The following is a 72,089-nucleotide window of genomic DNA, read 5'->3' on the forward strand; positions in this document are numbered from 1 at the left end:
TAATTTGAATATGTATTAAACCCACAAGAAGAAAAATTAATATTGCTGTAAACCTGCAGATGTTATCACCTTCCTTCTCACTAATCCTTCAGATAAAGATCATGGATAAGATTACTAATGACATCTTATCACAGAAAAATTATACTTTGTGTGATAATCTGGATAAGGCAGATTTGGACTTGATTCTTTTTTTTCACAAAATTCAATTTTGTGATCTCTCAACTGTTGAAATAAATCAGTGATGTTAACTTATCCCTCTTTCAATATCTGCAGTGGATGTTTTCCAAACTGGAAAAGCTAGACACAGGCATTTTTACATGCATCATGGTGAGAAAGACTAAAAAAATTTTTTTCATAACAAAATTGCTAAATAAAAGCATTTTTTATATTTTGTCACTAATCTCATATTACTGTTATAAAATAATACCCTTTAACTGCATGGATTTTTGCCATTTTACTTTCAAATTTAGTGTTTCGTTTGATCTTCACTGCAAAGATAGCTCAGTATTCCTGTTTCTACAGAGGTAAACACATAACCAGAGACTAGGAAATTCCCCCCAACTGATTCAGCATGAAGGTAGCAGATGCAAACTCTGAATTAAAACTAGAGTCCTTATAAACTAAACTGAATCAATGTCCAGAACAATGGTCAATGTAGCCACAACACAGACCTTTGCCTCCTTTCACAGAAAGAAAAGTTGAAAAGAGATCTTGCACACTTAATAAGTTAGGAGAAAAGTTGATTCTACATCCTTAACTGCTTCTAAAACAGATTGTCTAAACTTCTCCTAATTATAAAACAACTAGCAGTGAACTTCGTTAGAATAGTGTTAAAGTCAGAAAGAAGACATTCCACCCCAATACTGCACGTGTTACCCTAAGGCTAGTATTGCCAGCAGAATTACAAATGGGGACCGCATCTGCAGTGTAATCCATAGCCAGACTCTGTCCTGTGTTACAGGGGCTGAGAGCTCGGTGAGCTTAAGCTACAGGAGCAAAAGGCGTCACCTGTCCTTGCAGAATTGAGCTTGGATTATCTAAGCAAACAGTAAAAATTACTTCGCACGAAGTTCTCCCCCGAAGGTTCTGGTGATGAGTTCCTATCAAAAGGAAGAGAGGAGGCATTTTTTGGTTCCTCTGGAAGCATGTCTAGATTGATTTCAGAGAGGCAGCTCTGCACCTGGCCAAGTTGGTGAGCAGCTGCCCTGTGTCCTCCAGCTCTTGGAGGCCAATCAGAACCTGAGCGACAGCAGTGGCCAAAGCCATCCTCAGCCTTGCCAACCTTACAACTGCCGTGACACAATGGGTTCCAGAGTGACAGATTGCACATGTCTGTACAAAATACATGTGTGAACAATAACACGCACACTGAGAATGCAGAGGTCCTTCTGTTGATGCCTTCCCACCAAAGTCGCCATTTGTCTACAGGATGTTTTCATTCTATCTGCGATCCCAGATGGGATCAATTTAGATTTTGCATCTTCCATTGAGCTGGTTAAAAAAGAATTTCTGCAGACCTGGATGCAATTCTGGCTGCTCCACCTGTTAGCTACGAGTTAAAGAGCATTGCTTCAACCTCTAAGTCCCAGCATCATTTCTGCAAGGTGGAAATGATGTCAGGACCATGTTGTAGATTTGTCACAGGATGTCATCTGAGTGACACACTCAAGTGCTGGACCTAGGGCATGTACCCAGGACATATTAGCTTTAATTAGCTCTTTGAATTACTGATGAATATCTCAAGTATGTTTTATCAATTCTGGTTTGTGAGAGATTTACCTCTCCTGCAGTTTTTATTTTTCTGTTTGTTCATCTGTTTTCTTGACAAACAAATTCCATAAAGGTAATTTCTATTTAAGTAACCTTTTTTGTTCTTGCTTTTTGTCTGTTCATTGGTTTGGTTGGTTATTTTTTTTAAGACAAGTTTTCCCTATATATCGCAGGCTGACCTCAAATTTGCAGTCCTTCTGCCTCAACTTCCCAAATGCTGGGATTATGGTGTGTGCCACCATAGTTGGCTGAAGTTTTTTTTAGAGAAGAAAAAAACTTAAAAAAAAATAAATAAAAATTACTTTACCATATAAGCTTATTCTTTACGGCTAAAATAAATGTCGGACGCTCAATGCCATTACTATCTTTGTGGAAAGATAAATAATTCATAATTATCTGCATAAAAACTAACATTTTAAAATATCATTAGGAGTTATGTATAATAGCAGAAGTAAATTTCCTTTCTCTAACCATGTTTTCCCTGTGAAACATTTGATAATAATTTGATAATGATTATTGCTCATTTGGGTAGCTAAAATACTCCCATCCTATAAGCTCTCAGCACTTCTCAGAGTCTGTGGAATGACTAGTAGTTCTCTGGAGTCTTCTAAGACAGCATGGCACCCATCCTGTCAGCATGGCTGACACTGGAGTCTGGAACCAGTGCTCTGCCTGCACCTCAGCCTTGACACCTTCCTGAGAAGGAGGGGCAAAGGTGCTGCAGGAACTCTGCATGACAATCCTACACCTTCTGTTTACAGAGAGGGAGATACTTCTCTCTCGTGTCCATTGTGCTAGCCATTAGCTCAGTGTATCTATTTGAAATTATTTACATTAACTTAAATGCAGCTTAATTTAAAATGCATTCCCTCACCTGCACTCACCATATTTTATATCCTTAGTAACTACATGTGGCTACTGGCCACCATTTTGGATCATTGCCACCAGCACAGAAAGTTCTGGTCAGCACTGGCCTAGACCTTGGGAGAATAAAGAGGTGATTGAAGCCTTAAGACAAGAATTAGACGCCATCTCCAGGACACCTTAAGAGGCCACATCTCCACTTATGGAAGAATGACGGGCGGGTTCCATATGTTGATTTCTGGAATCCAGAGGAAAATATTCAGTTACTATGTTTATGTTTTACATCCTGTTGATGGCAAAACTCTTTCTTACTCCTACTATGGACTCGTATATATTGTAGCTCCTCAAAATTCCACTGACTGAATTTTATTCCTTTTAAAAATGATTAAAATGGTATCATTATATTAAAGTGCTTATTTAAAATGTCAGTATTTCCCTGAAATGACCCTCTTGTAAGTTCGTAAGATTTTATTCACAATGCTTAATATTAATAGCTTGTCCTCATTATGTCTCTTGTCATTATAGTTATCAAGAGAACCCATGGGCTGTGAGACTCAAGAGAAATAGCATGTTCGAACCTGCCAAGCAACTGTCCTGAGTAAGTTGTTGTGAAGAGAGGCGTTCTAGAGGAAAGGCGGTGTGACATGTTTAGAAGAGACTCTGCTCATCCAGAAGCCAGCTGTTTACACTTGGCACATTTTATGGCAGAATTGTCTCCTTTGCAATTCTTGGGGTATGGAAATGCAGACAAATGTCTGCACCATAAACCAACAAATGTGGAATGAGCTGCATTCTTAGTGTTTGGAGGGAGGCTTTGCATTTCAGATCTGTGCATATGGAGCTTTGAAAACTTATTCCTAAACATGCCGCCTGAGCAATATGGCACTTTAATATGGCCAAAGCTGTATTAAGATATTTCCCTGCAAAATGTTATACAAACAAATCTTTTAACATTCTGCTTGCATAAAATGTGAAGAAGAAAAAGTGTCTAGCAGTGAAAAACAGGTGTGTCTAATTATTTGCATAATAAAATGTGTATTTTCTGCCCGTCATGTATCATAATTAAGGATACTATTTATATAGTCTTGGAGACAAAGGTTCCCAATGAGTACATATGACACAATAGGATTCCTTTGGTAAACTAATTGAAGACATTTTGGCTTTCACAAAATATTCAGCACTCCAGAGGAAAACATATATTTACAGGAGATGGGTTGATGGATCCCCTAACTACTAAGTCAGAACTCAAAGGATTTGTTGATAATAATTTTTTTTTAATGTTGGGTTCTTGTAGCCCAAGCAATTGTATTCTACTTGAGAGAATAAAGAAAGCCCTTCATTCATGCGAGAAAACCCAATTACTGCATTTCCTTGGATTGAAGGAAATTTATCCATGGTTACTAATGGCCAACCAAGGGGGCCCTGTTCTTTTCCCTTTGGTTGAGAAGAACTCATTCTTTCTGTACCAAGCATTTCATTCTTTTCACTACAGCCAGAAAGATCTAGAAATTCTAATATGTTTACATGGAATTTTTAGTTAAAACACCACAATGGTTTCCATCACTTCGGGCAAAAACATCTGAACCTTTGACCCTTGACATGGCCTACAAGATATTGCTTGATTGTCCTTTCCTGCCTCTGCACCTGCAGTGACAGTAACACAGAGTCTCTCAGAGTCCTTGATACACAGGGGACACTAAATGGATTTTGAGTGAGCATAAGCAAACATTTCAACTTTTTTCCTTGGACAGACAAGAAGCAGCCAGAGAAAAGTGATGAGTGCGGCATTCTCATTTCCTTGACCACCCTGCATAAAGTAAAAACACCCCCCTCCCATCCTCCGTCTTCCATGGTTCTTGTTGCTTATAGCATAAATTACCTGACATGGATTCCTTTATGTACATAAACTCCAGTTGACAAAGGTGTCTGCCTTGTCCACTGGTAATGACGCAGGCAGCCCTTGCCATGGAGCACGTACATGGAACATTTGTGCTAGATTAGTGAATAAATGAAGGCCTCTGCTCCTTCATAGCTCACTTGGATCAACAGCTGAATGGCCAGAAGGCACTTTTGAAGCTACATTAGTCATTGTCTCCCTTTCCTTCTCCCATTCTTCTCTCCCAGCTGCCATTCGAGGGACTCAAGCGCTCGTTCCTCACAAAGCGCCTTTTGTTCTTCCCTCACTTAGGAGGATTCATTGGCACCTGCTGCCTTCAGGATAAAGTTTGAAATACTTAGCATGGAGGCGTGTTTGACCCTTGCTAACATCGCCAATGCTGATGTCTACCTTCACCGCTCCTTCCCAGGCCGTGGCTCCATCTCCTAGTCCTTATCTGCATGGTGTCCTCCCCCTGCGCTTTGTGACTGCATGCACTGCTTGCTCTGGATGGGACACCCTTCCTCTCCCGATGATTTCCTTCACCTGGACAGATTCTTAATATTCCCTCAGGTTCGGCTGTTGATGTAGATTCCTCTGGGAAAACTTTCTGGCTTTCCAGTGCTGGGGGAGATCACAAGCTTCGTGTCCCATAGTTCTTCCTACTTTCCATGTCACTTAGCCTCCCATCCTTGTATTGCTGATTTACCTCTTTACCTAGACAAGAAGACCTCTGATGGCTGCAGGGAATGTTGTTCACACACAGTAGCTGTGCATACAAATATTAGGTGTTCAATAAGGAAATAGAGGGAAAACTCTCATGACTCTAAGTCAGCTGTGAAGCTCAGACTGCTGCTTTCAGATGAGGACGACATGGCATTTACACATGGGGGCAGGATGAAGACTTGCAGGTTACCACAAGAAAGGACATGATGGCTGTGGCCTGGCCAGTGTGGAATGCCTAAAGGAGAGTAGCTCAGTTGTCAAACAAAGTGACACTGTCCATAGAAGAGCTGTGCCTATTTCCAGCATATTGCTTGTGAAGGCCAATATTTTATCTGAATATCACACATTCAACTTTAGTCAACCTATTCCACATCAGCTCCATAAAATTTCTCTTTAACTTGCAAAAGCTGAAAGAAAAAAAAAAAACACTGTCATTGCAAGCAGCAAAGTAGAGAAAATTCAGAAAAAACATCACACAAGATGATGTGGCACTTATTGATCAGTTTCAGATTTTCTAGATAGACTATCTTAAGGATAAGCTCTTAAATTTCAACCTAAATTTCTCTGTATTAACACAAGACATACTTCCATTATTGTAATATTACACTACTACACATGTCAGGATGGGTAATGGTGGAGGCTTACCACATCAAAATCTGTTCTTAAGCAGCACAGAACAAGGCTGAATTTCACACCCTTTTTCGAGATTATTTGGACAGCCTGACACATCATTAAGAAAAGCTTCATATGTTTTCTTTGCAAAGGGAAGACAAGGCCCCCACTTGATCTGATGAATAATTTGTTATCTTTGTTTTAAGTGGAGGAACAATCCCCGTGTAGTGAAGTCTTCAGGAATCACTTCAACAGAGCCACAGAAATTGCATTCAGGAAGGAATAAGAAACCACAGAGTTTATTATGCTCACGTGTCCTAGGAGCGAGGCTTGGCATGCCCAACAGTCCACGTGGTCACTCAGAAGCCTGAACTTTGGTCAGGGCAGACGGTAAGAAAGTAGAGCAAAGACCACAGACCAGCGTCTTTATCGAGGGTCATGAGTGGAATGGCTTGTGTGTGCAGGAAGCATTCTCAGTAACTGTGCCAGCATGGATGCCAAAGTCACCATTTGAATACACAAAGAAGTTGGGCATAGATCCCCAGAGATGGACAATTAAGTAAATGTTCAAAGCAAGCATGGTGGGTGCCAGTGTTTGTGGGGACACAACACCATTGAGGTTATTTAAGTTAGGTCGCCATAAGTTGAGAAGTGCCTTAGGAAGCAACTGAGGTCCCTTTTAATGACAAGGAGAAACACTACCTTGACTTCAACTGAGTCAACACTCAAATATCCATTTTGAGAGACATGCACCTAAGTTTCCATGTAGGCACCATCTGATACACTTCTCTACTATTGTTCAGTTGTATGAGAGTTCTTTGCTTCTCTCGGCCTCGGCTTCTTATGAAAATAAACAAGATAGCATCTGTTTCATTGGTTAAATGTGACAATTCATCCGGATAGGAAATGCAAAACAGAAGCATGTCATTGGCACAGAATAGGTCATCCATAGTTGGTTGATATGCTCTGTGGGTGTCATTTGTGGTCTCCAACTCAGGTATGCTAATTTAATTTTTCTCCTTGGTTCTAGCTGTCTGAGAAGGGAGGGGGAGAGTACAATAAAAAAGAATGAATGGTGTCAGAGTATAGGAATTATGGGGAAGCTAAACGTGCATTCAGATGTCTCACTGACTAAACAGGCTGAGAAGGCCAATGCCTGCCGTTAAGCAAGTGACTACGAAAAGGAGAACTTTCCAGAGAGCTAATTTGTCAGGGATTAAGTCATTGATTGTATGAAGAGCTCAGTTCTTGAAATGTGTCCCTTTCTGTGAGTTACCAAAAGAACCAGCTTTATTTGTCTAGCACACCTTCTAGATCTTTAATACATGTATGGGTTTGAATAGCTAATAGGTAAAGGTGCTGAATTATCTAGTTCCCAAGGAGGTGCTCAAATGAGCCCTGCTTCCTGGATGACATAGGCGAGCCCTTTCCTTGAATGTAGCTGATTTTGACCCTCTTGGCCAGGACAGTGGAGGTGACATGATAGCCATCAGGACCAGATCCTGAGTAGGAAGCTTGGCAGCTTCTGAAGGAGACTCTTGGAATACTCACTCTTAGAATGCTGTCTCCAATAGCTAATGGCCTGCCACACAGCTCGAGCCACTCAGAGAGCCAAGGTGACAGTTGCTGATAGCCCCACTGAATCTGACGCCAATAGCCATTGCCTACTGCTAACTTGTGAACAAGTATGTTGGAAATCCAGCTCAGACAGGTCTTAATTTGACTATTGCTCCCGCTAGTACTGGACTGTCACTGCATGAGAAGTCCCAAGTGACAGCGGCCTGGATGAGCCTATCAAGTCACAGAATAGAGCACACTGTTTTTTGAAGGTCCTGAGTTTGTGGTAGTATTTCTTTCTTTTTTTTTTTTAATTCAGAGAAGATAATAGGAGCAGATGCCTACCAACACTCTTGGCACAGAGTCGTATAGGGTGTCAATAGAATGAGTTTGCTTAATTGAATCACTTGTTTGGGTTTAATTTTTAATATGCTATCGAGCTAATGTCAAAACTTAGTAGAGATAAGCGGTAAAATGTTACAAAATTCCATGGTTAGTACATTTTAACTTCTCTAAAATTAAATTCATCTTACAACCAATGAGATTGTGTAACCAACATTTTTTAGAAGTACTTAGAGATTCATTCTACAATTTATGGCATCTTAGAGCATAAAATACAGTCTACTGACTAGATGAACAGTCTAAAAGATTCCCATTTGGCCATCTTCTCACAATTTCCTAGGGAATCAGTTAGGTACATTTCAGGTCCTCACTAAATCAAAGTATCTTAGAACAGGATCCATCACTTGCAGCTAAACAAATCGTTCAGGAGCTACTTATGTTTAGTGTGTCTAAGAAACGTTGATCTAGGTAGCAGAACCTCAGTACTAGGTTGAACAGTTTGGTGATCAGCCTCATCACGTCAGCTCCTCATCAATACATGTTCATGGAGTCAAAATTGGCACTGAGTGTCAGCAACTGTAGAATCTTGAATTGAGTGATTCAGTAGGGAGACATAATTTTTAAAGTTTTGTAAAGAGTAATCTCCATTAGAGTGGTCCATAGCAGTCATTCCAGAGATTACAACAGTGAATCGCCTTCTCCTCCTTGCTGCATAACCTTTCATCGGTTATTAGTTCAGTGATTGAATTGCCTATCGGTCACCTATTGTAAGATGACTCAGAGATGTGGGTTGCATTAAATTCCAGCCTTGCTTTCAGTGTGAAAGATTTAGATTTTTTAATGCTGAAAGGTGTACTTTGGGTAGTTATTTTTCCTTGAAGAAAACATTAAAAAAATTCTTAAATATAGATGTACAAGACTTTTTAAATTGTCACAGAACATGCCTTCTAAATATTGAAATTTTTCTTTCAATGTTTGGTTGTGCAGGGAATCAAACTTGTTTTGCAAACATGAAACGGATCACCTCCAGACATATAAAAAGTGCCTGCTGCTTAGCTCTTCAGCTCTTAGAAGTTCAGAAATTGTTGAGCTCATTGTGAAATGAAATGTGATGTTCTGTGACTTGATAGACATGTTTGCCGTTATTTGTAGCCTCTTTCTGTGCACAAAAGTGCAGCCTGGGGCAAGTATAACCGTGAAGATGCTGCAGCCTTAGGCAGTCTGAAGAGTCCACCCTTGTTGGTAGTGAATCATCAAAGTCCTGTGACCGTCTTGTGGTCAGGTCCTTTCGTCTCAAGTCAAATCTGTTTTTCAGAGTTTTATTTTTGGAATAACTTCTTTAAATTTTAATTTCGAGAACACAGAGACTATGATACATCAATAAATTTATAGAAAGTAGATTCTCCATACAGGTCGGGAATGGAAAAATAATTATAAAACAACCATCTTTGACTTATGGTATTGTTCACAACACTGGGCTTCAATAAAAAGTTCTTCCACAAATGCTTATTGACAGAAATCTGTAGTGGAGCAAAATTCTGTGGAGATGTGGCCATGCTACAATTAAGAGAATCATCTTGTGCACTGATATTTCAGAAGCTTAAAGCCATACGATTTTATTTTTAACTGCATCCAATTTCAGTAGGAAACAGAGGGAAAACTGACATTACCCAACTGATAAATACAGGGAATAAAGGTCCTCTGGGATTTCTCACTCAAAGACATGTGGAATATTTGTGAATTTTGTAGAAGAATTAATATTTATCCCAAATATCCATTTTTGACATTGAATTTCAGTTCACTGCTGCCTGGACATGATTAAATTTTTAAGCAATTTATGGCAGTTGAAATTCTCACATATACTTGGGTTTGGACAAAATTAATTTTTCCATGTTATTTTACCTTATAAGATAATTCCTGTTAAACTAGGACAATGCAAAATCAAATGATTTTCTAATGAAGATCAACATTAAATATTATCGAACTGTCATATCTGAAAATATTTTTTAAATAAAAATTAAAAAAGAAAATGGAACTTACCACTGAATGTACTGAGCTGGTTCAGTGGCAATGTTCCCACATGGGCTACTACCGACATCTGGTTAAAGGGCATTTCAATCTTTTGAATCACAAAATTTCAACACAGCATAAAGAACTACACGCCGCCTTCTCCCACCATGAAACTACAAATGTTCATCAATCATCTTTTACATTTCTGGAGTTTTTTTTTCTCCATCTCTAATCTAAGTATTAGTAGATGGATCCTGGTAGTAGCAAGGACATTGGCTGTACCAGTAGTTAAAATAATGAGTAAAGACCTGCCATTTTCTGAGTGCTTTCTAAGTGCCTAGCACTCGCTTCAGTGCATTCCCCCAAGATATTCAGAAAATTAGTTAAGACTCCAGCTATTGGATAAGAGAGAAAGTGGGGGAAGTTGGACTCTGAACCCTGTTTGTCTGACTCTAAAATGTGCATCTTCACCAAAATTCTTGTGAATACTATGACTTTGTCTATCACTTCATTTTAAGAACGTCACTGAAATCAAGTGAGTTTTATGGAAATGTAAAGATAATGCAGTCGAGTTTACTCAGAATGATATATTGTATCTGTATTAATTTTATGAATAATTTAATGACTCACAAATGCACATGGTAGTATTCCCACATTTTACCTAGCATTTTACTTATTTATTTATTTTTATAGTTGTGCTGGGTGGGGGTACTTTGTGGCATTTACACAAGTTTTTACAATGTATCAAATATATCATACTTGAATTCACCCCCTCCACTGCTCTCCTTTATCCCCCTTCCCTGATTCCTGGAGCAGTTTCAACAGGTCTCATTTTTGCATTTACTACATGTGTGCACAGTGTTTGCACCACATTCATCCTCCTATCCCCTTCCCCACCTCCTCCCCCTCCCACTGGTACCAACCTCCCAGGGCTGGACCTGTTCTGCCCTCCTGTTCTCTGGTTTTGTAGAAGAAAAAAGAAAAAGAAAAAAATGAACAGTTTTGCTAAGATAAACATAGCTATACAAGGAGTTTCCTTATGACATTTCCATGTACATATCTATTATAGCTGGAATTGGGTCATCTCCTCTAATTTTCTTCATTCTACCTTAGCCCCCTTCTTGAGGTGATTTCAGCTGGTTTAAATTTTTTAAATGTTCAGTTCTCGGTGCTATCAGAAAACACGAGCCAGGCCACTGTAGAAATTAGCACATGTCTAGTATAGAAACTTGTGAGCAGAGACAACGGAACTTGAAAGAAAGAAAGAAACGGGGTCACCCACTGTCAAATACATCGGGGGACAAAGGTCAGAGCTGGGGCTCCACGAGAGAGCTTAGGTTACTTAAGGAAGCAGTCTGTAATATCAGCATTTGAACTTTTACCACTTAAAATTCCCAGCCAATTAGCTAGACCACCATTACTTAAGTAAATTAAAGAGGTTGCCAGGCGTGGCTCACAAACAAAACAGCATTACCTTCCCGGGTAACAGAAAGAGTGGCCGAACAAAACCAAAGAGAAGGAGGTCAGACAAAGCAGACCGGCAAGAGCGTGACTTTCGGCAGATGCTTGACTGACTCACAAGGTAGCACAGGTTTCGAGTCTAAGAATGTGAGTCGGTGGGATGTTTCCAGACAAGCTGAGTTATTGAAGAGAACCGTGGAGTCTGCATAGGAAAAGATGCAGGTCAACCTCGAAAACGCTTTCGTTGCATTATTTAGAACAGTTTTAAATGTCAGCTTACTGCTCCTGCTACTCCTCCTAAGAGTGGCATTTGCAAAATAGCATTTACCAAAGTTCACATGCTCCCTCTATGACACCATGGCAAACTTCCTTTCACAAAAAGCTGTGTGTCCCTCTCACAGAGATACTGTACCTGGTACTAGTGTCCCCATGGTTTTGTCGTTCTTATATAACAGGTTTGAATTAATATAACCCTAGGGAGTCTTAAATACATACTCCAGATATTTATGAGTGATATGATTGCCTCATAAGGAAATCTTTAATTAAAATTGTTTAACAAACTACAGGAAGTCACTGTAAGTATTCCTGGGCTACCCCATTAAACATTCAAAAAGTTCAGATCGTCAAAGGACTTTAATTTTATTTTCATATTGAAAAATGTTCAAGGGATATTTAATACATTATATTTTCCCTACTCTATGATCAATGGGCCAAATAATTTTAATGACTCATAGATTATGACTTCTGCTATTGCTGTGTAGCTTATATCGGAACTAAAAAATTTCAGAGGAAGTTCCAGAAAAGAATACACTTAGCAAAATATTTCTTTTAAAGACCATGCTGAGAGATGAAAACCCTGCATGATAAAGTTATATTGTTAAGAAGAATTTGGATAGTGAAAACTGTTTAATGAACAAATGGGTGACTTCCACAAGTAGAAAAGAGCTTATTAGCTCATGTGCTAATAAGCATAAACGTGAATATTTAAATATATTTGATTCTCTAAAGAGAATTGTGAGGAAGATTCATGTTGGTGGGTAGAGGTTATCTCTCGTAGAAAAGAGTGGTGCTGAATTCATTCTGGATTTATTCAAGTTTGCCAAAAACCCTCACGACGGTACCTGGGTTGGTGAGTGACTGAACAAATGTAGGGTGTAGTCTAGCATAGTGGGCACACACAACTGACCACTACACTGAACTTTGTTGATCCAAATTACTGTCTGACCTGGGTGCCATGTCTCCTTCAAGAACTCCTCAGTGGGTAAGTGGCCCCACTTCCCGCACCCAACTCCCGGTTCTTCTGTCCTGTCCTTCTGCTTTCCAAGCATGAATCTGACTCACAATCGGTGCTCCACTGTTCTAATATATCTTCTTTCCCTCCCTAGGATGTAGTGCCAAAAGGTAAGAATTTTTATTTTCTTGCTCCATTCCTACATTCCTGACACCCAGAATGCAGTTTAGTGCAGAGAAGAGAGACGAACATTAAATATTTGCTAATTGGATGAACTTAATTAACCAGAGAGTTGCCTGACCTCCACAAAGTTTATGTAATGTCAAAGTAAACAGCAAGTGGGAGTGGGAAAAGCGGTGGTGGTGCAGAATTTAATGAATAAATAATTGAATGCCATTTTAAGCTACAAATCCAAAGTCTGCTAGAAAAGGGTGCTATTTTCAACATCTTAATTAAACATTGAGATATCTGTTTGCCACTAGATTTTAGAACTATTTCTGTGAGACCCCAAAATTGGAAGGCATCACACAAGAACAGTAAAACTACTTGACATTGTTAAAAGATTAATTTTATTTCCAAATGCACTGCTTTAATTGCATTATATCTAAGAAATAATATTTCCAGAAGAAAACATCGCCTTGAATGCTATGCTCTACAATACACTGTATACATTGTTTGACTAATCAATTCACTTTGTATGGGTCTTTTTTAAGAAGAGCAACTACAACACTGATTATAACAGCAAAACCAGTAACTTAAATGTGTGTCAATAAAGGGTTGCTTAAATAAAATGTTGTATACTCATATTATAAAATATTATGCATGGCTCAAAGAACGAGGAAAAGATTAGGAATAAATTAAATAAAAGTTAAAGATGCAAAGTCCAATATGTGTTATTAGCTCATGTGCTAATAAGCATAAACGTGAATATTTAAATATATTCGATTCTCAAGAGAATTGTGAGGAAGATTCATGTTGGTGGGTAGAGGCTATCTCTGCAATCTGATGGCAAGTCTGAACACACACTTGCTGTCTTCATGTGTAAGTCCTCATTGTTTCAAAAGTGTATTTATTGCTTTATGATTAAAAACTAGATTACAGTAAATAAATAAAATACGCATAAGCTTTCATACAGCAATTTTGTTTCTGGCAATTTATCCTAAAGAAATAATTAAAGATGTGCGTAAAGATTTATGTGTGTAACACTCAATGCAGTATTGCTCATTACAACAACAATGGAAAACAGCCAATCCAGCAATGCAAGAGTGCGGTTAAATGCATTCCCAAGTACACCTACTTTAGGAACAGTAGGTACTCATTAAAACGATGCTGTGCTGTTTCTCCAGTGTGATGCATCATCCTTTATTACAATTTTAAGAAAGGGAGACGGGGCTGCAAAGCACTTTTGATTGCAGGTTCACATTTTCATTAGGTAAACACACATCTTCACTGATATGTGCATGCCAAATGATTGACTGGTCTTTCTCTCTAGTTGACTTATAGAAGTTTTGTATTCATTGTGTATTTATACACATTCCCAAGGTTCCACAACCAATGTTCATTATTTTCAGAGACAAAAATGTGTTGCAAAAATCAACAAAATATTTACAAACGAGAGTTTTCCTTAGATGAGAAAATAAAAGGTTAACAAACTTCAGTGTAAAATTTACAAATGTTATGCTCCTGTCCCAGGGTTTGATCAATAACACCAAAAAGATTAATTGGAATTGTTGAGACAGAATAGACACAAACACGTGACAGACAGTGAGATAAAGTCAGCATTGCTAGGGAGACATTGAGTGGCGACCAAGGCTGAATGAAGGAAATGTCTCATTTCAAAAGGTGTAACCATGTCCTGATAAAAATAATTAATCTTAGCTTTATTACTGTTTTGTCACTTTACTTTAAAAATAAAAACTCATAATGATTACAATTTGCAAGTGACACCTACGTGATTTTTATGCAATTCGTGTATTACTCCTAGATTAGCCTTAAAATAGACACTTTGGGGTGTTTTGTGGATATTGAATTGCAATTCCTGTTATATGCAGCGAGTAATCAGTACAGTTGGGATATAAAAACACTGAATGCAAACTCAGTATGTTTTCTACTACCTTTCTAGCTCACTGAGTCATTTTGCTGCTATGTCAAACAAATCGGGTCCTCAGATGTGCTCCAAACACTGAGCGCTTGAGCAAGTGAGAGAAGATGGTGGGCCTTGACAGGGAAAGTAGAATCATGAAGCAGGACAAGTACAAGGAAGAGTGGAGGAACTACTTAAGAGTGGCTAAAGAACATTTCCGATTCCTGACCCTCTCTCATTTACATGGGATCAGAGGGGAAGACAGTAGAAAGGTGTCATGAGGGACCCATTTCTCAGCTCGCAGAAATTAGATAGACACATGGAAGAGTCTAGGACCATGTGAGTGATAACTACCAAGGTGAAGGAAGAGTGGACAGAGGCCACTGAGGATGTATCTGGCCTGGTGAAGACAGGAACAGCCCCAGCAGCAGATCAGAAGTTGCACCAAAGCCTGGCTCTGACAGGAGATCAAAACAATTCAACTCATCAGAAGCAGAGAGCATGCTAGAGAGTGAGTTCATTCACTACCTCTCAAGGTAAGTCTCCTCCTCTCAAAAACGAGGGAAAGCCATTAGAATTATAATAGGATTACCCAAATTCCAAGAACATAAAATACAGACTTTCGTCTGGGAGCTAATTTACAGCTATGAAAGTTTATTGCACTTGAGTGACCTCTATCCCATTGGTTTTCAGCAGCAAATCTGTTTGCAAGAACATGTCCAGTGGTGTTGAAATTTCACAACTTTTCTCATTTTGTATCCTCTCTTTTGAGATTCCTTTCTCCCTGGTAACTGACTATTTGAAAATGCTAGTTAAAGATAATTATCAGAATTTCTCCTCTTCTGTTAATGCAAGTATTCAGTTCTTAAGATTCTCCTCACAGTTACTTCACTTTTTCTCCCTCTGCTCTTTCCCACCACTGTCTCGTCCCTTCCCTAATTAGATTTCCAGGGGGATGGGAGAAGCCGTCCTTGTTCTAGAGTTGAAGGATGGGGGAAGCATGCATTAACAATGACCCTGAATGATACAATTATGTGTAAGCGGAAAGGAGTAAAAGCCATCACGTTGCATCTGAAGACTGTGAACTTCTAACCATCAACAAACACCAGAGAGGCTGCCTTTTAGGACTGCTAACACAGGCATGTATTTTGGAGTCATGGCTGCAGATGGGATTTGAAATCCTAGGACAGGATGAAATCACCGACAAGTAAGTATAGACAGGTGAGAAAGATTCATGCAACAGCTCTGGAAACTTAGCAAAGAAGACTGAAATGAGCAGTCAGTCAGACAGAAGAAACAGTTATTGTTTCAAGGGCACAGAGTGATTATGTCAAATGTGGTTGGTGGGAAAAACAGGATGAAGAGAGAGCATTGGCCATTGGATTTAGCAATATAGCAATTGCTGCTAAGCTTGATTAAGTATTTTTAGTCATCATATGGGAACAAACAGACTGGACATGCAAGAGAGAATGGAAGAGGAAAGAGACTTAGCTGTTAGTTGTTGGAGATAATTAATTTTTAGTTGGAGATAGAAGTTGAAAAGGAAACCAAATGTTGGAATTTGTACAGTTGATTAGCAGGTGCACAGGTTTGTGCACTATTCTCTATCACTGAATATGTTTTTGCTTGATTCAATAGCACACTATTCAAATTCAATTATAAAAAGAAAGATGACCACACTTAAAAAAAAAGAAGTTGAATGAGAGAAATAACAGCATGCTTGTATTCTCATGGCAGTTATCCAATAGGGAGAGAAATCTGAGGATAAGAATAGAGAGGAGAGAAAGGTGTTTGAGTGGACCCAAGGCTGATATCCAGTGCACAAGAGTGGCACCTTGTCCTAGCAAGAGCACAAACAGCCAACATCAAAAGCAATGGGGAGGAGAGGCAGAGAATTTGGGCATAGACTTGATGGGTGTTCAGCCATCTTGGTGAAGTTGTCTTATGATAACTTTTATTTCCTCAGTTAATTACAAAGTAAGAAAGATCTGTACAAGGTGATGGAGACAGTTTTGGAAGAACTAAGGTTCTGAAATAGTTATCCAGGACAGCAGGAATGGGATATCACTTGGGAAAAACAGTAGGGATACCAAGCAGTTTCACGGGCCTCTGTAGGTAAATTATTATGAGTTCAAATTGAGTCATATGTGTGTATGAGTTGTGCTGGTAGGGCCCCTGTCAAGAGGGCCAAGCACAGAGAAAGAGGGATTGTATTTAACCAGGGTTGTGGTATAGCCAGGAGAGAAGAACAAGTAAGAGAGTGATGAGAGAATGATGGAAAATGCAAAGGAGTCATTATGATGGTGGACCCCAGGTAACAGCTGGGTGAGGAGGAGGGGAGACAGAGGAAACAGAGAGTGACACTTGGGGATAAATGGGTCAACGGTTTTATTAAGTTCTTCAGGTTTGAGGAAATGGCATAATAGAGAGTAAGTTTAAGCAAAGAGTACAAAAATATGGGAATTTATTGAAAATCAGAGACAACAATAAATCAAGGTTTAAGTTTCTCTCAACAGATGGACCTAACTACAGGAAATATCCTGTTTCCATGAGCTTGTGTCAGAGGTACTTTTAAACTAGGAAACCATTCCTCTTGGTAGATCTGTGAATATTTCAAGAGAGGAAGTTTCATAAAATGACCCTAGAGGATTCAGAGGTGTAAACTATAGCACTGAGTGTTTGCACTACAGGAACAGAACATAGGAACCACAACGTTGGCACATCTGTCAGTTTTAGCTGAAATAAGGCTTTCTGCACAGACGAATTTGCATTTTGTTAATCTGACATTTAAATGTCATTTAAAAGCGTTCCTTTTTCTGTTGAACTGCTACGTAATCTAGTCAACCCAGTTATTCTAAAGATATGTTCCTTGGCTGTGCGTTGTGACTTTGAGATTAATTAGCAGACAGCTTTCCTGGAGAGCACATTCTCTGAAAAGGGAGTGTAAGGAGGAGTACTGTGTAGTGGTGAGCATCACTTGTAGGAAATTTGAGAACTTGCAAGTTCTTTGCTTTAAGCAGGCAAAACTTTTCAAATTTGGCTAGTTTTCATTTTGTTTGTTTTGTCATGTTTTGATTTCAGACAGAGTCTCACTGTGTAGCCCAGGTTGGCCTCAAACTCATAACCTTCGTGGCTCAGCCTCCCAAGTGCTGGGATTACAAGGGCATGCTACCACACCATGCTAGCTAGTTCTTAATCAAAGGGCACGTTTCTATTCATTTCTGGCCTATCTTGGTTAGACAAGAAGGAAATAATGTAAATGTAATATCTATGCGTGTCATTACCTAAGGCTCTAAGACGAGTGCATGAGAACGTATAAAGTGATCTAATGTAAATAAGCATTTACAGGGTCATGATTGGGCAATCTGTGAAGTAAAGGACACAGATGTGTTCCTGGTCTATGCCAATCCAGTACCAACTGCCTGACGATGTCCGTCAGAGCCTGGGCTGTTCTGTGCACCAGCTGGAGTGCAGTGTGGGATTTCATCCTTTCATTGCAAGTCCAATAGTACTTCAGTCTCCTGCAAAAACCCAACCTCAGCCTTATGTGACAGGTGAGAGACATTTGGTCATTCATTGCAGGTAATCCGTACTGCTCCCCCTTGAATTCAGCAGGGTGCCTTCTCCAGTCCTACTTACCCTCTGTCAAACAAAACTGTCCAGTCTAACAAGCATGAGTCACTAACTGGAAGGGCTTAAAAACACACCAGATGTGTAATCCAGCCATGTCCTTTTTCAGGACTGATGGACTCGTACATCTGGTTTTCTCTAACAGGTTTCTGAAGCCTCAATCTATAGTAATAATTCCTAAGTATGAAATGTATAGATGATAAAATGATAATGGCAGAGTAAAAATAATGGTGCCTTTTCAATTGATACTTATCGGCCAACCGATGATGCACAAGCCCTGGCTATGGGGTGTGAGGCTTGAAGTCACAAGGGAGGTAAAAAAGTAAATGTAAGGAGAATGGCTGCTCACTGAACAGACCAGACGTGAGAGGATTGGGGAAAGTTTCCTGAAGTGAATCGAAAGAATTCAGAGAAGTACGAGGTCAGGAAAGACTGAAGGGCAGGGAAGGCAGTGGAGGTCTTGGATGTGAGGAGTGTGAAGACAGTGTGTGTTTGGGACACAGCTATGTCTTGGTCACTTTGGAAAGAGCATAGAGTTATGAAATGAGAGACAATGAACTGCATAGCTAGTCATCGTTGTGTGTATACAAAAGGCAACAGTGCTCAGGGTGTCATTGAGAATCTCCAGGAGACCCCAAGACCTTTCCGGTGTCTGCAAGGACCAAGTGGTCTTCATACAAAGACTGAGATTCCACCTGCCTTGTCCTCTCTCGTTCTCTCATGAGTGCACAGTGGAGTTTTCTAGAGGACGTGTGATATGTGTTATCTCAGCAGAGTAAATACAGAGTGGATACAGGCAACATCTGTCCTCTCTAAGTCCTGATACTAAAGAGATTTGTAAAGTGATCAAGAGCAATGTGACTCTTCTTACTACTCTTTGTTTGGAGAAATATAGTTGTTTTTTTTATAACATTGTCACTATTATGTAATATACTATTGTTTCTATTTTTAAATGTATTAAAACTATCTTAAATTTGTTTTAATCCTAATATGGTAAATATGACATAGGTAATTTACACCAACAGATGCACGTTTTATTTTAAAGGGAATAAAATGGTTCTGATTTTAGATGTTTGAGAAATATGGGTACAGATTAAACAATCTTGGTTTTCTCTCTGTGGAAAGGGTTGGAGGAGGAGAAAGTCATTACTGGAATTTATTTTAAAAGAGGGGGCATGGTCAAAGTTACAAGGTTGACCATGTTTCTCTGTCAATTTCACTCAAAAAATCAGTAGCATTTACCAAGTGGGTCACTTAGCTTTGGAAAGCAATTTTATTTCTGTGTTAACGAGCACACGGCACTGGTATAGGACACTTCTATTCCTCTGCAAAGCCCCTTTGTCCTACTCCTTACTCCAGCCACAGTTGTCGCCATCTCTCAGGAGCCACCTGTCTGCCCAGGTGCCTCAGCCTTGAATCAGCTCGTGCCACCTCCACCACTTTCACCTCCTCTAGGCCACAGTGTGTGACACCCATGGGACCCCCTTCTGCTCTCACACGTGTAGCCCTGAAGGTATGGCACAGCCATTGAAGGAGGAGTGATGAGAACCAAAGAGCGAGTGTGGCCTTGTTTGGGGCCCTGAGTGGAAGGCGTTGAAGCTCCTTTCGTGAGGCTTCTCACGAGGTGTCAGGGGAAGAAGCGAGCAATACTATCTACTGGCATGGACACCTTGTCACCGTCCTTCAGTTACTCCTTCTGTTTCCCTCAGTTCTGCTTTCGGGGACGATGTTACAAATAATGTGCTCACAAATAACACTGCTTCAACATTTGCTTTGGAGAAAACTCAAGTTAAGACAAAGTTTATACCTACAAGTCTAAATATACTCAGGGTGCACTCGGGCAAGTCAAGTGTTTCCTGTTGGTGAAAACCGAGGAGGGACAGGCTTACACAGCGAGACGCCGATGTGGGATGCATCATGTTTCAAATGAAGACCAAATAAAATCCTTAGGAGAGAGTGGTCCCGCTACGACCCGAATCCAGTGGGTAAACTGACCCTTTATTTGGTACTAGCATTATTGCCACTACTAATGACGGAAAGGACTGAACGAACCAGGAAAATAAAATGTTTTAAATTTGTAACCCGTACCTCTGGATAAGCGAGGCACAGAAAGGCATATGTGAGACCCTGAAGAAAGGGGTCACCTCAAAGAAGTCGAGGGTAGAGTGGAGGACAGCAGGCAGGTCTCAAGAATTGAGGGGAAGAACCTAGATTAACACTTTCTAGTGCCTTTGCACTTTGCATACTTTTTCTGTCTCTGGCAGATCGAGCAGAAACAGTTCTTCTGCACACTTAATTCATTCTATTCCCATTAGTACCACCTAGTGACATCTCATAGATCACGGTCGACTTCTGGAATCTGGATTTGCACTCAGGGTTTTGGCGTCATGTGCGTGTGCTGAGGAAACGCAGGAGTGAAGCTCTTCTGGTTGTTCCGATGAGTCAGAGACCACGCCCTCCTGTGGAACATGTCCTGACAGTAAGTAGAGTGACCACAGAGGGAAGTTTGATGCCCTTGCAGTAGCTTACCTCACTCATGCTGTTGGCCTTGTGCTCAAAACTGACATAATTTTCAAGATAATTGCTGTTTCCCTAAGAATTGATATTCCATTTGCTGTTCTACTTTTTCACTGCATATAAATCTGACCACCTATTGCTTGAAATATTCAATTATGGGGAACATAATAGAAAATTAGCCTCCAATTTGTCGTTCCTAATTATCTGCAAACGTCAATGCTCCTTGAAATACTCTTTCTGTTTAAGCACAGATTTTGTAGATTCTCTGGTAAATTTGAACCATCACGAGAAATGGCCCCAGTAACATCCCCTCTTTAAAAGTTTCTTAGACCAGAGTGACCACACTAACAGAGGCAGATTTAAATACATCTGGATTCCTCTTTAGCATGTTAAATTGTACCATATTTCATTAGGCATATGATCTGTATCGTTGTCAGTCTCTTAGGAATTCCAGGGCAGTGGCTATGTGATACACACTTTCACATAATCAATACAAATAGCAGAAACTGCTAAATAAATTCATGGATAAATGCTAAATAAATTAGTGGATAAATGAATGTATCTATCAACAAATGGATGACTACATGACTGAAAGATCAAACAAATGAATAACTGAAACAAGTAAGTTGAATAGTGGAGCAGAGTCAGAACTCCAGAAACACAATAGAGAAACCCAAGGACAATGAATGATTCCTCTTCTTTCGTTTCTTCCAGTTTCCACTTCAGTCTTTAAACTGTGTCTGATTTAGTGGGAATGAAAAGAGATTTGTCATGAAGCTAATTTTTCCATTTTAATGTTCCTTCTGACTTTAATTAAATGTCCTCCATGAGCTTGTCTTTTTGCCTTCTCTCCCTCCCTATCTTTCCCTTTCCCTCTCCCTCTTCCCCTCCCCTTCCCCCTCCCCCCACCCTTTCTCTCTGAAGGGGAGCCATAAGCCATAAGTGCTCAACTCTAGGCTCCTGGAGGATTTCACAGCCTTATTTTTACTGCTTGTCGTAGTGTCATAGACACACATGAAGGTTTTTTGAAGTCTTACTATTACTAATTCCAACAGACTGCTAAGGTGAAAGAATTGCTATGATCTGGATGATGGATGATAATTCATTTTATATAATCGATCATTTGTCTTTTCCATGCCTTTGTGCTGTAACCCACCTCAACCCTAGCACGCTTCAGAAGCCTGTATAAGGTAACAGGGGTGTCACAGTTGCTCCATTGCAATCCCTACCGAGGGGCGGGACAAGGCTCTGCTTGCTTGTCCTTCATTTGCTTTGTGTTCTGGTGAAGTTGGCATGGCAGGAGGCTGGCTGCTGCCCATGACAACCTCGGTTAAGTTTACTTTCTTGTAATTGGACTTAAGAATTTGCTTTTGGCCATTCTTCTGGAACTCTTTCACTTTCTTAGGGCTTTTGAATCATTAGTCTTATATTTATGTATCACTCAAAGAGCTAGCTTGACAGGTTGGATGGGCCATTATTGTGGTTTAGAGTTCATGTGGGATGATTTTACTTGACATTGCAGACTTATTATGCTACCTTGAAAGCTGGGCTGTCTTTGATCACAGGTCATAGTTAGTTAATGCAGTGCTTCACAGCCTCCTCTGGAGTGAATGCTAACTCCAAACACTTGTGAAGTCTCATTCACTGTGGCTCTTTCTTCATGAGTAATTACACTGGACAGCTGGAGAACAGTCTACATGCAGAAACTTTCCCAATATAATTTCATTAATTATTAAGACAAATAGTAATTAGAAATTGCAGTTGTGTTTCATTAAGTATGAATTAAAAAGTTGTGATTAAAGTGATGCATCCTTTTCATAAAAGTTGGAAGGGGGAAAAAGAATGCCAACTAAGGGTTCCTGATTTCATTATTTTCCTCTTTTGTTGTCACCAAAAAGAACTTCAGGCATTGCACTAAATCAAGACAGAACGTGATTGCAATTAATATTGTTGTAAAAAAGAGTCGCTTATGGAGCTACTGTGCTTTCAACAGGGCTGCATGAAGAATAGACTTTTAAAAGAAAAAAAAAATGAAGGAAATGGTCATTTTTAACAATGCATACACAAACACATTTTGTAAAAAAGTTCTGCTTTCCTGTTTGGAAAAAATCAAGTGTTTCACAGAACTCCTTTATACAGTTAATAATGGCAGAAGCATTAAATACGTTACGCGTGCATAAAATACGCTGCTTGCTAACAACATAATTCATTTTTGTTAGGAAGTAATTTGTCATACTTGCTTCTCTGTTAGGAAGAAAAGATTCTGAGCTGTGATTTTATTCCTGAAATTCAGAAATAATTGTCATAAACATTACTTTTCATTTGTGAACCTGAACTCTTAGAGCAATTTCATTTAAGTAAACAGGAGCAGGCTGTTTTCCTTAGCTGCTGGGCAGATGTTTTGGGGTAGCAGGTAGGGAGGCGAGCTGCAGCATCTTCAAATGTCTGTCGGCTCTCCTTCACCTTGGTCTCAGACATGGTTCTCTGATGAAAACTACAAGTGTGACAAATCAGCCGAGGGTTCTTTTGGCTCTGTTCAGGGGGACATTGTGACTGGGCAAAGAGCAGCATCTTTATGTGGCACTCGCTCTGAGCCTTGGAGTGCCAGATGCTTCTGGGTTAGGCCTAGAGAGCTGAGCCTGTGGCCACTGGGCTTTGAAAGCAAAGGACTTCTTGCTGGAGACCTTGAGTGCCATCAGACCCGCAACCAGCAGCCAGGGTTATAACTGTGAGCATCGGGTGTCAGGGCCCCCAGCTCTGAGCCCCTCCTGTGGCTGGGCGGCCTTTTGGAGTGCTCCCAGCAGCTGGGGTTGCAGCTCATTTGCAAGTTCAGCTCTCTCAGCCTGGTGCCCTCTTCGGACACCTTCACCTTCCTTAGCCTTAGCTCTACGATGTCTCACCTTCTCAGCGTGTGAGGAATCATCACAGTCTCTGCTTCTGACTCTCTAGAATGCTTCAGCCACCCTCCAGCTCATGCTACTGGGAACACCTGAGGCTGGCAGCCCCAGAGCTGCCTCTTCTGCTCTTCTGTGCAACCACCTCAGCCTGTTCTAACCTGATAAGACCACAGCAGGCAATAAACCATTGGGAGGGAATTCCTGTGCCCAGTGCTGCAGCAGAGGGGTGTGCACAAAGGGAGGCCACCTGGAACGAGGAGAGCAAGGTCACCTGCTTACACAGCTAGTCACACAGGTGCACTGGCTGTCATGAGACAGGGAGGGACCCTGCTGTAGTGTGGTCAGAGCAGCTGTGGGTGGGGTCCTCTAGAGTGACTTCAGGCAGGGTCATAAAGTCACCTGAAGCTGTCTGACAGGGCAAAATCTCTTCAGGCTGTCTTAGAGCACATGGTCAGCATGGGTGCCATAACAGTTGCAGGGATTTCTGGGGTTGGAATGAATCCTTTGGGCATCAGTGGATGAGTTCAAGTTCTCTCCAATACCCACAACTGGACTGGAGTTTCCCTGAGCAGTTTGGGGTATTTAAAGCAGCCACCAATGGGAGCCCAAAGGAGTGGCAAAGAAATATCTGATTGTTGTCAATCTTCCCCCTAAAATTGGGGTGATAGCAGCCAGACCTTCAGGAGCCAAAGTAACACTGTCCATAGACCTTCCAGACTTGGGGACCACAATGGGCAGCAACAGTGGCTCCAATTCGGCCTCCATATCTTCCTGGCCTGGAGCAGCCAACAGACTCTGTTCTCAGGCAGCCACCTGTGAGGGGAAGGAAAGGGGAGGCCTGAAAGTGTCAGTCAAACAACCAGAAGCCTAGCCATGACAGCTTCAGTCATTTACAAGTACAGGGAGTAGTTGCCACAGAGATCCAATATGAATTTAACATAGTTCTCAGGTAAAATGTGTCCAGTAATCCCAAAATCCAAGCCATACCTTGAGGATGATTGCGTCCTCCTTATCTGTCTTACAAGGAGCCAAAGTTGCTGAGTCACCATGACTCCGTCTTCCAGGTGACTGTGATAGACACTCTGTCACTGTCATGAAATGCCTGACAAGAACAACTTGAAGGAGGAAAAACTGACATGGGTTCATGGTTTCCCAGGCTTTGCTCCATTATGGCGGGAGGGGAGGCCCAGCAGAGACCTCACCTCACCATAGGCGGGAAGCAGGAGAGAAGGCCTGTGTTAGGGGACTTCCTCCTTCCTGTCTTATCCCATCTGGGGCCCCAGCCTATGGAATGGGGCCACCAGCCTTCACAACAGCTCTTCCTTCTTAGGTAATCCTCTCTGGAAGTCCTCGAAGGACACCCAGAGGTGTGCTGGACCCCTCCAGGCTTCCTAATGCAGTCACGAAGACAGTCAGGATCAACCACAGAGCCCGGGGTAACCTGTGCTCATCATAGTCCTGAATTCTCCGGCAGGAGGCAATGCTGTCCACCACGCTTTGAGCGTGCGGTGGGTGAAGACTCGTGGGCTGCATCTGAGCACGCTTAGGAAAGTACCCACCTCTACAAATCGTGTCCAGTCTAACCACGGGAATAGGTCCCACTTTAGCCTGCGCGCCCCTTGCTTGCTTGCTTTGCGGAGACGCGCTGCTTGGGGAATTACAACCAGTCTTCTTGTTACTTCCACAGGTAATGAACCCTTCTTCACCGTTTCAGGTCTAGGCCAAGTTTGTTGTCTGTGTCCTCACCAAGGAGTGACCCTGAGTCAGGTCAGACATTAGGGAAAGTTTAGGACTTTTAAAAACTATACAGCTGGATTTAGAGCACCTTGCTCACCCCTCCCAGACTCATCTCCTCGAGTCCAGAGAACTCCATTTCAATGGCAAATCCCGTGTTATATTAGAGTGGAAAGTTCCTCTTGCAAGGACTCAGGGTATCTGACAATTAGCACAGGTGTATGCATGAGTTCTCCCAGCTCCGCCCCTGCCCAAAGGCCACTGAAAATGGGGAGTAGATATTTTTCCCCACTTCCATGTTAAGGATGATATAAAAATGACCTAAAATAAAGTCCTTCCCTTTTTTTCCTACACGCATTGCCTTCATTCCACCTGGCAGAGACCCCACCTGTGATTCCTTTCCCCTTTCCTATGACAAAACTCCATTATTTCCCTCACTACATCCATGTGTTCTGCTTGGATTCTTCCTCGTCCAAGAACTTCTGATCAGAATCAGCCGTGATTCAACAACCCCATTTTGCTCAGGTACAGTTTGGTCTGATGGAGAAAGAGGTGGTTTTCCTCAGAGTACTGATTCACTTCTGTAGCACCTCTGGTTTGCTTACAGTGATCTAGTCCATCTACTAACAGCTAATTATTATTCTAGGCCCAGTCTGTAACAATCCTTGAGTACTTATTAGTGCCAATGATTTCAGCTGATCACAAATTGACCGCTACATTTTATCCTCAGTCGGACTGCTATCCACACTATCTTTCAAGTCACCTTAAACTTCAGTCACAATTTCCCTTTGCATCTTCGGGCAGATTTGCACTATGATTTTTGTATTTTGTTTTATTTCTTTATGTATTCCCATTTGGAGGCAAGGATATTTTTCAGGGAACAAAGTGAATGGCAGAGAGCTGCCGTCCAAATGTAATGCATCTGGTGATTTCCTCTGCTCGACATCCAGAAGAGGGCTGTTTGGCTGAGTGCATTGGTGGCACAGCACACTCGTGCTCACTGGTCAACGGATATGGTCAGCCTGCTGTGCCAGAGCTTCAGGGCTGAGAGTGTGTGACAGCATTCAACACATGCTCTGAAAATGTGAGAAACAGGGACACACATGTACATGTGTGTGTTTACACACCTGTTAGCTGTATACCATAAGCAGATACACACAATGCATATGGATGTGTCAAAAGGCCTTACTAAATATTGTATGGACATAACATATCAGAGATGCATCGATCGAGCTTTATCTAGCTGTGTATGCAATACCAAACAAGCTTCCAGAACCGCCAGGAATTTAAATGGTGAGAAAACAGCACATTTCTTTCTCTTCTCAAATGCAAAATGTGCTAATTAACTACTCAGGGACTGTATTTCCTTTCTGTTTTCTTTTGATCATGTGAACTGAGAAGATTTATAGAAATATATTGATATTAACAGAATCCCATTATAACAAAACAATGTGTTACCACGTGAGATTTTAAAAGGGTTTTGTATCCATTGTTGTCTGTCATCTTCATATGCAGCTTTAAAGTATAAAAACAGCTTTAGAAAATGTAATCAATAATGTGCAGAATAGAAACTTCCTATAAGCACCCTAGGGATGTGCATTTCTGTTTAGATTAACTGCAGGGGACATAAATAGGATTTGATTATATGCAAAATTAAGTGGGGGGAGAAACTCTTAACTAAGGGCACAAAGTGATATTCTACTGAAGTGATTTGAGTTTGCTTTTTGTTTTCCCATATTAAATTCTGATAAAGACATATTCTTCTGTATTAACTCCAAATTCTGATTTCAAATATTTACCTTCACGAACACCCCTCTAATCTTCTAAGCAAGATGAAACTGCTGGCTTCCTGTTTAACTTTTCTTTCACCTTCCTTCTGCTACCTGATAATCCTTCTCTATGAGAAATCACTTTTTCCCCCACACAGGGTAGGCAAATAGGTCAGTCATTATCTACAGAGACCCCCATCTTCCTGGTACATTGGTAGTTGAGAGTAGGAATTCCAAGGCAGCAGACCCTCCTAGCATCAACTTGTAAGACATTTATTTTCTCCTTCTGCTAGGATTGTTGGTGTAAGGATACTGAAAAGCTCAGCCAGCACTAACCATGGCCTGACTTCTTTGCTCTAACATGGAGGTGACTGCCTGAGAAGAAAGTTATCTCTGAGGAAACCAGCAGAGATAGTCAGTAGTGAGTGGAGTATCTCCAGAATATCTGAGTTTCCCATTCCTGGGTGCCTTAGTAAGGTTTACTCCTTGGAAAATCTTCCTCCAGTTTTAGGAAGTGGTCTATTCTCTTGGTCTCAGTGGTTTGAGTGAACTCTTGTCTCTTGCAGTTGAAAATTGTATGACTTATTCACATATACACAGGATGGCACATCCAATCTTGGAATTGTTGGAATTAAACTTGTAAAAAGAAGGAAATGTTTGCGAATTTATCCTAAGACAATAGAGGGGTATCTTGGAGAAGACTAATAAGATGATGCGCTATTATCTTAGCACTGCGTTTTTTGGAGGAGACATACAACTTTTCTGTTACATCTTAATCCCAGGTTTTGGTCCCAGATTTTTGTTGCTGGTTTAAGTCCACAACCTAGCTGACTTCACCACATATGAGCTTAATGAAAAAAAAATAGCTTCCTCCCAATTCTGCAAATTATATAAACTACCCCATAAATTAGTTGTTCAGAAGTCCCAGGTCTGTGGATGATACATCTGAGTGTCACCTTACTATCAAATCAATCACCTAAAACTCCCCACATTGGACCACATGCTGGAGGGTAGCTGTTGGATCCAGGCAGGAACTAGAGAAAAGGTTAGATCAAAAAGAGTTAACCTAGAAGGTAACACCCATGCACAGGAAATCAGTGTGAGTCAATGCCCTGTATAGCTATCCTTATCTCAACCAGCAAAAACCCTTGTTCCTTCCTATTATTGCTTATACTCTCTCTACAACAAAATTAAAAATAAGGGCAAAATAGTTTCTGCTGGGTATTGAGGGGGTGGGGGGGAGAGGGAGGGGGTGGAGTGGGTGGTAAGGGAGGGGGTGGGGGCAGGGGGGAGAAATGAACCAAGCCTTGTATGCACATATGAATAATAAAAGAAAAATGAAAAAAAAAAAAAAGAAAAAGGCAGGAAGGAGAAAGGGGCTTCCTCTCTGCCTCATCTTGAGCTAAATATAAGGTAGCAGTAAAATATCCTTTGGAAAAATGCATACGTCATCTCTTATTTAAGTAAAAGATGGTGAGATTTTAATTTTTCTTTCAGAAAATCCAAAGAAAATAAATACAATCCATTAGGTATAGGGCAGAAGCTAGAAAGATGAGAAGTCTGATTTAAAGACAACCCAAAAAACTACTGCATGGTGTAATAGTGCTCTCAGGACTCAACTCGAATGCACCAGTCCTTAACGTTTTAGTGTCTGCTTAAACCCCTTACAAAGAGTTGCAATTGCAATTCCTTGCTGAAGGCTTCCTCTGGCCAATGGAGCCTGCACAGTGTACTCAGGGCAGGCAGCCCCAATACCCCTGGAGCGGTGACCAGCAGAAGTTGGTGCAGTGATGCTGTAACTTCACGTGGAACAAGCACAGCTGCCTATTTCACTTCCTTCCTTCCTTCCTTCCGTCTCTCTCCCCCTCCCTCCCTCCCTCCGATCCTTCCTTCCTTTTTTGGGTGGGACTGGGGTTTGAATTCAGAGTTTCATGCTTGCAACACAGGTGCTCTACCCCTCTAGTCACACCTCTAGTCTATTTTGCTCTGCTTATTTTTTTGGAGATGGGTGTCTCACACTAATTGCTGATCTTGAATTGTGATCCTGTCAATCTCACCCTCCCAAGTAGCTAGGATTTCAGACGTGAGCCACCCCACCAGCGCCTAGCTTTGACTTCTTTCTTCTCGTGGTATGAAAACATTTAATATAAATTTGGGGAAGGCCTTGTTTGCATGCATAACACATTTTTATTTCTGGAGTATACTTAATTTCACTACCACTCCCAAATCAATGTTGATCTGGACATAAAATTTAGCTAATAAATTGATACAAAATTTTAAGTTGTTATTTATACTCTCCAGTGTTTTAATTCTTTCTCATTGTCATTTGTTTCACATATTGGTGTAACTAAGTTTCCTTTTTGTAAATAATATTTTATGTGTAATTGATTTTAAACAAGATACTTTTCTTGAGTACTCTGTGCCTCACTAAAGGGTGTCCATATGTGGCTTTCTTTTAATTAATTCTGTTTTGGAATCATGAAGATGCATGAGCATAAGAGATCAAGATTTTCTTTAACTCCAGAGAATGTGCAGGAATTATGTCTTCTATTTTGTCTCTTTCTTACCCTCCATAGCACTCTTTCTTGTTAATTATCGATGTGTTGTTCCTCTTACTCATTCTTCCCTGTCCCTGAGACTGCTTTCATTTTAGTTCATTCCTTTAATTCTCTGTGCTTCCTTCCAAGAACTTAATTGGCTCTTGTTTCCATTTCACTCATTTTCAGATTATATTCTATTAATTTTTTTCATGATTACAATTGTTTCTTTAAGTTCTTATTGGTGTATTTAAAATCTTGTTCTATTCTGATTATTTTTTGTAGTATAATATTTCTTATTCATGTTTTCAATCCCATATTTTATCTTTTAAGATACTTATACACAACATTATCTAATAATTTTGCTTAGTTGCACTGTTTGTTGTCTCTGCTGATTCTTATTTAGCAGAGTTTCCTTTTTGCATTTGAGGTTGTGCATTACCTTTCAGGTGAGTTTGTTTCTGTGAGCACCCCACACAGACTGGATTGCAAGTTCTTTGCTCCAGAAAGCATTTGAATCAGCATCCACTGTGAAGGCAATAAAAGAGAGATTGATTTGCTGGCCTTAGATGTTGGTGACCTCTCTGACATTATAAATGGAAATCTCAAAACTTTATGAAGGCAAAGGTTTGTTTATGAACTATTTGAAGGGCTTGTTGTTGTTTCCTGGGAGCCCAAGAGCAGGTGGATTGTGGTTTATGCAGTCTTGGATGACCCAGCCAAAAGCTCTACCTGTGTGCTGCACCTGGGAGGAGGGCAAAGTGAGCACCTTGGTCTTCTGCATCATCAAGAGTCCCCTCAGGGAGCACCGCCTCAGCTCCCACTGTCTGCCCCCTACTCAACTTTCTCCTACTTTACAGCTCCATGGGATTTTACTTACTCCTTTGTTAGTTAAGATACATATTTAAAAGCATTTTGTTTTATTTTACCCAGCATTTCTAAATGTTACAAAGCAGGACTGTTCTCATTTATCAATTTATAAAATTTTTGCAGTTCAATCTAGTGCTTATGTATTTCTAAAATTTGGCATCTCTTTAGTTTTTCATTCTGTTTAATAAATGGCCATTTTCAGGGCTTGCAGTGACTTCTCAGTGATTCTGTCACCAGTTACCAAACACTTGGATACAATTGATGCACTGTTCTTAAACACGGGCTTATTTTATCAGACTCTAAACTGAAAGTTATCATAATCAAACCTTCTTATTGAATGGTGGGAACTTAGCTTGTAACAAATAAATACTCAAATCATTCTTTAGATTAATTTTGTTATCCTTAAAGCTTTTATACACTGAAAGGTGTGTGTGATTTAATGGACATTTGTCAAAAAGATATTGATTTCATTGATTTATAAGTGAAAGAAATAAGTGTTGTAAAGGCAATAAGCTCTTGGTAAGACAACCATTCTTATCATAATTTTCTTCCCAAGAAATCTTAGCAATCTGGAGCAAAACAAACAGCTGGAGGTATCATACTTTTGTACCTCAAAATATGCAACAAAACAACTGCAAACAAGACAACATGGTATGGGCATAAAATTAGACATGTAGATCAATCAAACAGAATGCAGGATGAAGAAATGATTTTACCAAAACTGCCAAGAACACGCATGGGGAAAAGATATTCAGTTTAGTAAACAATGCTGAGGAAACTGGATTTCCACATGCAGAGGAATGGGATTTGACCCTGTCTTTCACCATACACCAAAATCAGCTCAAAATGGGTTGATGAATTACATGTAAGCCCCCAAACTATAAAACTACTAGGAGGAAACAGACGTAGGTCTGGAAAAGATTTTTATGCACGAAACCTCAAAAACACAAGCAACAAAAGACCAATGAGATTACGTCAAACTAAAGAGCTTCTTCATAGCATGGCAAACATTGACAATGACAGCTAAGAAATGGAAGAAAACGTTTACAAATGATGCAGCTGACAAAGAGTTAATTTACAGAAGCAAAAACTCAAATAATGTAATACAAAAAAATGAATGATCTGATTAAAAATTGGGGAAAAGTCCTGAGGAGACACTCATGAAAAGGACATATAACTTATCATTCAGTACATAAAAAGCTCTCTGCATGTCAACATCTCTGCTCATCATTAGGAAAATGCAAATCAAACCAAAATGAAAAGCTATCCCATCCCGGTTACAATGAGTGTTATCCAAAAGACAAAAATTAAAAATACTGGTGAGGATCTGGGGAAAAAAACCATCTGACACGATTGGTAGGAATATATTTTGGTACAGGCATTACAGAAAACTGTGTGGTGATTTCTCAAAGAATCAAAACTTACCACGTGACCCAGGAATCTCTCTGCTGAGTGTAGTCCAGAGGAAGCAAAATCAGTATGTCAAAGAGATGTCTGCACTCCTATGAGTACTGCAGCACAAGAAATAGAATTGCAAAGAAACAGAATCAGCGTAAGTGTTCACCAACAGATGAGTGGATAAAGAAAGTGTGGACACACACACAAGATGCAGTAGCACTCGTGGATACAAAGAATGACATATGGTCATTTGTAGAAATATGAATAACCTGGAGGAAATTATGAAAACTGAAGCAAGACAAGCACAGACAAATATCACATGGGTCTCACCCGTGTGTGGAATCTAAAAAGGTTGACGTCATACAAGTAGAATGGTGATCACCACAGGGAAGGAAGAGTAAAGGGGAGAAGGAGTTGGGGAGACATCATCAACCATGAAGATGTTACAGTTGGGGAGGGGAAATAAATTTTTGTGTTCCATTTCACATTGTGGAAAATGTAGTCAGAAATATTGTGTTTGGAATTTCAAAACAGCTAGAAGAGGGGATTTTGAATGGTCTCACTACAAAAAAGGTATGTTCGAGGCAATGGATATATATGTGCTGACTTGATCACAAATGTACACACTCACATACATACATGTATGTAGTGTCATATATATAATATACACACACACTATATATGGCACTATATTCGTTCGTCACATTGTGTCCCATGAATATGTGCAGTTATTATGTGATAATTAAAATAAACTATAAAAAGAAATGTTCACACTTACCTTTAGTTTTTTACATTGATATATGTTGATTCATCCCATGACATATTGTAGCTGAGCTAGTTCTAGCAATTTTACTAAATGTGTCATTAGCATGTCACTAAGCTGAGCATCAATGGTGTACGCCTGTAATCCCAGCACTATGAGACTGAGGTTGGAGAGTCACAAGTTCAAGGCAAACCTGGACGACATAGCAAGACCCAATCACAAAAACAAAAACCAAACAAGAAAAAGTAAATAACTGAGGGAAATACTTGAAATCCCACGAATGGTCTTTGTAGCCACAATGGGAATCATTATACGTTTCTCAGTCTCAGTACTACACAAAAAAAACAATGACAAAAAATATTTGCTCTGTGGTACTTCTGACCACAGGTTATTATTATCTCCATGCTTCACTGAGTGAATTTTAATCTATAGATTCTTTTCTGTGAATTTGTGGTATGATAAAGCAATAGCCTAGTTACAGGAAAAATGTAAATTTAACAAATGTAATTAATCAAATGCAATTTATTAGAAAATTTAGGCTCTGTTAAATGGATGTTAGCCTAGACCGAAAGTCCAACACAGAACTTGTAGTCCATTGTAAAAACTTCACAATTATTACAGATACATTGGAATTTCTGTGAAAAGAAGTTAATCTCAAATTTTGGATATATGAGATAAATGTGGACAAAAGACTTCATATTTTCATATTCCTAGAAAATTGTCAAATCCTCTGTTTAACTGATGGTGGACCAGCAACCACACCTTACAAACCCGACTCCTGACAATGGGAAGCCATTCCACAGTGGACAGGCATTCTTTCCATAGCAGAAACTATGAGCTTATTTCAAAGCTTCAGATGATGAAAAACAGGATGTGAATTGGGGCACAGGAAATGGTGATGTTGAAAGAATACAGAGGAAGTGGTGAGCAGAAACTTGGTGCAGATTTTCACCCAGGGCTTCCCTTTCGATCTGTAGTCTAATCTGGCCAGTATGGCTACCATGACTCTGCTGAAACACGAAAGGTACACATCACGACCACAGTGTCAGCAATCTGTTCCCATCTAACTTACTAGATGTATTAATAACATTGGACTCCCGGGGAACATGGCTCCCTGCTTCTGTGACACCAGTTTCAACTTCCAGTGTTTGAGAGTTCCGCAAGCCCTGACTCAGAGTCCACTGCCTACTGAGCAGTAACCTTTCACTCTGATTCGTATCTAGAAACCCAGCTCTGGATTACGATCCATAACCTTTGCTTCTCCAGTCTTCCTCATCTCAGGAAAAGACACCATTGTGACCCCACTATGGGAGTCTTTCTGTTTCATCCATCACTAAAGCCTGTCAGCACCAACTCTAAAATATATCTAAAATCTCTCTCTATCATTACCAAACCACAGCTAGCCATCAATCAGGCTACTTCAAAAGCCTCTTAGCCTCTTTGTTAATTTTTAAGTTGGTTCTCTACATTAGAAGCCAGAGTCATCTTTTAAAACATCAATGAGAAAATGTCATCTCTTTGCCCATAACTGTTCCAAGTAAGATCTAAAAGATGTTGCATGACTTCAGCCCAGTCCATGTGTCCAACTGCTATGCAACTTTTCCTCTGGCTTGCAAGGCTGAGCCACACGCTTGCTCCATTTGTCCTATAATACAACAAACTCAGTCCCATCTTAGAGACTTTGTATCGTCCACTCCCTCCCTGGAGTGTCCTTCTCTCTGATTGTCACATGGCTGTCTTTTTTGAATCACTTGATTTTTAGCTACAAAGTCATCTACTTAATGAAATGTTCCCCAATCATCTAAATTATCAGTCCACTTACCCTCTACTAAGTTTTACTGATTTAATGTCTTCACAATAACTGTCATCATCCAATATTAGGTTTTGTGTATTCATTCATTAGTTTATTTTCTCCTTTTCCCAGTGGAATGGAAGTTTCATAAGGCCAGGAACGTTTTCTTGCTGTTATGTCACAAGTAACCAGAGGAGCATCAGTCAAAAAGGAAATCAAAAATACCTGTTGAGACACTTGGTCCTTCCTATCATCTCTTATACTCTCTCTTCAACAAAATTAGAGATAAGGGCAAAATAGTTTCTGCCTGGTAGCGAGGAGGTAGAGGGTGAGAGGGAGAGGGCAGGGGGAAAGGGAGGGGGCGGGAGGAAGGAGGGAGAAATGACCCAAACATTGTATGCACATATGAATAAAATAAATTTTAAAAACCCTGTTGTATAGATGGTAAGTTAAGAAATAAATAACTTGAAATGTAGTGATTCATAGGAGCAGTTAACCATGAGTGAAGTTGAGAAACTAAATGACTAAATGTTGATGTCATTAATGTGGATACAAGCCCAGACAGAGGATGAAGTTGTGAACAAACGTCTCAAATTGGCTAAGTGGAAGGAACCAAAATATCCAAGTAGTGTGTTCGGTCGTAGGAGCTGGATAGAAGGACTGGGACAGGACACAGAGAACCACACTCACTTGAGGGCAGAAGGTATTTGTAAGTGAAGTGGTTGAACTCAATAAGAGACACGACACAGAAGGTGGTAAGCACTGAATGTCAAGGAAGGAAAGACACAGAGCCACGGGAAAGGAGGGTGTAAGTAGGAATGGGAAGCAGAATTCAAATCACATCATCAGCAAGGATGAGGTGAAGAGAGTCTTTCTCAGGCAGCAAAGAGTCACCACCACCAGCCACAAGTGTTCAGCACCTGCTGAGTAGGAGGAAAGCTGAGTGGTCTGACCTGGAATAGGGGAGCGACATTTGAACCCAGTTTTTTACCTGTGAACGAATGAGAAGGATGAGGTGTCAGAAGCAATAAACATGAACCACTCTCCCAAAGCCAGCCACTATTTGGTAGAGCACATGTACAACAATTTGGATATGTATTTAAGATAAGAAAAGCTGAACACATTTGTAGGTAAAGGAAATATGGTCAGAGGAGTGGAAGGATTAATGATGCAAGACAGAGTGACATACAGACAAAGTGACATACAGACAAAGTGAGAAGTAAGGCAGTGGTTGCAGAGTGGTTGAAGTCATATTCCGAAGTCAATGATGACCTTTATCGCCAAAATATCTTGGAGGTAAAGGGGATGGAAAAAGGACAGAATTTTAGACCCAAGCACTATGAAGACCATGTTAGAAAAGAATTTCCACAGGACACTGTGGGTTAAATATCACTAACAAACTTTCCTTGGCTATCTCACCACGTATGTGAACTCCTTTTTTAAGAGCATCTCAACTACCTGTTCTATTTAATTTAATAGGGGACCAAATATAGCCAGGTGCAAATTAAAAGAAAAGACTGAAAAAAAAAAAGACAGTAGAGCACATTTTTGACCTACTTTGTTCAGATAACAATAACATGACAATAAAATGATACATACCCAAGACTGAACCGGTGTTATATTTAGCACCTTCTTTTCTCCTCAAATGTGTCCCAGTTTGGGGTGATAAACCTATGATTCACCATCCTTCTGTATAAAAGCAATACGTAACATTTAGCAATAACTGGCAGTACAGCTGAAATCTCAGATCTCAATTCAGCACATCAGCATTTCGTAACTAAGAAGGAAGCAGGCAGCAGACTACCCAAGTGCCAAGTGTCATTGAGCACGCGCGGTCTCCGTGGAGTGAGCATGTGTTCCAGGCATGTTCCACTGTGTGATGGTGTGTGATCTGATGTAATCCTCACAGGAAGCTCAGGAGAGAGGACTGTAACTCCCACTTAGTAGATAAAGCAGAAGACTGAGAAATTCATTGGCTAAAGGAATAGCAGCAAATGGTGGAGCACATTCTACAAAACAGACCATTCGTAGAATTTTAAGGTATTTGTGAGTGTAGAAGTAAAATGGCTGTCGGGTTTCTTTGGGGACAAGTGAAGCTAGTGGGTGAATCCAGAGCAGGATGAGCGACAGACCAAGGGCAGAACACTTGTTCAGTATAAGTGAGGGGCTGATGAGTGGGTGACACAGGATTTCTAAGTTTGAGGCTGTGTGCATAAACAGACATCCCTGGGAAGTGACCGTGTGTGTAACTGCCTGCACCACATTGGCTAAGCTAAGGAAAATGCTGGAAGTCTAAATAGTCAAGAAATTATGAACAGTAAGTTGGCTGGAAAAGAATTTGCACAGGAATCATGACTTTAAACAGATAAGATTATTCACTTCTTCCCAGTTCATGTTTTTCATCCATTCATCTTCCATTCTTCGCCTCAGGAAGCGCCGGTGGCCAGGCATCGAGACTTTTTCGTATTTCCTGGTCTTTCAGCATATTTTCTTCCGTTCTAAGGAAGAGTAGTTCATGGTTCCTTGTGGCGCCCACGTGTGATAACAACTTGATATCTCACTGCAGAAATAGGGAATTCCCTGGGCACAACTACATCCATCTTAGCAAGTGCAATCTCAAGTCTTCCTCCTGCTCCCTGGTCAAATCTCCAATATTTTAATTCTTCAGGTGCTTCTCCTGCAGAGTCTGAAAAAAAAACTAAAGTGAAAATGAAAAATGGGATCAAGGTAAGCTTCTCTTGAAAAAAAATATAAAGTAAGCTTCTCTTGAAAAAAAACTTAAAATATGTAAATATAATAAAAGTCTCAGAGCAGAACTGAATATTATGTAGTAACAACAAAGCAACCATGTACATTAAAAAATCATAACATTGAAAAGAATATCAAATGCTAGCCAATCTAACTTGTTACATAGTCATGAAGATGAAATAAAAATTATTCTACCAACATGGCAAAATGGGTGTGCTCGAACATCAAGCAAATAAAGCAGAAAATTGTAATGTGACATATATTGACATATATATGCAGATAGACACAAAGGGCAAAATGCTTTCTGGTGAAATTGTTGATAGTTTTTTCTTTTGACATTCCCTTTTGTATTAAATATTTATGAAAAATAATAATTATAGACGCATTAATATCTCAGAAAGAGAAATAAAAAACTAAGAGTTTTTAAGAAATGAACATTAGGTGAAGGTTTAGTCCACATTGTTCAAGCTTACACTGAAATGCACGCATACAACACATGCAGTCGTACTGAAATTCTTTTGACTGTAATACCAGAATCGAGGAGAAACACTAAGGAATGCAAGGTTGGGTGTTCAACAAATGCACCCTTTCTTGGTGGTACTAAGTAGCTCACAATGTGCCCAGAATAAGTTTGTATAATTAGTCTCAGTGCTAAAAACAGACTTTGAACTTATCAATATAAAAATTGTTTCACATTTTCATAACAGAGAGTGAATTTCCACGCTTGTCAATATAGCCCCCGATCCAAATGATTCTTCAAATAAAGTAAATCTTCATGACCTAATTAGATAGTGAGAGAGAACTGGCTTTGCTTTTATTCAAAGGCTGTTTGTTTCTCAGATGTCTCTCTATAGAAACAGATTTCATAACTTAAAAAGGGAACTCATCTAATCAACTGATTTTGTTCATCCCTTTGTTTGTTCCAATAATGGCAACAATTTTAACACCAATGGGAAAATTACTGAGCCTGTCCTTAAAAGACGTTTTATCCCTCTCGAAGAAGGAAGGATTAATTTTGTAGGAATGTTGAAACAACTCCATGCTGTCAATTATGTAACCGTCTCTGGAGAAGCACTTTGGTACTTAGAAGGTTAGGATGATGTACTTGGCAAAGTCTGCTTCACCCCCATAAAGACACACAGGCAGCAGCATGGTTTTTAGTGGTAAATGGTCACTTCCTACATTTCAAACCTGACTAGTACTATTTAGTCTTTTAAGATAAACTCCTTTTGCATTAAAAAATGTAAAGATAATTTGGTGGCATTTCAGTAAGCAAAGAGCCTAATTCTTACAGTTTAGGTTTACTGCTAAAAAACCAAACAACAACAACAAAAAACTCTAACTTTGGTTAAGAAGGATCTGGAAATAGAAAATCCTGAAAGCCGAGTGTTAAGATTCAGTAAATATCATTGAGTAACTTCACACCTTCCCAACCTTCTGTCCTCAAATGTCTGTATTTCTACTAGGACAAACTTCCTCATTTGCCTGGCCTTTTTTACTAGACAGAAAAACTGTCCAGAAACTGTCAGTTTCCCTTGGGTTGGGGGATGCCCACAAATGCTATAGATGTTATTTTAACCTTACTTGAAGTTTCAAGATTGCTTTTTGGACAATTCCAAAATACCGATCACACTTCATATTGAAAGCGATTTACAAAACAGTAGTACATTTTTCCAATACCCTTCAGAGGTCACTGAATGAATTCTCAAGTGGAAAATTCACCCAAAATGATGTTTACTCTAAACTACACTGAACATTTTCTTTGGAGGATTTTCTTGCCCAACTTTACTTTGGGGAATATTTAATTTGCTTCTGGCAAGATTAGTCCTACTTTCTCCATTGGGGGTTCATCTTGAGAGCACATAGAAATGGCAGAGAAATAGGGCTGGTGGAGTGGCTCAAGTGGCAGAGCGCCTGCCTAGCAAGCATGAGGCCCTGAGTTCAAACCCCAGTACCACAAAAAAAAAAAAAAAATGGCAGAGAAATAGAATCTTCCATGTTATTCACTCCATGGTTTCTTTTTGTCACTTCTCAATGTCTAAGTCCTATTTTGACTCAAACCTAAGCCCTAAAAAATAGCTTAAGTTAGTACTTTTAACATTAAAAACTACCTTCATTATTCTCCACTCTGCTTGTGTTCAAATCCTTTTCTAAGAGCATGAGCACAAGTATCCCAATATGTCCATTAATATAGACACCAAAATAAAAAAAAATCCTATTTGCCTACGACTTTTTAAATCTTTCAGTGTTTTTTAAGATAGTGACCAGGATGGCTGATATATAAATTAGCCACAAAGAACCAAGACAACAATGGGAAAACTGTATTTTGAGAACAGAGATTGAGAGAGAACTCAGAAAACCACCAAGTAAATGGCAGGAACCCTAAACAGCATGGAAAATCACAAAAGCAACCTGGAGCAAAGAACAAAGCAAATCATAACTTCCCATTCCCAGCTCCCTGGCATTGAGAGCCTGGAATCCATGCCGCCAGGAAAAGGTAAGTGCAAGGTGCCAAGAACACCAACCAGAGCAGCAAAGGCACAGTCCCACCTGCAGAACCACAAGATCCTCGCAGGCTACAGAAAGAACTCACTTTTGGCCTCCGCCAACCCCTGGAACTCAAAATGTTGCAGGCCTCCCTGTTAGAGGCCATCCTGCCTCAGAGGCCAGCAGCCAGTCACTGATGTCTCTAGGCACTGGGCCAGAGCCCACCTCACCTGGTAGAAGTCAGCCTGAAGCACCCTGCAGCCACAGCCCGAGTCTAACCACACCTGCTCCAGTGGACGTAGGGAAGGTCTTCTCTCCCACAGACCCGGGACTGTAGCTCTTGATGCATGTCCACTGGGATCTGGAAAAGGTCCCAGCAAATCTGGAAGGTGGCTACCAGTGGCTGCAATCTCTACCGTGACCTGTGCTGGCCCAGTGGGAAAAAGGCAAGGCCTCCTTCTCAGCCCAAGGCCTTGGGACTGGGATGGCAGAAAGCACTCGTCATGGCGACCAGAAGAAGTATCCAGTCACGTTCTGCAGCCCTAAGGCCACAAGCCCTAGCACCACCAGTGTTCTACCCAAAGGCTACGACAAATTCTCCTCCATGTCTTCCACTACCAGGAGAGTGGTCAGTTCTATGATCCCAAGTCTGACTTGCATATGTCCAAGGGGAACGGGGTGGGGCGGGGCGAGATCTCCTCCCAAGCCCACACTCTTGAGATCACAGCTGCTGGTGCACAACCCTAGGTTTGTAGGGACCATGAGAAGGTATCATCTTGTTTGTACAACTCCACAAAAGTCACCAAGGGACTACAAGCCCAAGTACCAACCGCAGTTGCCCCACATGGCCCAGGGAAGGTCCCCTCTGAGTACACAGCTACTAGACTCACTGACCCCAGGGTCACCTGTGCTCATCCCATGGGACCTGAGAAAGGCCCCATCCCGTCCTATGGCTCCAGAACTGTGCCTCCTGGTACCACAGACACAGGCATCATCTGTTTTATTCTAAGGGTCCTGAGAATGTCTCCTTTCTCCAAAGAAACCTTCCCTTATAACATCCTAGAATAGTTTTCATTATGTCACATTAGCAAGAGCTAAGTGACACATGTCTCCCTAAAATGATCATCTCTATGAAAGGATGGGCGACCTGCCCTGATAGATGATGCGATCCTGATAGGATTTCATGAGCAGGGTGCACAGAGATGAGAAGGAAGTTCAGGAAGAACTTGAAGAAGCTACAGCTGTTTGGAGAGTGAAGGTCAAGTGTAGTGGGCAAAACTGGGCAAAAGTGAGCAAGGCTGAGGTGTGTGAAAGATGACGAGGGTGTGAACTGGAACAATGGAGCCTGGATGAAGTGAGTGTGAGGAGAGGGAAATCATTTGTGAAATATTTAGATGGTAAATGAGGAGGATTTTTTAATGTCTTATAAAATATTCATCTTCCTCCCAACACTGAGCAACCCAACTTTCTGCAACCAGCTCACTTATAGAATTGAATTACTTTCAAAGACTATCTGAAGTCTCAGAAGTACACATTACTCATGTGAAAGGTCGCAAATGAGTTCATTTCTTCTACCTAATCTGAACATTTCCAACTCCAAGAAACTAAAAAAGTGACCAGCACGCTAATTGCAAATGCCCGAGATAATTGATTCAGACTCTGAGCGCTTCTTAAGCATGAACAGCCTTCACTTGAAGACAGAAAACTCGAAGAGCAAATGTTACAACGAATTGTCTTCTTACAAAAGTTCTCTGGTGTAATTTAAGCTGTCCACTCCTTCAGAAAACCTTCAAATAGCATTGTGAGCATGACTCCCATCTTTTAAATAGCTGGCGTAAGGCTTTAAGCTGTTGTACGTGTGAGTAATTTTGTGAAGTTCAAAATAATTATATATGACTCCCCATAATTAAAATAAAATTGTTAAATTAAAAAAAGACAATTAAAGCTGGAGCAAAATGATCTCTGTTAAAATCATAAAATCATCATTGCTCTAATTATTAACCCAATCCATTTTTAATCTATGACATTTATAAAGCAAGAGGTTTTACTTATCTGGACTTATTAACATAGTAATCACTGCACTTTACATGGCTTTAGCAATAAATTACTTCCCTTATATTTAAGTTTTGCTCAGACAACAAAATTAAATATGTGTTCAACTTAAAGGTTAAAGCCCCTCATTAATTCTGTTATTATTTTTCATGAGCCCAATTCTCTACTTTGGATGTCTCTTGACTTTGTGGCACTGATTCTAGTCACTTTCCAGTAATGAACCCCAGCTGACACGAGATAAGGCTTTCGGGCATTTTGACTGTAAGACTTGTTCACCTTTGACCCCTGTCATTTCATTTGCATAATCATTTGCCTAGATCTTCCTACATTTGGGATGTGTCTTGCTTTTCCTGCATAAAACTTCAATTTCGCCATCTTGCAACTCAGTCTTTCTTGATTTTCTTTTCCTCTACTTTTTAAAAATTACTGCCCCTTCAAGCACCTTCTTGAAGGTGACCCCGGTTTGCTCTTGGTGGCCAGCCTTATTGCTCTGTTTCTTGGGTCATTGCTTAGAAGAGACTATTGATAATGTGGATGAACTTTGTGACGCAATGCGAGCAAGCACTGTCCCTCATTTTTAGGTCATTATCCCCATGACAAACACCCCAGAAACATCTTCAAATGCAAGTGTCCTTGGTCCACTTAATCCTGTCCCCACTGAGTCTAGACTCTAACCTTGAAGGTGGACCATGAACTCACCTTTTATTGTGAACATTTCCAATTATCACACATACTTTAATTGAAAGAACCAGTATAGGGCAATGCATGGCTTCTCAAACTGCAAATTATATGTGCTTAGGTACCCCATACTCGTCATCCTCTCTGTTAACGTACACAGGGCTGCTCTTTTTAGAGTCTGTCTACTTCTAGGCCAGCTAGAAACCATTCTTCATGCATCTTTTCGCCAGGAGCAATGGTTCATGAAGTTTGAGGTCAACCTGGGCAAAAAGTCCGCAGGTTCCAGTCTCAATCAATAAGCCAAGAGGGCTCACACCTGTGAGTCTCTAGCTCCGTGAGAGGCACAGGCAGGAGAACAGGTCAGAGGTAGTCTGCCTCGCACTTCAAACTCCTGTACTGCAAAGAAAAAAAAGTAACTTTCTCACTGATTCTACCTATTTTCCCCCACTGACTCATTTTCTTCATCTCAGACACACAGTTTTTAATACTTGTCTCTTCCAAATCAAATCCAATTGTGTCAGTTACTTCTCTCTTCTGTGATGAAAGTTGAGGGATACTGTGTCCTTTCTAGTACTTTCTTTGGAATCTCCTTGTCCTCAGACCCCAAGTCTTGTGACTCCAATGCTAATTTGTCCCATCAACCTTGTCTCAGCTCACGTCTGCTCCCCTTGACTTTCAAAGGAAACATCTACCTTGCGCCCAGGCTCTTGTATGTCAATGACTGTTTTGAAAGCAATGTTACTAGTTACATTTTCATTTTAATCTAAACTCTGTTCAAAGTTCTTCACTGATTTCCCACTAAAGGCAGAACAAAATGGAAATTCCTCATCATGGCTATACACCCTATATAATTTGACCTCTGCTTCTATCTCAATCAGTTCCTTCTTTCTTTTTAAATATATTGTTAACTGATACATAAAAACATTAAAAGTGTACATTTTATGGGGAACCAAGTGGCATTTGTACACATTTGTATGACGCTTGATCTGATGATGCACAGGGATCTCCTCAAAGAGTTGTTTCTTAATGGAGGAACATTCATACTCCTCCCTTCAGCCTCTGAAATGCTCAGTACAGTCGTGCTGTCTGTGGCCACACTACTGAGCAGCAGCTCCTGTCTCACTGTAACTTAGGACATCCATTAGCCTGTCCCCCTCCTCTGTCCTTCTCTCTCCTCAGATCCTGGTTACCCCTGTTCTAATCTCAATTTGACTCGATCAATTTTTTTCAAATATTTTATTAGCATGTGTTAATATATAGAGGGACCTCCCTGTGACATCCTATACATACACACAATGTACTTTCTCTTGCCATCTTCCCTTTTTGGGGTGTACTGGGTTTGAACAGCTAGGCAGGTGCTCTCCCGCTTGAGCCACTCCTGCAGCACTTGTCATCTGTCTTTCCCTCCTCTTCCAACCCCCTTTATTTTACAGCATTTGGTGGGTTTGTTATGCTGCTGTCATTCATGCCTATGATATCATTTGATCATACACCCTGTCATTCTCTCCTTTCCCACACCCCTTTTTATCTTCCCCCTCCCTTTTACATCCCATATATGGGAGAAAACATGCAATATTTGTCTTTCTGAGATCAACTTTTTGAAATCTTCTATGTGTAAGTCCATACAATACTTTCTGTTCCTGGCTTACTTCACTTAACAGTTCTGTCCACATTGCCACAAGTGACAGGATTTCCATCTCTTTTTTATGGCTTGTGTGTTATGTGCCACATTTTTCTTATCCATTTATCAGATGGTGGCCAGGAGGCTCGTTCCATTTCTACAGAAGGGAAATGAGCATGGTAACTTCTGCTTTAATCATATTGCTTTCTATAGTGGCTTCCTTTGATTAGGTTTGATTTGTGAATTTCCAAATATTCTCAAGGATCTTACTTATTTTCTTCTTCTGAATGCCTTTCAAGCCCTAATTAAGTGGCGGTATTTGTATCTGAGGTTTCCAGGCAATTGACAAAGGTAATTTTATAGGCTGTAAACTCCTTCTTGCGACTGTGAGCTCCTCGAGGGCATATCTGAACAAATTCCTGTCCCTGTAATGGTGCCTGCAAAATCTCTTCTTGTGAATACGACAGTAAGAATGCATTGATGCGCAAGTTCACTTTGGGGACTAAACTGCTTACGAATTGTAGAATGAGCAAAGTAACTTTGGATTTTTTTTCCAGCTTCAGGCCCTGGAATCTATATTCAGTGCACATGTGTCCAGTGTTTGGGGAATGCTGAGTGTGGTCACTCCTGGGCAGGTGCTCTGTGAGGCTGAGGGGTAGCTGGTTAAGCAGCAATGTCCATGTTCAGTGGCCCAATCATGCCCAAGGGGAAACCCATCTATGGACTTCACTGACTGATTGCAAATGCTTAGAAACATGAGGACGTCAAGTCTACCAGAGGCTCTGGGATTCGCTACATCTACAGTTTTAAATGGGAAGCAAAAGCTTGTATGCAGGAAGACAGGTACTGGGTAGCATTATAAATGTCATGGTTAGAGTAAACATTTTAATTTATAGTCAGTAAAGTCCTTGGACTCCAATCTGGAAAGGTTCAGAAATGTAAAACCCCTTTGCCCTTCAACTTTTGAAAGCATTTTCATTAAACCTTAACTTGGTTTTCCATATATTTTTCTGATATGTGGAGCTTTTGGTGAACTCATATGGGGTGTGCAGACCTCCGGGGAATTCTCCCTCAGGAAATAAATTCTAGAAAAATGTTTCTGAGAGTTTCCATGATGCTTGAATAGAAAACATCTCTCAAGTGATTTTAATCAGAGCAAGCCAAGGAATGGTTACTAAGTCATAGTTAGGGAACAATGTCATCATAAAAATCAGAAAATTTGATCCGAAGAGATTTGTCAGGTGCACAAGGCAGGCAAGAGTGTTAAAGGCAGTCATAAAGTGACTTGGAGACAACGGTCAGGGAGGACTGCTGCCTTCAGATGCAATGTGATTCCTACCTGGGGAAAAACATATTTGTCCTTGCTTTTTCCCCTCACTGCTCAACAATCCTCCCCAACAGTGGAAATGTCCCTAAATTTTCAGTTTGCATACATGTGGACACTAAGAGGTACAAGTCTGAGACTCATTGAACCTACATGAACTCTTTGGGGTCCACTGGTGATTTATCCCTATGGGAAGGGACAAGGACAGGTGGACTTGCAGCATAAAGAAAACAGGTGGCCAGAGCACTTCCTATGTAAACAATGGATTCTTATAAACTTGGATTAAATATTTAAATCTTTGTGTATGCACAAATAGCAGTACCCTATTAATAAGACTGATTTTTTTCTTGTTATAACCTTAGAATATCCTCCCAGTCTAACACTCTCAAATCACATAATAAATTGACTTCTTACAGTTAGACAGAATTCCCAGTGACAGCCAAATGCCATCCAATTCCACATGCACACAAGAAAAGATAGCTGTCAGATGAAAGTAAGCATCGTGAGATTCATTTTGGAGAGTAGGTATGGCTGTAGAGTTTTCTCTGTGTATAGTTCTATCCTTACAAACTTCTACTTCAGAAATGATGGAGCAAACTCCTTGAGGGCTCCCTACAATAAAACTACTCTTAATGAAAAGGAGGTTAATTGTCTCATTCCAAGCCTTTTATTATAAATACTTTAAACTGAGTGGATTATAAACAATGAAATCTCATTTTTCACAGTTTTGGAAGGTGGAAGCTCCAACATCAGGACATTGGTGGAATAAGTGTCTTTTGGCTCATAAATAGGACTTTTCACTGAGTTCTCACAGGGTGGAAGGGACACAGCAGCCCCTGTGGGCTCTTATGAGTCCCATCCATGAGGACTCCACATTCAATCACCTCTCCAAACCCCCACCTTGCAACACTGTCCTGCTGGGGAGTGGGCTGAGCACTGACCAAAAACCATTCCTGTTAAACACAGTTGGTTCCCCCTGCTTTTCATTGTTTCAAAATTTGGAATCACAAGGCAGTGAGTGCAAAGATTGTCCCATGCTCATTGACACCACGTGTGACATATTTTTATGTTATCTGAAAATTCTGCAAAATCTGTAGATAGGTTTCCAAGAGGAAGCACTTCACTTATGTTTTCATCAGCTTTTTTCTGAATGTGGATTTTATCACAAGTTTTAAATATTGATAAATAGCTGGAGTGTTTTTAGAGTTGACGTGGTTGGTTGTTTTTTGACATGAGCAGACCGAAGCTGGTCTTAGAAGAAGTTTTAAGAGTGAGAAAGAAATCCTAAATATAAGTAAGTGAAATATTAATAAAATTCATTTGTGATTTCTACATACTATGCTATGGGAACAAACTTAAAACCTAAAAGAAAATGAAATTATCCACCAAATATAAGTTGACAAGTTGACACTTTACAAAGTTGAAACCACAATTTTTGAAAAATGATTAAAAATATTCTACTGGATGAAACCACAGAATTTAATGGACTCATAGATGAATTTTATCTGATTCCTAAATGGCAGATACTTCTAAACTTACTTTAAATATTTTAAAGCATGTCAAAAAATAGAAAAGTTTACAAAATTTTTCTAAAACTAGCACAATAGTTATTCCAAAACTTGTTTGTTAAGAAAACTGGAGTCTCATTTAATTATCCATTATTGAGTAACCTTTTAAATTATCTATTGGGAATTAGAACTCAACAGCTCGTTAAAAGAATTTTATATTATGAGAAGTCAAAGTTTATTCTAGGAACGTAAAAATGTCTGATGTTAGAAAAAAAATCAGTAAAATTCAATAAGCCAGAGAGAGATTAAAGGTTTATTTTGGCTCACAGTTTGGGGTGTCTCAATCCATGTCCAGTGGGCGTCATGGTGGGGTTTGATGACCAAAATGCTCGCCCCATGGCTAGGAAGCAAAGGGGAGAAGGGAAGAGGTGAGATTGACACTATCCCTTTAGAGATGATGTCTAGTGACCTGAAAACCTCTTAGTAGGCCCCACCTCTTAAAGGTTACCCATGACCCAATAGTGCATTCTGGGGACCAGGCCTTTTAACATATGAACCCTTGGGGGAAACTAAGATCTAAACTTAAGAATCTAAACTTAAGAATCTTGCTTATATCCATCTCACAATTAAGAAACGAATCCAGTTCATCTCCAAGAGTCTCTTTTATCTTAACTATTTTTATCTTAACTATTCCAGCAGTTGCTCAGATGTTCATGTCCTCAGTCTCCAAAGTCAGTTGTGAGTCCCTACAAAGAATGAAAAACACAAGTAGCATGCTTCTAAAATAAAATAGTAGGATGGGCACATGGCAAGCATTATCATTCCAAAAGGAAGGAATAGGGAAATGGACCTTGACCCAAGACAAAGACAAAACCCAGCAGGGCAAACATTAAACCCTCCAGCTGTTTTGCACTCTCTAGGACACACTACAGCAGGACACGAGCCCCCAAGAGCTTGGAATCCTGCCCCTATGGTTTTGTTGGTTGCAGGCCAACATGTCTTGCCATCTCCAGCTTTCTGGGTCTCCACTGCAGATTCAGCTTCATTGCTGCCCAGTGCCTCCCCTGTCAGGGCTGTATGCAGAGACCACCCAGCTTCTCAGGCTTTCTTTTGAAACCTTAGTGGAAGAAGCATCCATAACTTCATAGCCCTTGCATTCTGTGTTCCTGCAAAACCAGGATCCCACAGATGATGGAAAGGTCTGCTGCTGGTGGGACCTGTACTGTACTGTACTTGAACCATTCCTGCAGTGGCCTCTGAGAATCTTCCTGGCAAAGCTTTAGGTGGCCCTGTGTGAGCAGGGTTCCTGAGGGTCTCCTCAAACTCTGCCCTAGAAAGTCTCTGAAACCAATTTGCATTTCTCCATCTCTGACCTGGTGATGGCCGTGATCCAACACTCCGGACAGCACTTTCAGACATCGTCCTGTGGTCCTGCTTGGCCTCTTTTGAGAGGTGTCCTCTGCGCCTGAAACTTTACCGAGCTCCTCTTCTGGCTTGGCTGCAATTTTTCAAACTTCTTTGTTTTTCTGCTGATTTTCATTGTAAATCTGGGGTGAAAAGTAGCCAGCCATATCCATGTTACCCATGTTGCAACATGAGTACTCTGATGCCTTGAAATTTTCAGTGACAGATAAACCAGTCCTTCATCTTTAAGCTCGGTGTCTTTGCTGTGGTGAAAATGGGAAGACTCTGGTTCAGTTTCCCATGGAAACTCATTTCCATTTGGACGTTCGTTATCACAGCCTTTATTGTCTGCATCCCTACCAGCATCTGGTCATCTGATCCCCCATCAGCATCACTTGTTCAGTCCCACCTATAGCATCATGGGCTTTCTCTTGCCCACTCAGCCACACTTTTCCAAACTCTGCCTGCAAACCAACCCCAAAGGTGTCCCTCTGCATCCTCTCAGTAACTGCCCCACTTCTTAGTAGAATTTTCTATGTTAGCTGACTCCACTAAAAATATTACCTGAGATATTCAACTCATGAAAGGTAAAGGATGACTTGGGCTCACGGTTTTGGAGGTTTTGGTTGGTTTCACTGAATTGGAGTCTGTGCCAAGGCAGAACATCATGTTGGGGAACACATGGCAGAGGAAGACTGCTCATTTCATGAGTGAAGGAAAGAACGATAAAGAGAAAGAGGCTGGGGTCCACACTCTCCTTCAAACTTCTCTCCACCGTGTAGAAGACCCATCTCTTAAAGGTTCCCCCACCTCCCAACCCAGCACCACATGGGGAGCAAGTCTTTACTACATACACCTTTGGGGGGCACTTCAACTCAAACCTTAGCAGGAACCAGTTGAAAAAGGAAAAGCAAAGATAAAACTATGTGTGATGTTATTTATATGCATAATTACATACGATCTATATAAGTTTATCATAAAATTTGCATGTGAGTTGGCTTCCTGTAGTTGAGTCTAGTTAACTTTGTGTAATGTGTCAGTGATCAATGCAGAATATTTGAACATGGCTTGAATTACTGTGTGTTGGTAACATATTCAGATGGCACAGAACAGCACAGAGGAAGATGTTTTCAGATACCGACCTCTTAATGTTCTCAAAATGTCCACGTGTCTCTCAGAGTTATTAAATGTTCATTCAAAATCCTCACTTGCCTGGAGGGTCTCTCATCTTTACTTCACCATCTCTGCTCTGTTCTGTGCTGACAGCTCTCCAGTTTAAATTATCTTCTCCTCGCAGTCAAATTTTAACAATCCAGTTATGTTTTCTCTCACTTTATTATTCATCTGTCTTACAGCAAACGAGAGGACTTGTTCCAGTGAGACTTACTTTCCACTTGGTAAAAATGAAAGTAACTCTATTATGGAATTGACTTCAAATCACGAAAGGTCTGAACCCCATTTATGAGATGGTTTTGTAACTGCAGAATTGAATGGATGTCTTTATGAGACAGTCTTACCTGAAGACAGAGGATAAGGACCCTGAGGACAGCTTTATGGTGAATCTTGAAGACACTCTTCTGAATAACACAAACATAGCCAGGAAGGCCACGTGGTGAGGGAGTGAGGGGTCACATCACAGGAGAAGGTCGCCCCGCCATCCCTTGCCAGGCAGCAGCATTGTGGAGAGAAAGCATGCCAAGAGGAACATGGGAAAGGGAAGGTGAGAAATGGAACAAGAGAAGGCAGGTAAGGTCTCGTGAAATGACAGTGCAGTGACAGATTGCAAGTGACAACTTGCATTTACCCGTGGTCTAGCACTGCTTAGTAAGCGCAGAATGAGTGCATGTGGGAAATGAGGGCTCTTGGCGAGCAGACCGGGGACCTGGGCTAGGTTTCCCTCCAGCCACATGCCGTGGGCTGCCTTTCTTTTTGTGCCCCATGAGGACGACACACAACTGGGAGGTGGTTTGGGGTTTTGTCCAGCATCATGGATGGGGAGGAAGTGCCCAGGAGTGGGAGAGACACACTCTGTGTCCTGCTCCATTCAGCAGCATCTTATCTGGCCATCAATCAAAACTGTGTGACATTAATCTAGTGGCCGCTGTGAGAGGAAGAGAGGACCTGGCTGACATCTTCCAAGATGCTGTGGCTCTCAGAGGGTGACTTCAGGAACGTGCACAGCACCCTCAACTCTGCAGATCTGTTTGAAACTTGGAAGGAAATTAGATGGACACAAAATCACGGCCAAATTTAGAAACTTGTGTACACACACACCCTGCAGAAAGTACCGTGCGCTTTGTAGAGTGTACTTTCCATCTCTACAGATTATATTTCCAGTTTAACACTGGGGGCAGTCACTGTACTCACTGAACTGGCTTCGGTGAATTTCACATTTGGAGCACAACCTTGCATTGAAAATATGTCCTCTAACCTATGATATTTATGTATCGTTTAACATGAAATTCATGAGATTCCGTTTCTGATTTCCAAACGGATGTAAATTAGGACAGACTATTTACATTCTTTCATTTCATCCCACATCCATAAAGCTTGAATTTCAAATGCGCTGTGCTTTTCTGTCTTGTAGAAGCTATATGTATTCATAAGTCCTTTGTGTCTTCAAGACACTGGAATTTCAATTTTTAATTTAACATTGGGCAAGAACTGCCTTTAAAAAACTACACCATTGAGGGTGCAGGTGGATTATGTTTTCTTTTAATTTCTGAGACCTTTGTAAGGTCTTAGAAAAGTAGAGTTTGTGACCCATCAACAACTAACATTTTCCCCTGTTTTCTTCTGATTTTGTAGTTAAATATCTGTAAGATCTTTATGCCACTCAGGTGATTTTGTGGGGAGGAGAAATACTTCTGATCTGTCCCTACTTGCATCAGTCAGATAGAATAAATCTTTAGAAAATGTCCCTGCTTGTTGAGGACAGATAAATGTTTATTTTCAGAAAGATGTGGCTTGTATTTCATTTCCTTTAATAAACATTTCACATTGGCTAAGTGCTAGGATCCATTTACATTTCCACAGGTTGTATTTGAGTGATGAAATACAAATCTAAGGCTTAATATCATAAATGGTCGAAAAACACTTGAAAGGTTTTGAATGCTAACAATTGACATAGGCATGGTCTTGAATATAGGCATGGTCTTGCAATGACAGTTTAACCATGAAGAAGCCCTGTAAAAGGGCTGGTATTTTTATGTGTGAAATGTGGACAAAAGAACTGGTATGTCAGTTATTTTGTTACATAATTCATGTGAGCAGTTCTGTCTCTGGAATTGAAATGAGAGCAGTGACATAAACACATCAATGAAGACAGCATGACACTGGGTGCACTGGCCAGAATGGCCTCCTCCCACCTGTGCCTCATGCTAAACTGCTGTACTTAGGACACCTCTCTTTTGCCTTCTGATAATTTGAAATCCATAACCTGCCCTTCCACTAGCAAAACAACATAAGACTCACCCACTCAATCAATAAAATGATCTCTCTACATTTGCTTTGAACTCTGTAGAAAGTATGTTAAAATAACAAAATAATACATAGAAAGGTTTTGAATTAAAAAGCAAAGACAGTATTTTTAAATGACAGGTTTATTTTAAAATGTGTTTGCATACAGCCTGACTAAAAAGCAAATTAAATGTCAACGTATACAAGAATCCTCCATCTTCTCTGTCACGTTGAAGTTAAAGTCCGTCGTGGGGGATGTCACCCTCAGCAGGAACTCAGACACCTGGGGCCTGGGCTCTGACTCTATCCTTGTGCTGTGGTGGCATTGGCTGAAGCCTCCATGCCTCAGTTTCTTTCTTTATGAGGTGCGGCCACAAATACTTATTTGACCCAAAAGGCCATTGGGAAAGTCACATGGGGTCATATTTGGGAAGACACTCTAAACAGTGATGACTATCACAGAGCTGGGGCTTTGTTAGAGTGGAAGGAAACAGATTTCACTGGAGTCCCATGGAATCCAGTCTCTAGAATCCTGAGCTGTCTCCAAGTAAAACTTCAGAATGAAAATACTGTGGCTGACCTGAAGATTGCTTTTGCTGTCTCTACTCCTTTCCCGACACAATTTATTTCCTTTTTTTGTGCTCATCTCCCATTAAACATTTCTAGGACCCAGGTTAATATTTATAGCAAAGGAAGAAATTTCCAACCAATTTTCAGTTTTACAATTGGAACTCAATGTAAGAAGAACAATTCATACTAGGAGCTATTTTTATAACAAGTATTTCTAAGTTTACAGAAAGTTACTTTGCACCTGTTGTACATAGGCGCAAATTTGACCTTTAAGTAAATTTTTCTAAAAACAAACAAGCAAAAATTTATTTCCATTTTTGGTGAAGAATTGTTTTCTATTGTGCTTTTTCTCTTGGCTAAACTAACAGACTTTCAATAAACTTTGATTTTATTTTTTTATCACATGGCTTAGTAAGGCTGAACCACTCTTGACTTTTTATTAAACAGCATGATCCTGTGTGTGTTAATTGGGAACTTTCTTTAAAGTCTAGCCTCAACTCATTGACACCTTCTGAGGGCAATAAGAGCTCAATCATTTGAATGTGGCAGTTCAGAAAGTCAGGCTCTAGAATACAAGCATTAATATAAATATACACATGAATATATCAATGATAAAAATTAGGACATTTCTGTAATACCCACCAAGGTACATTATTTTCCAATTCTGTAATAATTCCAAGTATAGTTTTGTTTCCAGTTTGTAGGAAAATTTGATAAGAGTACTTCAGGAATTTGAACTCTGTAGGGTGACAAAAATACATCCATAGTTTGAGGCATATTTATATCTACTAGAAGTAAATACTTAGATCTTCAGCTTGAGTTTCTTCTTTACTTTACTTTGTTTTTTTTTCCTTTCTTTTTTTCTTTTCCCTTTTTAGAATACTACCACTACCCTAGTTTTCCCAAAGTATAACTGTGCACTTTAATCTTAAAATTATTTCTCCCTGGGTTAGATGTGGTGCTGCACACTTATATCACAGCTACTTGGGATGCAGAGATTGAAATGATCACCGTTTGAGGCCAACCCAGGCAGAAAGGTTAGTGAGACCCCATCTCAACCAACAAACTCGCATGGTACCACGCACCTACAATTGTGGTCCAATCTATCCTGGGCAAAACCCAAGATAGTGTTCAGGGAAAAGTGCCAGGGACATGCCTCAAGTGGTGCCTTACAAGCACAGCACCCTGTGTTCAAACTCCAGTACTGCAGAAGTAAATGAATGAGTAAAAAAATAAAATAACAAAATAATTTGTCCCTCACAATATCATAAAGCACATATTTTCAGTTATTCATTGAATGCAAAACACCTGTCATTTTCCCATTAATCTCGTGTCTATTAATCTCCAAGCTGTTCTTTTCCTTTTCAACATAAAAGATGCAGTTTTATCTTTTCTCACTTCTGGCATTTCCCCAGTCTCACCCTAAACCTGGAGTGGAACAGTCTTTCGCTTCCTTCTCTGGAAGCCATTGCAGTGCGCGTGATCTGTGAGGTCAGTCAGCACTTTTGAGTACAGTTCCTTACAAGAGCTACTGAGACAAATGCTGCACATTCTTAGTGTGTCCTATTTATTTGCCCTTAGTTATTAAAATAGAGCGAGAGAGATCACCTGCTCACCTGGCTTTCTCCCTTTTTCATCTTTTGGACTATGTTCTAATGCACGTGTTTTTAGTTGGTGCAAGAGCTCTCCCTTTAACATTTTCTTCAGAGGACTTCTGTGATGGTGCATGTTGAGTCCTTCCGTATTTTCCATTGCTTTGTTCTTGGAACGTTAGCATCCAGGATTCTGAGATTTTGACCTTTTACTTAGCAGTTCATGCATGTGCTTTCTGGGATTGCGATGGGAAGTGTGACACCGGTCTGCGTTAGTTTCTCTGTTGCTTCTGCTCATGTTTTTCTTTCTCATGGGGGTGAGGAAATTCTGCACCTTGTATCTAGTGGTGCGCCATTTCTGTCCTGTCCAGAGTGGAAGGGGTAAACATAATCAGTCAGAGTCTCCGATCTCTCCTCTCCTCACCTCAAGAAATTTCCTTCTGTATTGCTCATTCTAGTGTTTATTATCATTGAGCTGTTGGCTCACCGCAATCTCCTCCATATAAATTTTCCTGTTTTATGATTTCTGCCTTTATATTATTTTTGTCTCTGGTCTTTTACTATTTCTTGCCTTTAGCTTTCCAGGCTCTTGATCAGATCGCCAGTAAGCATGCTACCTTCACTTATTAAGTAAGGTACTTGGCAAATCACCGTTGAATTCTAATTCTATTTTATTCTACTTTAATTTTTGTTTAATTTTATTTTCCTTATGTACGTTTGCCAGTATATTCTGTTCAAATGGCTGTCTCACTGCACAGGTAGCTATGTTTGGATGGGCCAATGTCATTTGGCCGCTCTCCACTCTTCCACACTTTAGATGGTTGTGACTCATCCACTGAGCTCTTGGGACTCAAGTCTAGTTTGTCATTCTCGAACATGGAGTGGGAGTGACACAACTCCTCTTATGGGTTATTAATGAAGAACAGGGGTTGTTGGGATTTTCTTTAACTCCCAAAGAAAACCCCATTCTCCCTGAATGGTCCCCAAGAGTTTGGTAAGGCTAGACCCTGCTGTTCATGACCTGTGATCATGGATGCTACACGTCCCTGGAGCCCCATTCTCCACACTTGGCTTCTGGGAACCAGTTTCCTCCATGGAGCTCCAACAAAGCCCACGCCTCACTCGCCTGTACTGATCCACCAATAGCACGGACTACCATGGAGCTTTAAAGAAGCAAGAAGATGGGAGCTGGGAATCCAGGAGAAAAAGTGTGTTCAGTTGAGATGCCATATTTGTTCCAGGAACTCTCCCAAAGTGTGTGCAAAACTGAGTTGTCCCACTCTTGTTCTAACCCACATGTAATTTTATCACAGTGTTGGGTTGTGATTTATTCATATTGCTCTATTAAAAATGGCAGATCATCCAGAAAACTTTATTTCTAAGTTATAGAAAGAGAAGTGGTCATTTAAAAAATTTCTTCTTTTTGTGCTTCATTGTATTTTCCAAGTTTTCTACCATGTATAAATGATGTGTGTGCAGGTATATGTGTATGTGTACACATAATCAGATATTTAATCCAAAGTTCCTATAAAGCTGTATGTGTTCAGAAGATAAGTTAGGATTTGCTTATAGTTTTAGTCTGGCTACAGTACTTTTTAATTAGATATTCTGGTTAGGTCATCTTACTTGATTTGCTCTTAGATATTTCATCTAGAAGTGTTTTGAAATTGTGAATTTCTTGTGTTCTTCAAATCAGGAGTGGCATTTTTGGAGTTTTGTCTCCTGATAAAGGCAACATTGTCTTTGGAAGCCTGTACTAACTGTGTAGTCTTATCAAACAGTGTTATTCTCCTTCATTTATCATACACACCTGAAATTATACTTGACAGCATCTACTGCAGACTCCTGTTGAGAAATATATTATCTCAGCTACACACACCTCTACCACACACTGAAAATGAAAGACCAGCAGAAGCACTAAGTATGAAATTTAAAGTATAACCAGTGACTCCCCAGCCTTAAAAGCTAATGCCACCTCTGATAGGTGTAATGTATAGGTTTTATTCTGGGAAGTTTATGTTCCTAATATCCATGGTCCCTTCTCCACTTCTTGAGGTACAGTAGACCTCCTGTGTAAAGATATAGAGAAAGTTTAATTTTAAAACTTAGAGTCTACATAAGGGGAAGTATTTTATAGATTTAACTCAACATTTCTCATTTATAAAGGTGGGAAAAGGCAAAGTGCAAAGTGATATTGTCCAGCTGTAGGGTAAGAGGCACTGGAGTTCAGACTTCTCTTGGGTGGATGTTTGCCAGTCCCAGCATCTTCTGTTCTTAGGAAGTGAACTAGCCATTTGCAATGGTGGAATTAGAGACCCATATTATTTTCCTTCTATTTTAAGGATTTCCATTAAATTACTTAAGGGAAGATGTTGTGTCTTTTTCATTCTCATGTCAACTGCTTAGGCAAATGAGTAATTACTAGGGTAACTTGTTACTGGTTATAAGAAACCATGAAAATAGGACAAGACAGCCATGCACAAAAACAAACACAAAACAAAAGCCACATGCACACTCACACATGCACAAAACAAAAACACAAAAAACACAATTGACCAGATTTTAAAAGCTATTCTAACAAAATGGAGTACTATTCTGACTTAGGTAAGTTTTTCTGCTGTAGGCTGACACATAGATTGCTTTAATTAAACCTGCTATCATCACAATAGCCCTGGAAGCCAGTGAAACACGATTTTTTAAACTAGGAAAAAAGAACAGGAAAGGAATGTTCTCTGTGGGTCACAATTTTACTGGGTGGCAGAGATTAAATAAATGAGGAGGTTGTCCCTTCATCAGGCACTCTGGGGCGGGGTTCCAATGTCTTGATGTAACCATGAAGCCAGATTCTCGTCTTCCTGATCCAGCCTGGTCTGCCATGGTCGAGGTCCAAGGTTGTCCTGTGGTTCACCAGGAGAAAGGGAATAACAAACTCAAAACATGTCACCTCTCTTCGAGGAGGATATGAACGTAGCTTTTAAACACAGCACTCTTCCCGTATGCTGATACAGGAACGGACAGAACAATGGGGAGGATTCAGCATTTAAACTGCATCACAGCTCCAGAGGTAACTTAATCATCTTCAGACAGCTCAAGATACCACTCAGCTGAAATATAGATCTTCTGATCAAACACTTGATCAAAGGTTAATTTATCTTTTTCTATGGCTTACTCTAGTTACATCAAAAGCCTATGCCACTTTTGCTAAAAACCAAAGAGGAGACTGAACCCTTGCCTTTATAACTAAAAGGGTGGTTACCAGTTACTGTTATTTATCTAGCAGCGTTAATTATCATTCAGCTACACAGGAAGTGGAGGCAGGAGGATCACAGCTTGAGGCCAGCCTGGATAAAAGCTAACGAGACCATATCTCAAAAAACCAAACTGAACAAGGGGTTGAATGCCTATAATTCCAGCTACTCAGGAGCTGTAAGTAGGAGGGTTCTGGTCCAAGGCAAGAGCACAAGATCCTACCAGAAAAGCAAATTAAAGCAAAAAGAGCTCGAGGTGATGCTCAAGTGGTAGGGCATTTGCTTACCAAGCTTGAGGCCCTGAGTTGAAACTCCAGTACCGCCAAACAAAACAAACACAAAGAATATTAAGTTCTTCGTGTTAGACATGGTTTGGTTTAAACCCTGTTATATTCCCAGCCCTCCCACACAGGGCTGACGTAGATGTGTGATTTCCGCAGTCACACAGGTGTCTACCTGAAAGGTATTCTGCCCAAGTCTACTGCTGCGGTCTTAAAAATTCTTTTTATTATTTTGCATGAGGAACTAGACATAATGCAGTCTGCTTTCTTCCCTCGGAGTGTAGCAGAAGAGTGCAGAACATCACCAGCAAGGACACTTTTGAAAGTGCCATGTCCAAGAAATGAAAAATAACTGCTCCTGCCGTAGACCACGGTGTTTATTCTGCCGCAGGTGCCGTTGACTATGTGTTGAGAACAGCACACACCTTAGAATCACATAAAATCGGACCCTGGAGCTAATTAAATTCAGCATCTAATTCACCAACATGAATTAAAAGAAGCAGTAACTGCAGTGTGTTCAAAGCCATAAAATGCTGATATTTTTTCCTAAACCCTTAGAAGATTATTATAAAATTGCCCCAGGCCACTCAGCTCATGTGCTACACCCAATTACTCTCCTTAAACTAGAGAGGACTTGCCTACTGATTGAAAAGTAACTTACTTGTTACTGTTTCTAATTTGTATGCATACTTAAGTGATTGGACACTTATTAAATATTGAAATTGACAAGGTACAACATAGATGTCAGGTTAATGACACACAGAGGCCAATTTGCATTGTATTATCTCTGTTTTCTGGCACTTTTCATTTCCACATGATTTTGGCACAGGAAGCATGAATCTGTGCAACCTTCTTCGGATTTCATTTGTTTTAAGATGAAATTTTCCACAAAGAGTTTTATGGACAAATGTGCACTCTTACTCACTTTTCAGGGATGAAAACTTATTTGAAAAATTTTTCTCAAGGACTTTGAAGGTTATATCCAAGTCCCAACTGTTGGAGGAGATAAAAAATTATTTTTGTTCGTAATTGATTCATATCATTGTGCTGTGTATTATAAAAAAAGTGTTGCTCCTGCCCTCTTTCATCCTACAGTCAAAGAAATTCAAGACAACCAAAAAAGAAGTAAAATATGAAGATGACAGAGCTCAGCGTTTAGGCTCCAGAGCAATCAGTGCTGTGCTAAGAAAGCCTAAGAGCTGGGAAGGGGCTCAAGTGGTACAGAACCTGCCTCCCTGAGTTCAAACCCCAGTGCTGCGAAAAAGAAGAGAAAGTGCAAGAAACTGAAGTCTGAAGGTCAAGGTTGGAAGTCAAGGTAAATATTTAAATTGCATACCTCAGTCATCAATTGTGTTTATGAAAGGGATGGAAGGGGAGGAGAAGGAAAGGGAGAAGAGGAGAAAGGAAAACAGGGCAGAGGAAAGGGTTGTAGTTCAGTGGTAATCCACTTGGCCAGCATGCACTAAGCCCTAGGTTTTATCTCCACCACTGAGACAGGGGAGAGAGGGAGAAAGAGAGGGAGAGAGAGAGAGAGAGGGGAGAGAGAGAGAGAGAGGAGAGAGAAGGGAGAGAGGAGGAAGAAGAAGAGGAGGAGGAGGAGGAGGAGAGAGGGAGGGTGGACGGAAGGAAGGAAGGAAGGAAGGAAGGAAGGAAAGAAGGAAGGAAGGAAGAAGGAAGGAAGGAAGGAAGGGAAGAAGGAAGGAAGGAAGGAAGAAGGAAGGAAGGAAGGAAGGGAAGAAGGAAGGAAGGAAAGAAGGAAGGAAGGAAGGACGGAAGGAAGGAAGGAAAGAAGGAAGGAAGGAAGGAAGGAAGGAAAGAAGGAAGGAAGAAGGAAGGAAGGACGGAAGGAAGGAAGGAAGAAGGAAGAAGGAAGGAAGGAAGGAAGGACGGAAGGAAGGAAGGAAGGAAGAAGGAAGAAGGAAGGAAGGGAAGAAGGAAGGACGGAAGGAAGGAAGGAAGGAAGGAAGAAGGAAGGAAGGGAAGAAGGAAGGATGGAAGGAAGGAAGGAAGGAAGGAAGAAGGAAGAAGGAAGGAAGGAAGGACGGAAGGAAGGAAGGAAGGAAGGGAAGAAGGAAGGAAGGAAGGAAGGGAAGAAGGAAGGAAGGAAGAAGGAAGGAAGGAAGGAAGAAGGAAGAAGGAAGGAAGGAAGGAAGGAAGGGAAGAAGGAAGGAAGGAAGGAAGGGAAGAAGGAAGGAAGGAAGAAGGAAGGAAGGAAGGAAGGAAGGGAAGAAGGAAGGAAGGAAGGAAGAAGGAAGAAGGAAGGAAGGAAGGAAGGAAGGAAGGAAGGAAGGACGGAAGGAAGGAAGGACGGAAGGAAGGACGGAAGGAAGGAAGGAAGAAGGAAGGAAGGAAGGAAGGAAGAAGGAAGAAGGAAGTAGTATGTAGGAAAAGTTTATTCTCTGTATCTGACCCATGAAGACAATAGAACTGTGCTACCCGGAATTAATCCTAAGGCAGGCTCCATAGTTCACTTGTTTAACTTGCTTAAACAGAAACTGGGGACTCAGAATGACAGAATGAGTTGAACCTCACGTAAAGAGCATAAAGCCTCACTTAACAAACTGCAGTTTGTCTGCACTTTGGGTGTGTTGCAGTTCAGAATCACTGAGCTACCAGACCTCTGGACTATAGATAAACAGCTGTTGCCAACACCAGGACACCCTCTATATGGACAGGACTGATAAGGCATGCAGCCAAGAAACGTCCAATGTGGCATCTAATATGGTGACACTCATGCTAAGATGTGATGAGGTCTAGGGCAGCCTGCCACGGGTCCCCACCTAGGTCACACCCAAGGGTGTAACCGATCAGCAGAGGACTAAATGACATAAGAGGGGAGCACCTGGAGGAAAAAGACATATAAAAAGGGCACCTGATGAGGACCCAGCAGAGTGCCCTCTCCAATAGCCTCCATGCTCACAGGCAACCTATGCTAGCATCAAGGGACTCTCTCCTGCCTGCCCTCCCCTTGCCAGAGGAGCTCTCTCAACTGAGCAAGAGAGGTCCTGCCGTGTAGTAATTCTCCCTCCCAGCAGATCGAGCTCCCGGCGCTCTTGGCCTGAACAAACTGCTTGGTGGGGCTCCCCTGTGGGGCTCCCCTGCGGAGCACTAGCCTTAACTGCCATGGTGCCCTGTGAGGCAACCAACCACATGCTGAGGTCCCTCCTGGACTTGTAAGTGTGCATTTGAAGTGTGAGTAAATGTTGCTGCATTGGCCCAAGTGTCTGAGTGGTCTCTGAGGGACATTGTCAGGGTTTCATTGCCTCTATCCTAAGTCTGTCGTATCCCTATCCCACCTTAGGGCATAGCTAACTTCTCCCTCACGGGAAGGAGGATGAAGTCCAGTTTAAGACTCCTCCTCATTATCTCCTGTGTACATTCTAACTATACCTGTTCACAACCACAACTGACAAAATCCCATAGGAGGGGAGGTTTTTTCCCTACAAGAACTAAAAGTATTTATGTCTTTGAGGCAAATTAGCCCTGGCCTTCACAGGTAACAGAAGCTCCTTCACAGGCTGTGTGTGAACAACTCATGGGACAGGTGTCTCCTTCTGAGCTGGACAATTCGTGAGACAAGATTCTTCTGTCTTTACAACAAGCCACTCCACCAAATCTGGCTGACACAGCAACAGAGAATTAGTGGTTACTCCTTGTTAGGTTGAATTACCTCGGCATATCTGAGAATTTTCATTTTCTCAGTTGTTTCCTGTGTGTATCCATACACAGGCAGAACCTCCAGCAACACCTGCAAAGCCTTGCTCAATTGGACCCTAATTGCTTCTTTCACGTCCCCCTGTTCCTCTTTCACACATCTTCACAGACTCAGGCCCACCTGTCTTTTAGTCCCCAAGCCCAAGGTGCTCCTGCATAGCCCATGCCTTACCCTCCAGATGCAGGATGCTGGGTCTTCCTGTCTCCCCGGAAAAATCTCATCTCCTCTCTTCACCATTCTTACACGCATCAGAAACTATTTTTACCTGGTTATGAGTTCTGTCTTCCTCTCTCCCTCTTGTAGAAGGAAAGTTCCATAATTACAGAGACTTTGACTATCTTCCTATTGCTGAACCTGGAATTCCTAGAAAAGTTTCTGGTGTATAATATATCTACTTGTGGGTGAATAATATAAAATGAATATTTCCATCCTCTATGTAATTAGATATCCAGTTATCTCCATGTTCTGTTTATACCTGTGAAAGAACCTCCCATTTGGTATTAATGTGGACAGTGGAACGAGCTGTATACTGCACAGCTCTGCTGGTTGTTTACATAATCTACAGTGGGTGACATCCACTGGAGTTGTGAGTTGCTAAAGCTCTGTTCCATTGGCCTAGGATCAAATGCAAGCTCCAGGGCCTGGCTTCTAGAACTCTGCATCTGGCTCTACTACTGTTTTTCTACTTGAGAATCCACAGATATTTTTGAGTTAAATCTGTGTTGAACAAAGTTGTATTAAATGATATTATCTCACCTCTGACTGACCTATGTCCATTTCAGGATATCCTTAGAAAATATAATCATTTTTCCTTAAAATAAACTTTTAAGAAAAGCTTGCCTTGAAATAATAGACATCACATATCTACATCCAAAGCCATGCTCTCAGTAGCCCTAACTTGAGTCCATTTTTTCCTGTTTTTTTAACAGTACTGGGGATTGAACCCAAGGCTCCTGGCACACTAGGCAAGTGCTATACCTTCTGAGCCACATCTCCAGCTATTTGAGGCCATTTTTTGATCTGGTTTCATACCGAGAAAAGAAATTTCACTTCCACGTGGCAATGCAATTGGGTGCATTTCTGCAATTTTAATAGAATTCTAGCACACCTTTCAACTGACTGCCTCCTTGGTTATAAACAGCCCACGCCTGCAGTAGCAGGGATGGGGCACCTGGTATTCTTTACTTCCACTGAAAACCATTGAAACCACTGTGTCATCCATCCATTTTGTGAGTGACTCGCTCAAAACAAACACATCCTGTGTGTCTCTTTAAGCCACAATCTCCTGAGAGCTTAATGCTCGTATAGAAGGAATTTTTCTCTTGATCCTGTCCTTTAATTTTTAGGAGCAGGGTCATTATCACAGAAATACTAGCACACTTCACCTTCAAAGTGATATGATTTGAGTTGACCTATTATACAAGCAAATCACTCTCTAGACTTTTAAAGTCAGGCGATTCGTGCTGCTGCTGTAATCTGATTATAAGTTAAGACAAAATTTTAATTTATTTTAAATGGCAACAAATTCAAAACGTAAGTCAATGTCACAGTGATAGGATCAAATGCCTTTCAAACACAGAGCAGAGAAGATAAGAATGTCTCTCAGTATTATCTCTTGGGTAAAAACTTAAGAGCAAGACTCTAAGTCTCAGAGATGAGCTGGTCTTCTTAAGAAGCCCGAGGAATGTGGGAGCAAAATGAGTGACACGAGAGAGATTAGACCTGGGTGAACCTGGGCAGAGAACGGGGCAGGCTGAGTGAGTGAGATAAATGTTCCAGAGACAGCGGGATGGGGACAGTGACTGGGAATGGCACAAAGACAGTGCTCAGGCTGGCAGCGGAGGGAGAGGTAAAGAGCTGAAGGAGGTAAAAATGTCCATCAAGTTCCCTGTGAGTCAGGGTGGAATCATAGCCTAAGATGGAAAGGATGCCACGGAAAATGAATGACCAGCTGCAGTGGAGAAGTCAGGAAGGGCTCTGTGAGCCGCCATTTTACTTGAAAACAAGCATTAACAAGACCATGATAAATTCTCCAGGACAAACTTAAAGGGCATTGTTGAAATGGTAGATATCAGTCAGGGGAATTGCAAATGAGCTTTCTTTAATTAGGAACCAGAGTGGAATAACAAATGTTAAAGTGACATTTGGAAGTACTAAAGATGAGACAATATGTTTTCATATGTTACTGTTTGCTGATGGACCTGATGAGGCATTGTCACGGAAGGAACTTAAGGAGTGAGTGATAGTCGACCATCTGGTTGCCAACTGACAGTTTCTGATGACAGTAGTTCACAGGAAGCATGGGGTAAGGAAGTCAGTTTACCAATGACAGAAGATATATGGGAAGAGAGGGGTTGCCTGCTAATGAAGATAATTACCTCTTCCCGATAATAGAGGGAGACACAGGGCTGCAGCAGAGTAATCAAAAATTCTTCTCGAGCAGAATGGCATAAAATTATATTCAGTTCAGGTCCCATGCATTATTAACTTCCTCAAAATTAAAGCATTTCTTAGTCTCTAGCGAGGCAGACCAGCAGTGGGGACATCACAGACTTCAAAGACAGGTAAACACGGGCTTGAAGATGCCTTTGCCACTACAAGTGTAGTTTGGAGCAAATCTTTTAACCAATCCTCATGTTGAAAATGAAGGTAGAGCTTCCTGTCTCACAGGGTTTCAAATGGTTGGGAAAAGATGGGTGTGTTCTCTGACCATCACAGTGGCTCTTGTGTCCATTATTTCTGTAAATATCTGTGGATTTGACCATGGGTTAGTGGAGTGAATACATGAAGGAGCTGGAAAACAGACAACACCCTCTTCCCCTCCTCTCACTATAATTTATGATAGCTACTAATCAGACAATTAGAAAATTAATGAAAAATTAACAATTATGGCAAGGGCATAGAAGTAAGAATAAATTAGGTGGCTAGAGTTGTATAAGGGATCTCAGAAGGGCGAGAGGTGACGTTGAGCTGATATTCAAAAGACAAGCTGCAGTCTATGGGAAAAGAAAGGGAAGGATGGGAATAAAGGAAAGCACTGTGTGAGATAAGGCTGGAGAGGCAGTGACACCAAGGCCACACAGGATGGAAGGTCCTGAAGTGACAGCTTCCACCTTCCTGGCCACGCACCACCCCCATGGTCTTTCCCTATGGCATAACTTCCCGTGTTCCTTAGGATATCCTTAGCTGTGCAATCAGTGAGGCCGTATGGAGAGGGCGAAGTTCCTCTCAGCACACCAGCATATGCAATAGCTGCTCCTATGCCACCTGCGATGGGAGGGGGACCCGGGCCTCCACAGCACACGAAGGCCCCAGGACCAGTCCTTTGGAGAGAGCAGTGCTGTCACCTGCTCTTTTCATGGACCTCAGATTAAAAAGAGCCCCAACCCTCATCAGGACTCTCACTTGAAGTAAAGGACACACGCTCATAACCTTTGGATGGGTTGATTATCTCAGACTGCATTAAACCATTTTCTCTATGTGCCAGAGAACCTAGGCCGTGTTAAGCTAACGGGAAGTGACACTGTTCTCAGACAGCACGTATTTCTTTCTGCTCAGCTGGGCCTCTGTGCCTCCTTCTCCTAATAGGGGAACAATTATACACACATACTGGCTAAAGAAAGCCACAAGGCCACCTCTAATTTCAAAGGGTGGCTAAGTGCAGCCTTACCTTGCTGCAGGAATGAGGATCGTCCTGTTGACTGCACATCACACACGGCCATTAGGGAGTCAACGACTAAAAGGAAGCGTCACATCCACCTTCAGGTCTTCTGTTTCCTCTTGTGCCAGCACAATAACTCCACAGCATTTCTTCTATCAAACGCCCACCTCCTGCTCTTCTTTCCCAGCGGCCCTTCTAAGTCACCTTCTCGTGCCTTATGACGCTCTCCAAGGTGAACACAGAGAGCCAAAGTCTCCTGGAATTGATAGATTACAACTGAGTAATCTTATGAATCAAAATAATGAGTTCCATTGATGTGGAGAATTATCTGAGAAGTTACCATGACAAATTCATTCTTGTTTAATATCACAGTCATCTGAGAAGTCACCGATGTCCACAAACAACCTGGAATTCAGTCTACTGACTAGCCAGGGTCACAGGCTAATAGGTGAGGCAGGTTGCACTTGAATCGATGTCTGCCCAGAGAATATGTTATCTCTATAGCACTGTTATTCCCAAATCTGACACCTGCGTTTCATTTTTGAGTGTGCATAAACCATTCCACAACTCACACTGACAGAAAGCAAACAAACTCCTGGGGCTGCCGAGGCACTGGTTGGTATGCACTTCTGAGAGTTGATCCACATTCATTAACTGATGTAGGCACTTAGAGTCCTGGTGCATTAACCTCATCAGACTCTGCAGATAATAACTGACCCCACCCCAATAACAGGATGCGAGAGGTATTGACATAAAATAATGGAGTTGCATCTCCTAAGTAGTAAAAGGATTAAAATACATTCAGAGATAAAAGAAGCGAAAAACCCTTTCAAAATGTAAATTACTTCTTCCATAGCAACAATGATAATGTGCTAATTCTAGGAGTCAAATAAATTATTCAAGGACACTGCCATTTAGTTTGTTTCTTGAATCCATAGGGAAAAAGTAATTATGTCTAGCCCAGCCAAGCCTACGATAACAGCTGGCTACGAGGGAACAAAAGCAAAGGCAATGACCTCAGGAATCCGCCATGATGCTTCATATTTCAGAGAAAAGTGTCCTTGGAGGGACCTTAGAATAACCAGTCCAAGGTTCTGATTTTACATTCTGAGGAGTCGACACCAGAGAGGTTAAGTACTTTTCTTGAGGTCAGGTGCTGTGTGGTAGTTCTTAGAGGCAGAAGGCAGATTCCCAACCATAAAAGGCTGTGAAGAAAACCACCAATTATTAAACAGGCTCTTTGATGCACACTGTCTTTCCTCATGCTCAGATGAACACGACGAAAGCTATATCATTTCTCCTCCATTATGAACACATCAGGAAGGTGAAGCTGAAATAACTGGTCTACCTTCACACAGTAGAAAAAAGGCAGATATGGACCCAAAGTCTTTTTTACCCCCAAAGCTTTCTCCTACATCAAAATTCCTGTGAGTTCCTGTGCCCCCTAACTGAGAGTTCAAGGATGGATGTTTTGGCAAGCTACTGTCTAAAGGGATTATTTGTTTTAGTGAATTTTTGACTGAAGTCTCTTCTAATCTCTCACTCTGGGATGTCTGACTCATGTCTGTGCCTCCTTGACCCACTGTCTTGTTTGAAGGGTTGGTTAGGTAATTGAAATAATTCAAGGGTCATTAAATGACACAAAGTGTCTTCCGGAATATTGTCTCTTTAGAATTTCATCTAAATGCAGGTTCCTTCTGTAGAGAAGTTCTCTGAAGACGAGAGGGGTATTTCTTCCAGATTTGCAATGGCTTTTCCTCCTGCAAAAAGAGTTGTGTTGTGCTTCTGTTAAGTAGATAATTAAGTTCCCAGAAGAAACAGGGACACTTCTACCAGGGCACTCCCACCATACTCCCCCATCTATGTGAGCTGGGCTAGAAATACTGGGAGATCAAATGACCCAATGTTCAGTTGAGTGCTCCAACCACAGTGCATATGGGACTGCTCCCATTGTCCCGTCTTTTTGGTTTTAAGGCACATGCTATCTGGTCTAGGCTGGTCAGAGGTAAAGGGGCAGAACCCCTGGGCAGTCAAGAGCACTGGTAGCAAGAATAGCAACTTTTCTGACACCTTAGACTTGTCCATTTCTCACAGTTTCCTAGGCCTCCTTGTATTTCCCTGAGTCTTTCTCAGTATTTCAGAGCAAAATGAGTGCAATCCTTCCACAGCCAGCCGAAGCACATAAGGATAGCTTCCAACTCAAAGTTTAAAGAAATGAAGGCACAACCTGGACATGACCTCTGAGTAAAAACTCATTCACAACAGGCACATTCTCACAGGTACTGGCTTGAAATCAGGTTATCAAATGCTGGTTCTCACTAGGTTCACCGACGAAGGTCAGCTTGCCATTGTCAAGAGGCAAGCCGACTCTACGATATGTGCCTGCCCCACCGGCTCATGGGGTGGGGAGTTGTTGCCAGCTGATGGGCTTTGGGGAAGTAATTTGATTCTGAGTGAGGGCTATGAACTAATCAATGGATTGAAGAGAAGGATGACCTGGGGTCTAGTTAGAGACAGAAGGTCACTGACATGCTCTGGAAAGATGCTTCTTGTTCCCTGAACTCTCTCTCTTTCTCTCTCTCTCACTCTTTCTTTTCTTCCTGGTTGCAATGAGGTGGATGGCTTTCCCCCACCATACCTTTCCTCCATGATATTTCTGCCTTGTCATGGGCCTAAAAGCAATGGAGTCGCCTGACCATGCAGTGAAACTTCTGAACCATAAGCCAAATTAAATCCTTCCTGCCGAAAGTTGTTTTTTTTCAGGTTTGTCACAGCAATGAGAAGCCAAAGAACCCACTGGATGGTTAGCATCAAGGCTTCACTGTCTCCCTGCCTTCACATCCCTTGGCACTGATGCCCAACTAGACCCTAATAGATCTTTCACTGCAGTCTTGGTTGGAAAGACAAAATATCCCTCAGTGTTTGGTATATTGGCTTGCAATGAATTTCATTAGGAAGAGAAAGATTAGGGAAGGGTATTGAGTTGGGTAGTGTTGCTAGAGACTTCTATAAAAAAATAAGATCACCTAAACCTTCCCAAGACATGCCAATCAGATCCACTGGGCCCACCTAGGCTCCAAAATCCATGTTGAATATGCGAAAGAGTGAAAAGTATTTTGAATTTCTAAATCATTATTTTAGAAATTGCTGAATAGATGGCTTCAAAATGGGGCAACCTTTTACATTTGCACGGTTCTTTATGATACACAGCTCCTCGTTCTGATTTGGATTCTTTTACAGGGGAAGGGCAAATATTGTTTTAAAAATAAGAAACAAAAAACTAAGGATTGTAGCTAGGCATGGTGGTACATACCTGTAATCCCAGCCACTCACTTGGGAGGCAAAGGCAGGTGGTTCTTGAGTTTGAGACCAGCCCAGGTAGTTAGCCAGACCCTGTCCCAAAAGCAAAAATGAAAACAAATGAGCTGAGGTATGGCTCAATTGATAAATTGCTTGCCTAGCAAAAACAAGGCCCTGAGTTCAGTCCTCAGTACACCATGCTTCCAAAGAGATTAGGGGTGTATGGAAAGTAATTTGGAATCCATCAGCAAATGTCTTTTCTTCCTATTCCCCTCAGCACCTTCTTCTGTCAAGTTGTAGCGACAACCTACTTTCTTTATCTAGAAAGTAGGCTGAAGCTGGACGTTCTCTTTATCTCTTTTCAATGTATGTGTTTTTTGGTGACATTGGGGTTTGAACTCAGGGCCTCACACTTGCTAGGCAGGTGTTCTACCACTTGAGCCACTATGTCAGCCTTTTTTGCATTGGCTGTTTTTGAGATAGGGCCTTATTTTGTGTCTGGACCACAATCCTCCTATTTTGTGCTTTGGCATGTAGCTGGCATGACAGGTGCACACCACCACACCCACCCATTGGTTTAGATGGTCTTACGAACATTTTACCCTGGCTGGCTTTGATTGTGATCCTCCTGATCACTTCCCTGAGTAGCTAGGATTACAGGCGTGAGCCACTGTTGACAGGTCTTGTTCTGAATTTTAATGATACATTATAATGTGTTTTGCTTCCCCTCTTACATGCTTCCAAAAAATGTAGTTTACATTTCTATTTAATTTTGTGGGTGGTCTCATTATTTTTTTTTAAAAAATCAAATGCAATCTGTTTGAAGTCCTAACATCTTTCAAAAGCTAGGACTTTTTTTTGTCATATTTAGAAGCTGATTCTGACATTTTAGTTATAGAAAAAAATGTTGATAAATCTGTTATACTTGTCACCTTACCAAAACCACGGAAGGTAGGAAGTGGAACAGCTGGTAGATATTTCTAATCTAAACTGTCAGACGGTGAGAATGACGAGAAATCTGTTGATGTTGGTGCTTTTCATCCAACCCCAGGCTCTGGCGGAGGACCAGACGGAGCATCACTTTTAGATGGAAGGCTGGTGTAAGTGCCCACAGCCAAATACGGGACTGGAAGGGCTTATCTCAGAGGTTTATTTCCCATACAAAATGACTGCTTTTAATCAACACTTTAAGTCTTTTGATGTAGCTCCAAAATTAATGGAAGAGACAATCATTCTTGCTATGTTCTTTGTTCAAGTGAGTAATTACAGAAACAGAAACCAAAATGAACAAATACCTACCTTATGGTGTTGACATATTGCACTATAGTTTGACAAATATAACTTGAAAAAGGACTATTCATGTCTTTAAAAAAATAAAGCCAAATACTGTTTAAGTTTGGAGTTGTAGGGCATTAAGGAAAACCACCAAGGTTTAATTTAATATTTATTCCCAGACATCAGATTCACGAATAGTACTTTCTCAAATTTTACTGGGTTGAAATTTCACTGTTACCTTTTTTCTCCCCAGTTTACTTCGTAAATTATTCAATTTTTAATATTTACACTTAAATGCACTTTTAAAATTTGCTCACGCACCCTAAAGGAAGTCATTCACTTGATTAATTCATTTAGAGGGTCTTCATATTGTGGGTTTTTGTTTTGTTGTGTTCATGTGGAAGCACACACAAGACACTGTTTAACAAGTAAGCTTTCTCAAGGCATTTTAGGGTATTATTTCTTTCTTAGATAAATGTGCTGATTTGCTTAACACTGCCTAAGAGCACACAAAGCACCGTGGAAAATATGTAAGCATTGTGTTGGGATTTTTTTGTTAACATTTCAGGAAAAAATGAAATGTGTCCTGCCTGCACATACTATCCTTTTAATTTGAAGGAAAAAAAAATCACAGAATCCTATGAAAATGCTAAATAAATAACAGTATAATCAAAAACTTGCAAGAGAAAATCAAAAGGTAGAAGTTATTTCCACTCAAACTTCAATGGAAACTACTGGAGGATTTCTGATAAGACAGAAGAAGCAGTGAAAACAAGTAAGAACTCTGTTTTGGCTACATTAAAATATTTGCATGACCACAGGCAATCATAAGCAACAGTAATTCCCCTAGCTCTTCCTCAGGTTAGGGGATCAAGTGTTACTGCCTCAGGAAGGTTACGAGTAAAGTGAATATTTTTCATCTTTTGAATCCAAGGATTTTTCGTCTGAATGTTTGTTTCTTCACTTCTGTGGACTTTTACTCTCCTAATGGTTAAATTTCCCCCAACCCCCACTTTCAAACAATGACTCTGTCTACAAACAGGTCTTTGCTCAGTCTTTTCAAAGATATATAATACCTTGAGCCCACAACTCAATGTGGGAGAAACTTACTTTCTTCTCCAGAACAGTTTGTTTTTGAATTTGATCTTTAATAGGACCTCACCTAGAAAGGTACTGAGATTTGTTCTTTGAAAACACAATAAAGATAATAACTTTGGTCTTCACCAACTTTGAATTAAGTTTTGTAGAGAAGTAAGAACCGTTAGAGACGAATCTACAATGTGCACATATTCACCTTGACTTTGGAGTGCGTTTTCTACGGAGAAGGTGGCAAAGCAAAGCTGCACTAGGAAAAGTTTACAGCTCCTGCTATGGAGGAGTGAGGCCAGGATCAAGTCTGATCTCAGCTCCCTTGAATCCAAGGGCAGTGGGCTTTTTAAGGCTGGGAGTGAGGAGAAATCATAGGCCATCTGTGCTTACTGATTGACTTTTACCATCCCCCATACCTTCTGGACCTAAGGTCATTATACAGTCTAGAGCAAGAAGCCCACCAGTTAGACTCATCCTTCTATGGGGTAGATAAGAAGGAAGGTAGAATGTTATTTTCTTGATGACGTTTCAGGGATTATTTCTTACGCCCTTGAAAAAGATATCCCTGGGATGTAAATCTGGAAAGAGGATTTCAAAACAGATTAGTATCTCAAAAGAGTGGGACTAATTACAAGATTTATAAAGTAAATGCTCTAGGGAAAAAGAGGTGAGGTACTGGAGCCAGGAAGAAACCTATGGAAAGCTTAGTCAGACTGAAAGGATTGTTAAGGCCATGTCAGGCAGTGGTCATAGAAATATAAACATAAAAATATTCAGGGCAAAAGACTGAAGCAGAAGAGACTTTTTTTACTTTAGAAACAAACCTGATCTTGTCTTCATCCAAGAAAATATCCCTTTTCTAGCAATTAATAAATGAATACAAAGATCCCTTGCAGAAGAGTGAATGAGGAGTTTAACTGACTACAAACAACGGTGACAGGAACTAAAAGTGAATTTATATACAAAATAGCATATAAAACCATACTTTAAAACACATTTTACAATTGACAACATGGTTATAATTAATCGATCGCTGGAGCTAGGTGACTGTGTTCGAATTTCCATTCAACTACTTACTATTTATGTGAACTTGGATAATTTAGTTAACATTTCTGAGTCTCAAATTCCCAAATAAAACAAAGAAGACTAATAAATCACTTCTAGATAGCTGGCAGAATTCTCTCTACATAAGTAGAGAGAATATGGCTTGATCTGTAGTAAGTATATTTTGAAACAACTTCTGGACGAGGCAAAGGTTTTGTGGACAAGATCCCAAAAGCACAGGAAACAGAAGCAAAATTAGACAGAAGGAATTATATTACACTAAAAAGTTTCTGCCCAGTAAGGAAACAATCAAATGAAGAAACAACCTACAGAATAGGAAAATATATTTACAAATTATACATCTGCCCAGAGGTTCTAGCTAGAATATATAAAGAAGTTCCCCCCAAAAAACTAGTAACAAAAATTAAAAACAGCACAATTCAAATTGGGGAATAGATGTAAAAACACAGTTCTTAAAAGAAGACATACAAATGTCAAGCAGGTGTATAAAAATGCTAAATTTCTTGAATTATCAGTGAAAAGCCATCAGGAAAATGAGGATCACCTCATTCCAGTAGGAAAGTTTATTATCAA

The 72,089-nt window shown here is 40.7% G+C and overlaps 1 long non-coding RNA gene across 1 annotated transcript; it reads right to left on the reverse strand.

The window, feature by feature from the left end:
* Nucleotides 1-24,987: 24,987 nt before the first annotated feature.
* Nucleotides 24,988-36,255, reverse strand: LOC141410828 (uncharacterized). Its single transcript, XR_012435575.1, has 4 exons — nucleotides 36,039-36,255; nucleotides 31,912-31,997; nucleotides 30,059-30,144; nucleotides 24,988-26,386 (listed from the first exon to the last, which is right to left on the reverse strand). It is a non-coding gene; the product is annotated as an uncharacterized lncRNA (long non-coding RNA).
* Nucleotides 36,256-72,089: the final 35,834 nt, after the last annotated feature.

The sequence above is a fragment of the Castor canadensis genome, chromosome 9 (genome assembly GCF_047511655.1).
Source record: "Castor canadensis chromosome 9, mCasCan1.hap1v2, whole genome shotgun sequence".
Classification (NCBI taxonomy): domain Eukaryota; kingdom Metazoa; phylum Chordata; class Mammalia; order Rodentia; family Castoridae; genus Castor; species Castor canadensis.